This window comes from Astyanax mexicanus, chromosome 10 (assembly GCF_023375975.1).
Source record: "Astyanax mexicanus isolate ESR-SI-001 chromosome 10, AstMex3_surface, whole genome shotgun sequence".
Lineage (NCBI taxonomy): Eukaryota > Metazoa > Chordata > Actinopteri > Characiformes > Acestrorhamphidae > Astyanax > Astyanax mexicanus.
The window spans coordinates 157,381-213,693 of NC_064417.1; the positions used below are offsets into that span (position 1 = coordinate 157,381).

A 56,313-nucleotide genomic window follows, 5' to 3' on the forward strand; every position below is an offset into this window, starting at 1 on the left:
CTGATACAGTATTTGATATACTGGTGTAATTAGTGTAATTGGTGTAATTGGTGTAATTGGTGATGTACTGCAGTGTCGTGGGGGTGAAGTGTTTCTGATTCTAATTCCAGAGAAATGACGGCTTGTTAACAGGACTGATCTGAGCTGGAGGTCTCAGTTGTCGTTAGATGTTTGTTTTGAGTTCCACAGCTGAATAACCTTTGACCTCATCAGATCCTCCAGCCCACGAGTTTCCAAAATATCTGTTTAATGATCAGCTGAAGAAACTCCATTAAAGAATCGTAAACAGAGCAGAGCATCGAGACTGGAGGCTTTAAATTCTTGTAATAAATGCAAATTCTATTTAGCATAACAGTTTCAGACTTTCAGGAGAAACAAAAAATCTGTAATCTTTTATCTATTTTGCAAACTGTTATAACTGTCACATAGAATCTGATTTTGTATAAAATAATACTAATGTAACAAAATAAATATGTAACTTAATGTAACAAAAATCTACCATAATACTAAAGTGTAAAATATTCAGTTAATGCAAATAAAATTCAAACATAAACAATTACACTTTAGTTCTTCTTAAGTTCTGAATCAGGTGAGGAACAGCTGAAGATACATTTAAAAAAAGTTCCTAAATGTTCCTGAAACTCACAGGAAAAAGTAAAACAGATTTAAATACAGGATATAACTAGTATTACAATATACACTCTCCTATTGTTTCAGAAATTATAATAATATTATCAGGTACAGAACAATATGATATAACTCACCTGTCGGGATTCTTACAGAGTGTTTATATGGAGCTGAATATATATATGAATATATAACAGTTACATAAAAACAGAGGTTTGTATCCAGGTCTCCTGAGCTCATATCTGTTGTTCTGACTGACAGTAGTTTAGATGTTCTGAGACTCAGAGTTTTATATAATCAGGTCATTTTAGCTGGAGGAAGGTCTGAGAGAAAGTCGAGGCTCTGGATGATCAGCGTTACGCCGCTGAGTTTCGGAGATGGACAGTAAGAATAGCAGCAGCTATCTGTTTTTTCCGGTGACCCCGTGGCCTTTGACCCCGTGACCCCGGAGCTTCATAAAGAAGGTTAAGTGTTGAGTGTCGAGGTTCCGGTTATGCTGCGGTTGTTTATCTGCTGCAGAACACGGAACACGTGACCCACAGAACCTCACGCAGCAGCGTTTCAACTGCGTCTCTGCTGCCTTTAAAGAGCTTAACCTCACATATCAGAGCAATGAGGAGTCTGTTCAGATACACCCGATACTCAATGACTCAATCAATCAATCGATCAATCAATCAATCAATCAATCAATCAATCATAGTGAAGTAAAAAACATTTTGCATAACAATTTGCATAATTACAATATAAACATTTGCAAAAACCTTGGATGTAAAGTTATTGAACGGTTGGTGGGTTGGCATATTATGGTTCATAATAAGTATGAATATTAACTTTTATTGAGTAGCCGACCTCCATACTCCCCCATCTGATGCTCCCAACTGAATATAAATACTGAAAATATCTTTAAAATATTCCACCGAATGAATTGTATAATATTGTGACAGTGTTTATAATAAACTATCTGTGCACTTTTAAAGCTCTAAGTGTGGAGCTACTTTATGTGTGTTAATTGTAAACCTGTTGGGAGCATGGGCTAAAAGTGCTGTATTTGGGAAAACTGGGGAGAACAGAGGTGCGCTATTCTACACCAGATTTCTCCTTTAATGAAGGATTGATTAGATATAATGGATATTGGATGGAACATATTGGTAAATACTGGCTTTCATTAAACTCCTGAAGAAATGTATATGTTTTTCATTTCATTATTTTTACATAAACATGATGAACTCTCTCTCACTATGTGTATACAGTATTTATACATCTATAACTGAAGCTCTGTGGTGCTGATTGGTGCCCATGCAGTGCAGCAAAGTTGTGAAAGGTCAAAGCACCCTTCTGTAGCAGGTCTTGGCATTGTGAGAGCTGTTTAAAAAGTGCTGTTATTATTGTGTATAATTCAGCTAAATTACTCCAGTGGTTTAGAGAACAACGCATTGATTGAGAAAATGACCCAATTACACAGAACTATGTAGAGGAAAGGGAGAATAGTAGCTCAGGATGGTTAACCACCAAAAACCACCAAAAACCCAGAGAACTCCAGCAGACCTGCTCTGACCCTCTGGCACAACACGGTTTAGTATTTTGACTCCGTAGCCGAATTTCCCGGGAGCTGATTGGAGGTCAGGTTTTAAGAGTGGAGCAGTGATGCCGGGTTAGAACGGGTCTAAAATGCTTCCTGGATTGTGCTGTAAAGTTTTAATGATGTGGCTAAAATAAGCCTTTTCATTAAAACACAGATTCCTGATATTTACAGCTGAACCGCCGGCTGCAGCGCTGTACTTTACATTAATTAGGGTTTAATGGTGGAATATCTGCACATCTTTTCGAGCACCTTGGCTGGAGGTTCAAAGCTCTCGGCTTTCTGAGTCACTCAGGGACACGCTGGACCTGAATTTAGTGAAAAGCAGCTTTAGTTTAAACGTACAGACTCAAATACGTGTGTGTTACAGATCACACACTCCATCACTCCAGTGCATCTATTAGAGAGAGAGTCTCGACTATTAAAGTGTATTAAATCAGTATTAAAACAAGATTAAAACACTACAGATATATCCCAATGGAAGTGTGTCATCAGTGAAGAGTTCTGATTGGTCTTGGTGAAGACAGCAGTTTGTTTCACGAGTCACATGTCCAGAATACCTGTCAGAATGTGTCGTATTGTGAGTTACAATATCACACAACAGCAGATCACCAATACTCACCATTAGATTCAATTTAACAGCCCAACACAGGGAAGCACTGGGAGCATTATAAGCTTAAAAAAACTGGATAAATATTCTACTTGTGTATCTGTACATGTATGTGACTTTTCAGGAAAGTCTTTCTGTTAAATTTTGGAGCATTGCTGTGAGGATTTGATTGCGTTCAGCAATAAGAGCATTATTGAGGCCAAGATGTTGCCTGATCCTGAACCCTAGTCCCGGACTGCAGAGTATATATGAGTATATGAACTCTTACTACCCAGATAATTATATTTACATGAAAATTTTATCAGACCTAAATATACATATACAGTATATACAGTACAAGAGTCATTAAAATAAATTGGGTTAATTGTGTCCTGTTTCGTGTCCTGCTCAATACGTGTTACCTTTCACACATCGGAGGAGCGAGTTTGTTGTTTTTAAATGCTAAATGCATTTCCTTCAGTGTAGGTAGCTGTACTTCCGCTAGTCCTGCCAGAGAATATGAGCACAATAGCACAGCTGGGGGAAATGAGGCCAGTGGTTCACATCTGTTAAAGACACAAACCACTATTCTGAGCCCTGCTGGCAAGAGTTCGCCATCTAACCAACCAGAGATCCGTCTCCTTATTCTTTACTTTATATATCAGCATTTATATCAGACTTCCAGCATCAGGATTTCTCAATCGCGATATTGTTTAAAGCCAGTTTTTACCTTCCATTTTCACATGTTGATACAGATCTGCAAACCATATGGATCATGGGGTGTAAACAGTGTTTGTATATATTTTGCAGTATGATGGGTTTTTTATGGATGGGTAGATGGCGCTCTCTGATATTATGTTGCTATCTGGTGTAGGCGTACATTAGCTGTATTTTCTGAACAGGTTGCCAATCGAGTGATGATTCATTGACATCTATTATCACAGTACATTTCCCAGGATAACGATGATATCATGATATTGTGATTCTGCGATGCTCGATATATCAGGATAATTCCCTGCAATATTTCACAGCATCTATGTTACTAAAGAGGATAAAATACTCCTAAATACTCAAATACAAGTAATTTGGGATTTATTGGTGTCAGTTTCACAGAAATGAACAGTGGGTGGATAATTGGGAAAGCCAAATTGAGGTGATGGGAATGTAATGAAATGAGAGGAAATAATAGAGTATAATTGTGTTTTATTTTATATCTTGATGGGAAAACAGGATCACAGGTATTATAGTTTGGGAGCTTCTTCTCCTGCAGGTGATCTCAGATCAGGTTCGCTGATGGAAAGCGTTTGTTTGTGATGCTAAAACTCTGAAATCTGATTTATCTCTCAGTCCCGCACATCATTTAAAAACTGACAGCGTTTCTTTCTGAAAGAAAATCTGTGTCCAGAGAATCCTGACTGAGCTATCTGCTAAATCAGAACAATATGCTGGAACGCTGCAGTAATCCTGTTTCAGAGAGAATCGAATCTGTCGTTGGATTTAGGACAGACGCCGCTCCACACCGGTTGAGTAGTTTCACCTTCTTTACAGAGTGAATCGCTTAATCTAACAGAAGAATGACAAACGGTCGTCTGCTGCTCGATCAGTTAACAGGTCATACAGAATTGTTTACGGAGTTGTCGATCACGGAATAGGAATGAAGTCATATTGCCTGGATTTCTTTTTCTAATTAGATTTAGAGAATAAATTCTACTTGAGCTTTTTGCACATGTGTTTAATGAAAGCGCGGGGTCGTCTCAGAGGCTGCTTATGACTCACTTTGTCATTAGATCTGTGAGTTGGGGTTTGGACAAAAGCTCCCTGCTGCTCAGACAACCGCATGCAATCCTCCCAAACGGCCATCTGCTTAGCATTTCTGCAGCGCCTTGGAAACCGAACGGGAATTAGAAGACTGCAAATCTAACACTGAGCGCTGGCCGGCGCTTCCTCTCCGATTGTATTTTGAAGGTTTTTGACCGCTGTCCGTCAAAAACATCCCTGAATCTGTCCTTCACCTAGTTTATCCTGCAGCAGCTCTGAGCTGTTTCATGCTTTCTGTGACACTGAGTCACGTTCTCGTCCTCTTCTGGCCCGGCGCTCATCGTGACCGTGCCCAGAGCGTCTGACCCATCAGAGAGATCAGAGTGATGCATATGATTTGTGAAGTGTGACCAGAGAGAGCAGCGCTGATGATCAAGCTCGTATCCTACATTTCTCCTTGTTCTGTGAGGCTGAATTATGGTGTTTTGTGGTTATATAGTTCTGAGTACCATATGTTCACCTTCCTCTGTTTATCTTTCAGTATTGAATAGAATAGAATAATTATTTATTACTTTGCTACTTTAAGACTAAAACATAAAAGATTATATTAATGGCTGCCCTGTAGCCTCTTTAACTCATTTAAAAAAGGTGTGAAATGGTTCAGAGCACTAAAGCGCTGTAACTGTGTTCCAAGGATCACCTGTTGGAATCCTGGATTATGCAGCAGCCGGAGTCTGAGGGAGTGCAGTGCTCTCTCTGGGTGGGTAGATGTTTAGGGATGGTGCTAGTGGGGGAGATCATAGAAAGGTAAAATGGTGTTGGTTGGCTCAGGCGTCTGTAAGCTGATAGGCCTCTTTTTTAATAGCTTAATCTCTCTTAAATTATCAGGGACCAATGGCTTTGGAATTATAAAGCATTAAATTAAACATGCTGGGATTCAGCTCTGCAGAACTGATTAAACAGTGCTGATTTTTACTGTATGTTTAATTAGAGACTGTGGGTCTGTGATCAGAGTCTGAGCTCCCAACCCTCCCTTTCCTATCAGAATTCTCTGATAACGGCTCGGGTTATCAAACTCATTTTACCAGCCAGTATTTATGAGAGTAAACAGGATTGAATCTCAAAACAAAGAGCTGTTGTTCTCCTGATGTTTTGTTTACACCACAAGCCATACTGCAGTCACTGCCTCACGCTCACTTCCTGTGTAAATCCCTGCGGTGACAGCCGTCCTTTCTTTTCGAAGTATGACGAGGACGTCAAAGAATTTCAGCTTTGCTCTGGTCTGGCCTGACGTCTCCTGTTCGAGGCAGGAGGGCCACCGTTTCCTGCTGCGACTGCAGACCCAGAATTTTCTCAGTAAGCAAAATCTTTTAGACTTTATTCGCTCTGTTAAAAGACAGATTTTCGAGATTTGGACCTCCAGGTTCTTTAGTTGGATAAAGGGTGTTGTGCAAAAGTCATTCTTTTTCCTCTACTTTTACATAAAGACATAGAATTTAAGATATTTTTCTGTTGAAGGGTTGAATCAGATTACATTGTTTTACAGTGCAGGTCAGTGAAGGCATAACGAGAGCACGCTTTCACAAAGCAGTGCTAATGACATAAAGTCATAGGCCAGGGTTTAGAAATTAAACAATACTTTGCTCGTCTTCCAATTTCTTTTTTCCTGTTCTGGAGTATGGAACATGTTCAAAGCAGCTGGACTTTATTCCATGTGTGTAAAAATGAGAAAGGGCATTTCTCCTGTCACTGTTGAAGCGTGTTCACTGGGTGACACGCCGCGGTTAATCTGAGATCATAGCCTCGCTCTCTCTTGGCGGTTCAGTGGTGGACCGGACAGACGCTGGCACGCAGCCGGTAATCACGGACCCAGCCCGTGTGGATAGAGCTCCTCAGAGACGGTTTGAGTTCAGAAGACAGGAAACAGCTTGCAAGGATCCCAGCGGTCAGGGCCGTGGACGGATAAGAATGGGGGCTGGGGTGGAGAACAGGGGCGGCCGGGGCATTTCCTCATAAGGGTTTGTGCAATTCTCATAAAAGCCCCCCCCCCCTCTTCTCAGCAGCCGTTCTGGAGTGTTTAATACTAAAGTGGGAGCTTTTTAAAACTCAAGCGTGATGACTTGGCCTGTTTACTTTAGTCAGGGTTTCCTTTCCTTATCAGGGGATTTTTCTCTATTCACTAGATCTGATGATCACAATAAACTTCTTTTATCAATTTCAGTATGAAGTGTGAACGTGCTGATCTGTGACAAACAAGATTCTCCATGTTTCTCAAAATTACCACAAATCTGAAATCTTGAAGTGTCTGTGCCTGAACCTGTAAACACCAAGAAAAACCAGAGTTGAGTATCGAGAGTTTGGGGTAAAATCTCACGTCTCTGTAGGGAATCAGTCTAGGATGAGTCTTCGTGTTTATCAGATCTCTGCTCTCTGTTGAAACAGTCAGAGTTTAGTTCTCAGTCTCTGGGAAAAGAGTCTGAGGTGAGTCTTGATTCTCAGAGGTACGAGTTTGAGTTGAGTCTCAGTGATACGTCTGCGGCTCTGTGTCATTCTGTAGTTTAAACCCGAAGTCAGGAAGATGTGGGCTGGAACGTGGCGCTCATTGGACCAATCATATCTGCTGCTGTCCGCGTCACGTGATGTGCCGGTGTAGGGTACACGTGGGCTACATTTACGGTTCAACACAGAAGTATAAATTGGATTTAAGACTCTGTGGTATGAGTCTGAGTCTCTGCACTGAGAGTCCGAGTCGAGTCTGCAGTTTTTGTAGTGAAAGTCGAGCTCTAGTCTTGTGTCTCTACATTACAATCTGAGGGTTTGAGTCAAAATGAAGACCTTTCTCTCTGGGCTGTGAGTTCCAGTTGAGTTCCAGTTGAGTTCCAGTTGAGTTCCAGTTGAGTCTGCATCTGAATTAAATCTCTGGTCTTTGAGGTTGAAAGTCTGGAATCTTTGTCGGGTGAATCAGTCTCTCTAGGTGTGAATCAGTCTTTTGTGTGTAACTCAAAATAATAAATATTCACACAGCGTTTGTCGGACAAAAATGTTGGAATTCCCTTTAAGGAACTGTAAATGAAAGTGTTTCCACAGAGGATTAGACGCAGAGAGTGTTTTCAGCACCAAGAGTCAGTATCAGTCTTTCCTTTCTGCAGTAGAGCTGTTTACATTTCATACAAACACTGTGTAACTATACATTTTTTGTATAGATACAAGATGTGTATGTATAGTGTGTATAGTGTTTAGTGTGTGTGTGTATAGTGTGTGTATGTACAGTGTGTATAGTGTATATGTAGTATGTGTGTATAGTGTGTGTATGTAGAGTGTGTATGTATAGTTTATATGTAGTGTGTGTGTGTAGTGTGTATGTACAGTGTGTATGTATAGTGTATATGTAGTGTGTGTGTAGTGTGTATGTAGAGTGTGTATGTAGTGTGTGTGTGTAGTGTGTATGTACAGTGTGTATGTAGAGTGTGTATGTAGTGTGTGTGTGTAGTGTGTATGTACAGTGTGTATGTATAGTGTATATGTAGTGTGTGTGTGTAGTGTGTATGTACAGTGTGTATATACAGTGTATATGTAGTATGTGTAGTGTGTGTGTACAGTGTGTATGTACAGTGTATATGTAGTATGTGTAGTGTGTGTGTAGCTTTAAAGTTGAGCGGGGGAAGGAGGGATTTCTTTCTCTTTTTTGAGGGAGGGAGGGGGTGGCACTGTGCCAATAAGGGAGAGAGGCACGCACACACACACACACACTCACACTCACACGCGCGCGCGCCTGAGAGATAGGATGAGCGTGCTCGGTGCGATGGGGCGGCAGAAGCGCGCGCTCCTCGCCGCTGTCGGAACGTGGTTGTAGGTTCGGCGCGAGGAGCGAGACCCGCGCAGCCGCAGATGGAAGCTCGCGGAGGAGGAACCGCACCGACCCGCGCGCAGTGATGGGGAACACCGCACCCAAACCGCTCACAGGTAAGAGTCTCGCGCTGCGTGCGGGGGAGCGCGTGGGAGGTGTTTCAGGGGGCACGCGGTTTCTGTGTGTGCGGGGTTTCTGCGCGTGCGGGTTTCTGTGGGGTTTTGCGCGGCGCTGAGAGAAGGATAAGCGCGTGGGAGAGGGAGCTGGAGAACATCTGATCACCCAGTTTAACCAGAGCACGAGCTGCTTAGACGCTGGGATGCACGTGCACGCGGCTGGTGTTCAGTGAAGAACGCGGTGGCTGGATGGACGCACGAGGCTGACATTCGGGCTGCAACAATTAATCGAATAATCGACAGTACATTTAGGAAAATCGTGCATTCTTAATATTAAGCCAAAGTTTTATTTGAATTTGCTATGAATTTGTAACAGGTGACATTATTCACAGGTGTGCAGGTGTAAAATAGAAGCAGTGATAGAGGGGATAGCAGATATAGCGTATCAATATCAACTAATCGACTAATCAAAAAAAATAATCATCAGATTAATCGACAACCATAATACCTTCGGCCAGTTTTTTCTTTTAGACATAAGTCTTTTGTATTCCAAAAACAAATCCGATTTATGGCTACAATAACATGATCCACATGTATAGTGAGTTTAATTAGATGAGTGATCTTTAACCAGCGCGTTAACCTTGTTTAAAAAAAAAAGTTAAAAGTTACTCGGTGGTTGTAGCACTGGTTTGTATTTGCAGCGATCAAAGCAAAAACTACTGAGCTCCTGTATTATAATTTGATTGAAACATTTTGCTTCTGGTCCTTCAGACTGTGCTGTAAACTCTGGCTTTGCTTCTGAATTCTAACGCACAGACTCTGGTTGTGTTTTTTAGCTTTTTCTTCTCTTTAATGAAAATGAACAGAAAACAGACATCGTTTTCAGAAAATGTTTTTATTAATGTTTCACTAATTTTAAACTTCCTTCTTAAAACACTGTGAAACAACCAGTAAATGAAATACTCTACAGTTCTCTGTCTGCAGGCCAAGTGCATAAAATCACATACTTATAATTTTTTGTAGTTTTTCTACCCCTAATAGACATAAAACACATTATTCTTTCAGACCTTGTTATTGTCTATTGTGTTTTTGTGTGTTTGTTTACATACGAATAAATTACACCAATAGTTTTTAGCAGTGCATCAATAACCTCTATACACAGACAGATAGTATATACTATAATAGATGGGGGAAGAAAAAAGTTTATGTCTTCCAAACTATTATTAAATAAATGTATATTGTCCTTTAAAAAGGTCTACTCAGATTATTGTGCTATATTATGTCAGTGGCATTTTATGGTTTTATAATGACAATAATATTATTTTTTGCAGTTACTAAAAAATATTTATCAGGTCTAGTCGGATATACTCCTAAATACATTGATAAATCTTAACAACAACAGACTATGAGATTAATTCAGATTAATAATTGAGAATATTCATATAGATCATATGCAGCTCCCACCACTCGCCCGCACTGTTAGCATACCTTCCTTTTATCCATATATAGTTATAGGTGGTTGTATGTGTTATATATGCTGCTGTTAGCAGGAGGCTGATGAGGAACGCGGCTGTAGTGCAGCTTTGACTTCAGTCCAGATCAGATAAAACAGCTGGAAACCGTCAAACATCTAATAAACGTCAGACACACCGGTCTTCCAGGAACTCAGCTTTACATTCAGTCCAATTAATAGTAATTAATAGTATTTTTAACTGTAATGAAGCTGCTGAACTCGTTTTAAAGAGTGAAGCTACTGCAGTATTTGTAGATTTATAACAAAGTTTTATACACAGAAAATTATATCAGTAGTTTTTATAGAAATCTTATAACTGTTATTTTAGTCTATGTTTTAAGCTTTTGAAAGGTTCTGTGTGTTTTAATGATTTTATATATACAGGTATATTATTGGCTTTATTGTAGAATCTCTTTAAGGGGTGTTTATTATAGGGCTACTATAGCGATTATCTGAATCTACGCTGTTTTATTTATTACAACTCAAAGGGGTTTAAATTTAGTGCTGTGCATAACTTGGTTCATTGGAAAGTGATTTTTAGAGGATTTCTATCATAAATAAGAAACATTATTTAATCAGGTGAAGAACTGAATAAGCATCTTGATAGATCTGTGTTGTCATCGTGTTTTTGTATAGAGCTGTTATTTTTGTTAAAGAACTGCAGATATTTCTGATTATCACTGTAATTCTGTTTAATAATCACTTTTATAGAAGCAGAACTGAATCCTGTATAGAAAGTGATGGTGCAGAAACTCAGCCTGGTGTTTTGGTGGGACAGCTGGGTATTCCCTCTGGACTTTATTGATCTATTTATAAGATGGTCAGGTATTCACCGCTGACAGAGCTTAAATTACCTGCTGCTGTATTTACAGCCGCTATCGTCGCCCTGCTGAGAATGTTGTTTTCTTTAGTGATTCATCACAACGTTTATAGAACAGTGTTTCCATCATACGGCCTGTCGTACCTGAATGACATCATTAACAGTGTATTGTGTTCAGTGTGATGTTTAGATGATGACTCGCTACTGCTGTAAAGAACAGAGGAAATCTGGAGGATTCATCACTCAGTCTGTGCTGAGCTGTGATTTCAGGCATGTGGGGGGTTTAGGGGAATATATAAATATATATTACAAACACATAAACATAACAGTGAAAAGAGACAATAGAAATAGTAATTCATATTTAAATAATAATTAAACCAAAATTGTGGAATTTATTAACCATGTAGCTACGATGCCTTTAATGCTGGTATTTTATACCAATTCTATAATTATCAGTTGAGTGATGGTGTGTGTGAACGTGAGCAGCTGCTGTGGGGTTGATCAGTAGATCTGCATTAAGGTGAAATAAAGTGTTTTATTTGAAGGTTTGAGTTGCAGAGCAGCCGTGTGATAAACTCCGCTGGTGGATAATTGATGCTCAGTTATGAACAGAGTTGTGGGCTGTGGTTTATTAATCTGTGTGTGATGGAAATGATGGAGGTGTGGCTTCAGGTTTGTGGTAAATCAGGTGGCAGATGAACGGCACCAGGCTCGATCTTGTGTTTGGGCTCTCTGATGGTCTCAGATCTTGATGGAATTTCCTTGTCCAGCTGTTGCAGGTCGTCCTCTGGGTCTTTTGGTGACTCTTGGGTTGCCAGTGCATCGCTGTTTGTGGGATCTGTGTATTAGCCGTGTTTTTACAGGGACGAGTCTCTAACCTGCCGCCCGACCCCCCTCCTTTCTCACCCGGGTTTGAGACCGTTTTAATACAATTTCCAAAATTCTGCTTGATATTTGATATTCTATCATTATCACTATATGATTTGTTTAGATGCAGTATTGCTGTGTTACAGTGTAATGAGTACAGTATGAAATAACACATTAACCGGAATGTAGGGCTGTGTTTTGGCAGGTATGATATGATACGTGTTACAGGGTGATACAGGGGTTACAATTCAACATAAAGCAGTTTATTTCAATACTGTATCCAAGGTGAAATATTGTGATTGTTTAAATCAAACATTTAAAACAGGGTCATAATATGAAAAACACAATATTTATTAAATTCAATCCAAAAAAGTTATAATATGGCATCTAATGGGGTTAAACACCACAATAAATGAACCACTGTCTGACACCAATCTTTACATATAAACTAATACCAAAAAAACGATACGAAAATTGATACAGTATTGCAAAATTAAATATCGCAATGCTTTGATATATCAGTACACTCCTCACTGGACTGTATTTAGTGTGGAATGAACTTTAATAAGCGGATCCTGTGACGATGTTTCCACTGTTTCTGGGGGTGTTTGTGCTACAATGGCGCTCTGTCTCTAAAAATAAACAGGACTACATCATGTGTGAGTGTGTGTGTGTGTTAGTCTGGGGGGTGGAGCTCCTCCTCTCTCTGGGGTCTCGGTTCTCACGTTCTCCGGCTGGAAGCTCCAGGCCGGGTCTCTCTCTATCGCTGTAGTGAAGTTTCACTGTCGCACAAAAAAAAGCATAATAAACTGCAGCAGAATTTCAGCACTTATTTAAGGAAATCCTAAATAATTACATTCTTAATATGAACAGAGTCAGAGGGGTTTGAGAGGAACCAGACATCTATACTGTTTAATACTGAAACTTTCACTCGTATGAAATTATTATAAACATGTTGTTGAGTCAGAGTATTAGAGCAGTGTTAATATAAACTTTTACTATAAAACATTTTATATTGTCTGTGGTGGAGATCAGGATTCAAAACCCATAGAAACGTTAGAGAAACACAGTGTAGTAATATATACTATAGTAAATATACTATACACACAAATCAAGCTTAACATCACCACCCCTCCCTTTAAATTCCTCTTCAGTGATCAGGAGCCTACAGGACGCCACAGAGCAGCTGTTCTATTAGTGAGTGAGTGTTGCTCTGGTACAGGGAGTGGATCAGATACAGCAGTGATTAGCATGGTGGTGTGTGTGTGTGTGTGTGTGTATCATGGTGGTGATGTACAGGCAGGATTCTCCTGGATCTCCAGGCTAAAATGATCTTCACCAATCAGAGCAGGATCTGTCAGTCCCGCGGTCGGCTGAGTTTAATATAAAATATTAAAGCTGCCGTAATAAAACCGCCCTGCTGTTTTCTCACTGATCTGTTGAGCAACAAGACGTGTTTTCAGTTTTTAGTTTCTTCATTGTTGAACTTTCACAGAAACAAAATGGCTCAATTTTTTTCTTGAGATGTTTTTTCTTCTAAAAAACACAGAAGTCATGCCAACTGTGCCAACTGTGCCAACCAGGGCATTCTGTCCAAACTGTGCTGTAGACTGAAGTATCAGTGTTTAGAAATGGAGCAAAACATCAGTCTGTTCTTTATAAGTTATATTATAGTGATCATTTAATGTTTTCTTTGTGTTTCAGCTACAATCCGTTTAGCAGATTTAAAGGGGTTTAATCTCAGAAGCAGTTTATCTGCAGTATTCGTACAGAAGTGTGACAGGGTTGCGTGAGGCCTGTTGGTGCATGTTGTGGTGCGAGGTGCAGCATCGCCGATTTGCCGTCAGATCAGGCAGATCTATATTTGGAAGGCGAGTGAAAGTGTGCGGTTCACGGCTCTCAGACTGGTGGAAAAGCTCCCTAAATCACACAGCTTGTGAGGAGGAGACTGTGTTTTATGGCCTGCGCCTCGCCTGTGTTTATAAACGGACCTTCAGTCTTCAGCACAGTCAGGTTTATCTGAAGCTCACCGTGGAAAAACTCAGCGTAAAGCAGAGATCAGGACCTGCTTCCTTTTTTTATAGTTCTGTGGGTAGTGTGGGAAAATCTTGTGAAATTATCTTTGGTTAAATAAACTTAAAAAATACATAAAAAAGAGAACTGAAAGCAAAAAATCGCAGCTCTAATCATTTCAGTGAAACTACTGGTAGCTTGAACGGCTCATTTAATGCAGCTTTAAATGACTATTCATCAGTTTATCCTTCATTATGTAGCAACATAACTTATTATAGTTTATTGAATTATAGATTGCTGTATTATATGTAATGTTAGTGTAGAATCTACTAATCTCGCCTTCAGTACAGGCCACAAATATCAGCATGTGTTCAGAAATCCCAATGGAATTTTAGGCTAACAGTAAATAAGCGTTTTGTCCATCGTGCAGCTGCACTAACCCACAACACTAAACAATCCACAGTGATCACATGAGGCATCACACTTTTTAGTTTTACAAAAATCCCAGAAATCAGTAGCTGTTTCTCTGAGGATCTAAAAGCCCTGAGGTTCCTCACTTGTGCTGAATCATTTATTTGTGATTAGCATGTTAGCCTGTGTTTTTCCTTCACATAACAAACAAATACTCAAAGACGCATCACAGATCAGAATTTAACAGTTTAACAGGTGATGTTACTCAGTCATCACTCTGCTACAGTCCTGAACACGGCTGTTAACGGTTTCCTTCATTTACTAAAGCTGATATTCTTAAGTTTGGAGCATACGGAAGAATCATTTTGAACTGGGTGGGTGTGATGCGGTCTCCTTTCAGAGTGGATGAATCCGATTCCAGGTTATGTTCAGTCAGAGAGAGAGAGAGAGAGAGAGTTCAGTCAGAATCTTCACTCCTTCGTTTCTTTGGTTTTACTATGAGTGAATGAGCTACTGAGCTCTGAGTTTCCTCTTCTGAAGTCCCCATTGCTCCTACTAATGTGATTTTAGAAATATTACAGGTGGATTTTATCTGGATTTTTATATATATATGAAATTAAATTATCTAGTCTATCAATGTTCTGAGTCATTTTACAATTCTGATAAATAAATAAGGATTATTATGATTAAATTTATAATTATAAATACTGTGTTATAAGTGATTATGTGAAATGTGAGTGTGAAATGTGGGTCTATATAATAATTCCTGAGAGTTTAATGGGTTACATTTTATTTTCTGTAATGTTTATTTAATAATATCAGTATATTATAATATAGAGTTTAATCTCTGTCTCTGATTGGTCTGATTGTTGTGTTCAGCAGATTCGAGTCTGCAGCACCGCCCGGTGGCCGGTCGGCAGTACTACGCCCTGCAGCACGGCGCGGCAGCAGCGGAGCGGCGCACCTCCACCCAGCAGCCCTCGAACCCGGAGTCCCCGCGGTTCCACCCGCACGCCAAGGGCAAGAACATCCGCCTGGACGCTCAGCTGCGCCGCGCCGCCCGCAGGAACAGCTTCTGTAACGGGATCACCTTCAGCCAGCGGCCCGTCCGGCTGTACGAGAAGCTGCGGCTGCGGCTCTCCGGAGTTCACACCGGCTGGAGCGGAGCGCTGCGCTTCGGCTTCACCAGCCTGGACCCCGGAGATCTCACCTCCACCGACATCCCCAAATACGCCTGTCCCGACCTGGTGACCCGGCCGGGGTACTGGGCTAAAGCTCTGCCGGAGAGACTGGCGTCCCGGGACAACGTCCTGTCCTTCTGGGCCGACCGGCATGGCCGGGTCTTCTACTCCATCAACGAGGCCGAGCCCGTCCTCTTCCACTGCGGCCTCAGCGTGAGCGGCCCGCTCTGGGCCATCATCGACATCTACGGGATCACGCAGGAGGTCACGCTACTGGGTACGCAGGTCACACTCAAACCATAACGTCTCTTAAAGTCTCATATCAGAAAAAATAAAATAATTTACATTAAAACCAGACACACAGTTTATTATATACAGGGGACAGGTGTGTTACTGTCATTATAAACATCTTTTCAACCTCACTTTTTATCAGCCACTACATACAGGGGTCGAAGAATGAAACTGAAACACCTGTCATCATTTTAGTGTGGGATTTTAGGTTTCATGTCTAAATTGGAGCAGCCTGGTGATCAATCTTCATTAATTGCACATTGCACCAGTAAGAGCAGAGTGTGAAGGTTCAATTAGCAGGGTAAGAGCACAGTTCTGCTCTAAATATTACAATGCACACAACATTATGGGAGGCATACCAGAGTTCAAAAGAGGACAAATTGTTGGTGCACGTCTTGCTGGAGCATCTGTGACCAAGACAGCAAGTCTTTGTGATGCATCAAGAGCCACGGTATCCAGGGTAATGTCAGCAGCATACCACCAAGAAGCACCAACCACATCCAACAGGATTAACTGTGGACGCGGAGCCTCAGATATCAGTGAAGAGGCTCAGAGTGCCGGAGGAACAGTTACACACTGATCCCAGTTCAGCACTGAATCACACCAGACCAGCAGAACACAGAGGAACCAGATAGAAAGCAGTGACTCTCTCTGGAGCCCTGGCCTTATTTGGTAAGAGTGTCTCATACCCCAGAGAGAGAGAGAGAGACAGAGACAGAGAGAGAGACTGATATTCTGGGAGGCCGCAGATTTGTCGCTGGAGAGAAAGCAGATGCAGGCAGATGTTGAGTCTGGTCTGTCAGTCAGGGTGTGATTAGCTGATCCAGCTTCACTAAACACTTTTACTAAAATCAGCAGCTAAAAAACACCAATAAAATCATAGAACAATCAATAAAAAACAACTCAGTCTGTTATAGACCAGTATAAAACCCCTCAGCTAACAGTAGAGCTAAGCTATATAAAACAGAGGTCTAGATCAGGTTCCTGGAAGAATAAGGATCATTTGTGGTTCTTTATTCTGAACCCTGAAAGAAAGTGGAGAAAGGAGGTCATTAAAAAAATCCAGTAGCATTTTTCCTGATAGAAAAGGTGAAATCTGCAGGTGTTTTGCTGATGTTTGACACTATAAAGAAGTGAAGTTGTAGTTATTGGAGTGTTTCACTTGTGGAAGCTCGTGTTCTGTGTTTTTGGAGCAGAATAAATCTGATTTGATCACTCTTTTTTTCAGAGAGCTCGTTTGCGGAGAGCGTGGGCACCAGCTGTCTGAGTGCAGCTCGGCTCAGCGCCTACCTGCCCCAGAGCAACACCGACTCGGCAAACTACAGCAACAACCAGCTGGAGAGCAGCCAGGCCGCCGCCGCCAAGATGGCCACCCTTCAGCTCGCCGGATACAACCAGCTCAGCCCCTGCTGCTCCTCCTCCTCCTCCATCATATCTGCCTCCTCTTCTTCCTTCAGCGTCCAGAGAACCGGCCGCGTCCCGCTCCCGGCCCTCGACACTGACCTGCACTTTCACCCCGTCCGCGGGACTGATGTAGTCCTGTCCACCGACCGAGCTGCGGCCTGCGTCCACTTCCTGGACAGCAGCAGGACTCTGGTGTTTAGTGACCGGCCTTTGCGGGTCGGCGAGACGCTGTACCTGGAGGTGGGTCACCTGGGACTGCCGTATTTCGGAGCTCTTTTGTTCGGGATGACGTCCTGCGACCCGGGGACGCTTCACGCCGGGGAGCTGCCGGCCGACCCGGACGTCCTGCTGGACCGTAAGGAGTACTGGGTGGTGTACCGGGGCTTACCTGTTCCCGGGCCAGGCGATGTGCTCAGCTTCACCCTGCTGTCCAGCGGAGAGGTGCATCACGGGGTTAACGGGACGTCCCGCGGACGTTTGCTCTGCGTCGACTCCTCCCAGGTCCTGTGGGTCTTCTTCGCTCTGCACGGCGCCGTCAATCGACTCAGGATATTAGGCAAGTTTCCACTGAGTGTCCTGTTCATCAGACTGATCTCAACTGTCCTGCACATCAGATCCAGAACAGTCTGAGTCTGTTTCTCAGACAGGGATTAAGTCTAGTCTTGGGATACACAGCATTTTAAATGAGATTTTCCACTGAAAAGAAAATATAGTCAATAACGAAACTTAATCCTTGTCAGGAAACCGAAGTAATGGTTCTTAATAATGAGCTGATAAGCTGGATCTGGTGTTTTGGGGTTAGAACTGCACTAAACTTAACTCAAGACTTTAGTTCAGTTCTCAGATTTAGTTTCAGGCGTCTCTGCCGGCTCTCATTAACTTGTTTTTCTCACTGGTTTTATTTTTCTCTGAGTGGATCTGCTGGCGTGTCCTTCAGTCTTAGTCTGGGACGCCGCTCCGCTCTGAAGAATTCCTCTAAAATAGATCAGTAATCCTGCAGAGCCGAGGATGTGATGTACAGCCGAGAGATCAGGACTGATGTATTGTTCAGTCAGCAGATCATAAAGATCACAGACAGTTAAAGAACAGGACACACGTCCTGTAGGATTTTCCTCTGTTAGATTTCAGAAGCGGACGCTGTCGGCTCACGTTCGGCTCAGAGTCACGGTGACGCGTCTCGCTGCGTCCTGATCCACAGGCTGAGGACGTTCTCTGCAGGACCAGAACATTTCAGGAATACCTGCAGCAGGAGGAACATACCTCACTAAGACCTGCTTTTCCTGTGTATTAAACTGTAAATATATTTCTGTACGTCTGAAACGAGCTGAACTCCATCCTCTTTATGCTTCCAGGAACTCTTCAGGCCAGTCCATCCACCTCCCCCTCCATCTCCAGAGGAACCGCCTCCGACGACAGCGACTCTGACCTCGCCTTCAGCGTCAACAGATCCTCCTCCGCCTCAGAGTCGTCTCTGGGTGAGTCAGAGTCCACACAGCTCCACAGAACCAGCCAAAGTTTATAAACATCCTCTCATTTAATATTTTTATTTATTTTTTCCCTACACTGTAAATGAATAGTGAAGTGATCTATCAGATTATGAAGGAACACATAATGAATCATGTAGTAACTTAAAAACAGTGTTAAACAAACTAAAATACTCTGTGAAGTATTTAGATACTCTTATCTGGGGAGCTGTTTGTTAACTTGTGGTTTCTGAGGCTGGAAACTCTGAGTTTTATTCTGTACAACAGAGGAAACTTATTCACAATTGTTCACTAAACTAAACTGAGTATTATATATATATGAATATACAGCTGAACAAAATGAACATTTTCTGAATCAGTTTCTATAGTTATAGGTTTATGCATAGGCATAAAAATATTGTCAAATAATGCAAAGAAGTTCAGAAATCAATATTTGGTGGAATAACCCTGGTTTTTAATCACAGTTTTAATTTAATGCATCTTGGCATCTTGGTTCTCCTCCACCAGTCTTACACACTGCTTTTGGATAACTTTATGCTGCTTTACTCCTGGTGTAAAAATTCAAGCAGTTCAGTTTGGTGGTTTGATGGTTTGTGATCATCCATCTTCCTCTTGATTATATTCCAGAGGTTTTATATTTGGTAAAATCAAAGAAACTCATCATTTTAAGTGCTCTCTTATTTTTTTACAGAGCTGTGTATTTATACGGTTAATTCTCAGCACTGTAAGTTATTTGTTAGTAATTCTGTTGTGTGTTTTTCAGTTACGGCCCCCAGTTCTCCTCTCAGCCCCCCCCTCTCTCCGAGTCTGTCTCTGCCAGAGACGCAGCGGGGCTGTAAGGGCGGAGAGTGCACCGTGTGCTTCGATCAGGAAGTGGACACCGTCATCTACACCTGTGGACACCTGTGTCTCTGTAACGACTGCGGACTGAAGCTGAAGAGACAGATAAACGCCTGCTGTCCCATCTGCAGGAGACCCATCAAAGACGTCATCAAAACCTACAGACCATAACGCACACACACACACACTATACACACACACACACACACACACACACACACACTATACACACACACACACCATACACACACACACTATACACAATATACACACACATACTATACACACACACTCACTATACACACACACACACACCATACACACACACCTCTGCCCGTAATGAACTGAGCGCAGTACTGCCTGTGTCTCCCTCTGCTGGACTGAGCTGGTATTTCAGGACTGAGTTCTGTAGCTTTATCTCCTGTAGCTTTACCTTCACCCAAACCTCCTGCCTCTAATCTACTGCTGAGACCAAACACACACAAACACACACACACACACACACTAACACACACAAACACACACACACACACACTAACACACACTAACACACACACATAAACACAGAGGAGAGAAAACGTAAGATAACACTTTTAAATTTCATGGTTTTCTGCATACATTTTGTGATCTGATCTTCATCTAACTCAGGGGTACTGACAATGTATAATGTAACTACAATAATAATACAAAAACATTATATAATCTTGCAGATCTTTGGTGAAAAAACTCATTTAACACTCAGAGTGATAGTTGGAAAAAGTGAGTGAACCCTGGAATAAATCTCTCAGTGTTTTACCCCAATCAGAGTAATAACCTCACCCAGACTCAGAGTGAGATTCAGCTCACTCTTCCTGCAGAGCTGCTTTACCCCCGTCTTACTCCTCCCACACCTCAAGTGTACAATCCATAACATCTGAGAGCTGGGCTCTGATTGGCCACTTCAAAAGTCAGGTTTAGTTTTTCTTAAGCCAGTCTGTTGGGGATTCGCTCTGCTGTTTTGGGTCTTTGTCTAAAATTAAAACAATTCATTTTTATTGAGCGCCACTCCTTGTGATCCACAGTGTGAAATTCTCTACGTTTGTAGATCGTTTGCTTTACTGATGAAGCTCTAAAGTCTTTAAAATCACTTTATAACTTAAAGTAAATGAATCGTTTTTGATGGTTCTGATTGTAGATCTGAAAGCTCTTTTTGTGCAGCATGGTTTATGTAAACATATCCTTCTTATGTGGAGCAAAAATCAAAGTTTGTCAGATAAAGATCAGTCAGATTAGCTTTAGCCCACCAAACTAGCAAAACTCAGGTATTATATCAACACTTTAATTCTGATGAGCTTCTCTGAGGTCATTAACACAGGGGTTCACATACTTTTCTCACCAGAACTAAGAGGTTTTTATATTTGTTCTCAATGAAGACAAGAATGAACATAATTTTTTTTGTGTAATTATTTTATTTTTTATATTTCTCAATATTTAGATAAAAAATTTGATCTCATTTTATGGCAGATTTATGCAGAAAATCATGAATCTTAAAGAGTTTAAACTGTTTCTCTTCTTTGTATTTATATGTGTGGGGTTTCTCTGTTTGGTGCTCGGACAGTTTCAGTGCCTTTTTGCCTATAAAGCTCCTAAAAGCTGACAATCATATTTGATATGTTTTGTATAGGTTGGAATTGTGAATATGAATATTATTATGAATTAATTCAGGTTGATATTTTAAAGGTAAATGTGTGTGATTGTCTTTTGAAAGGATGATAAAAGAGTTTATGTGTATTTTGATTTTTTGCACTTAAATGGGAATAAAATTAATCTGCAGCCAATAGAAACACAACAGCGCCACCTACAGATTCATAAGAATAGAGTTTTGTAACAGTGATTTATTTTGTAGGCTGTGTGATCATAGACTGTATATAAAGATGGACGCCGTGTCACCGTCCATGAAGCCAAAATCTTCCGCCATTTTGGCGATTCAGAGACCCGATTCTGCGCAGTAGAGACCAGAGGAGGGAGAAAGGCTGTGGAGAGACCGCCTACTCATTTAAATAACCCCGCCCCTGAGGCTGCCTCGCGGTCACAGGCTGCAGAGCGGAGCTGACGGTCTGTTATTGGTCCCGCCCATAAGCAGCCCTTTTACCATAACCACACCTTTTTTGAATAGAGCTGAATAACGTTTTAAAAACCGAATTCTGTGGGGATATAAAAATTTAACAATATAAGCAGAGGTTACACTAGCTGCTGCATTTAAATAAATGAGGTAGAATTACAGTATATTAGAAAAAAACGTGATTGAAAGTTGTTCTGTTTTGCCATTGAAACCTATGGGGATGTGTAGGTGGGGTTACACAGCTTTCTGCAGCCGAACAGCAGGGGGCGCCCGACCTGTGGTGGCTTCACTTTTAAGAGACGATGCTCTGTCCAGCTATATACAGTCTATGTGTGTGATGGTGTAGAATTATAAAATGAGAAAGTAAAAGTAAATAAAGATTATTTTACTGCAGCTGAAGGAAAGATCAACATTACAGCAAAACACCGAACAGATTCAGTTTATAATATTCATCATGGAATAAAAATATATATATATTTTTTTTCAGAAAGAGTATGTGACATAAATGGCCCTGTTGTCAAAAACATATATTTGAAAAAAGATGAAAGTTTGTTTTCTATTAAAAAGAAAGTATAAAAGAGTAGCTGCTGTTTTTATTCCAGGTTTTCTAAAATAGTAAAGTCCTGAAAAAAGACCCTTTTTAAAAAATAAATGTTCATCATTTTTATAAAATAAGTTTGAAGTAGCATTTAAACATTGTTAAATTACATAAATATTAATTGCTGTTGCCCAAATCATTGTATCATTGTGTATTTTTTATTACTTTTTGACATAATTTGAATTTTTTATGATGAACCAAAAGAAAACACATTGCTATTTAAAGATACAGGGTTTTTGCATGATTAAATACAGTAAATTATTTGTAAAGAAAAAAATTAGAACTGCATGTTTCATTCTAGGGGATAGAGAGGATGGTTTATTGTTGTTGTTTATGTATATAAATACAGCTCTGGAAAAAAATATGAGACTACTTTAAAATAATCAGTTTCTCTGATTTTGCTATTTATAGGTTTATGTTTGAGTAAAATGAACATTGTTGTTTTATTCTATAAACTACAGACAACATTTCTCCCAAATTCCACATAAAAATATTCTCATTTAGAGCATTTATTTACAGAAAATTAGAAATTTATTGTATTTTATATTTGGTGGAATAATCCTGGTTTTTAATCACAGTTTTTTTTTCATGCATCTTGGCATCATGTTCTCCTCCACCAGTCTTACACACTGCTTTTGGATAACTTTATGCTGCTTTACTCCTGGTGCAAAAATTCAAGCAGTTCAGTTTGGTGGTTTGATGGTTTGTGATCATCCATCTTCCTCTTGATTATATTCCAGAGGTTTTTAATTTGGTAAAATCAAAGAAAATCATCATTTTAAAATATGTTATTTTTTTCAGAGCTGAATAAATGAATAAGAGTCAGGTTTGAGCTCTAATGTTTTAAGTGTAAAACTGAAAGTTGTTGAGTTTAATGTTGTTCAGGAGTTTTGTTAAAGTAAAGATTTAGTTACTCTGAGCTTTAAGAGCGTTCGGGTCTCAGAGCCGATACTGAATCTGTATCTCAGCAGCTCTCGGGTCTGGGTGGGTGATTTAGAAGAAAAGCTGTTATTGTGTGGAGAGAGAGAGAGAGAGAGAGAGAGAGAGAGAGAGAGAAAGAGAGAGAAAGAGAGAGAGAGAGAGACAGAGAGAGAGAGAGAGAGAAAGAGAGACAGAGAGAGAGAGAGAGAGAGAAAGAGAGACAGAGAGAGAGAGAAAGAGAGACAGAGAGAGAGAGAAAGAGAGAGTGATGAGGCCCTGCTGATCACTAACACACACCTGTAGTGAGCTCAGTCAGGTGAAGCTTGTGTAAGCGTGTGACTCAGACTCTCTGAGACTGTGGTTAAACTGGGAGTGGAGCTGAGAACCGGACTGGTGTTCCAGTGCAGAACCCGGGCAGGTGAGGGAGGGTGCGGCGGGGAGGAGAGGGAGGTGGAGGTGTGATGGTGTTAGTCACAGGGGTGGAGGTGCAGGCTGGGAAATATGGAGGTGGAGATCAGAGTTCAGGGTGTGGAGAAAATTTTATCCTAACTGAAATAAAAAAGTAGAACTAGAACAGAACTAAACGCTGCTACTTATAAAAAATACTCCAGAGAGAAAAGTTGAACAAAAAAAGTATTAAAGTTATTAAATTGTATGTTCATTAACCGATTTACTCAAAAACTTCAAAACAAAATTCACAACAGAAGTGCACAGAGGAATCTTAAAACTTCCTTTAATTAACAAAAAATATTAACAATAATTATAAGTTGGAATAAAAGAGAACAGATAAAATTAAAAGTTAAGAGATAAAAATAAAGATTTCCATATTAAAACTCTGTTTTCTGACACACTGAGAGGATGGACGGTAAAAGTGTCTCTCTGGTTTTTGGGGGACGGATAACTGTGTCTCTCAGCACGTCCCCGAGCGAAATATACTGACGCTGGACCTTTTCTCCCTGAAGAGACAAAAAGAGAAAAGATGAGTTTTAACATCTTTACAGATATCAGTTCACATCAGCTTTTATTTTAAATATAAAATATATGAATAAATTGAGTTGAAAAAAACATCATTATTTTACTAACCATATAAAAAATATAAAAAGAAAATTCCACAGATTTTATTATAAATTTAGCAATCTGATCCAAAAGCCCAGATACACTGTATAACAACACTGCTGTAATAAAATCTCTGCTGCCGTGTCTGTTTTCTGAATGCTAAAGCTGAATGATTGGTTGAATAATGGCTGATTATTCTGAAAATAAATGTTAAAATATTCAGCTTCAATAATAATAATAATAATAATAATAATAATAATAATAATAATAATAATAATAATAATAATAATAATAATGCATTTCATCTTAAAGTTTCTTCATTTTAGGCAAAGCTTAAGCTTTTCACCCTGCTGTGGTAAAACACTACAGTAAATTAAATAATCTAAATATGTGTTTGAAACAGAAGATCACTAAAATTTTCTGCACTGTTGTGCAGCTTCACCATAAAACAGGGTGAACTTATAAATGTGTAAATGAAATTAAAAGGTTATTAATGTAGGTAGATATGATTTATGTGTAGTCTGAGCTCTTATAAAAACATGATAAATAGTTAAAATAAAGAAAATACTTTTAGTTTAAGGGAGTTTGAAGGTTTTAAGGGCTAAAAGGCACAGTGTTTATATAATTACCAGATATAAACATCTAAATCATGCAGTAAATAAAATAAATAAATAAATAAATAAATGAATAAAGTCCTACATGTTCTCCAGGCAGAGCATGCACTCATTAGAGTAGGTTTTGCCGTCAGATCCGCACACAGGGATGAACTCTCGGGTGCAGATGGGGAGAAGATAAATCTCACAGTTAGGCTGAAAAAAAATAAATAAATAAAAATAAAAACAAATAAAATAAATAAAACACTGAACTGATCCTAAATCAGAAGATTAAATAGAGAAAAAAAAAAAAACAAAACACCGACCTCTCCAGCCTTTACACTCACACGCACTGAAGCTGCTCCGCTCAGAGCTATGGAGAAACACAAACACAGCATTCAGCACAGCAGCATTCGGCACAGCAGCATTCAGCACAGCAGCATTCAGCACAGCAGCATTCAGCACAGCAGCATTCGGCACAGCAGCATTCGGCACAGCAGCATTCGGCACAGCAGCATTCAGCACAGCAGCATTCAGCACAGCAGCATTCGGCACAGCAGCATTCAGCACTCAGAGGGTTAGATTAGATAAATAACCAGCTATGGAGATACAGGTTCTGTACACCAAACAGTTGCTTCACCAGCCTGAGGTGACTGAACTAAACACCTAAACACACAGTATCCAGGTGAACAACACTGAGAGATGGACTTTGAGACCATGGGGGTGGGGATTGGGGGGTATTGAGACAAAAAACAGCTTAAATTAAAAAAACAAGATTAAAAATGTAAAACAAGTTAAACAAAAGCACAACCTCTACAATAAGTAAGTGTTAAATCTTTCTGAGGGAGTTTTCTGTTTTCTGAATGCTAAAGCTGAATGATTGGTTGAATAGTGATTATTCTGAAAATAAAATGTTAAAATATTCATCTTAAAAAAAATAAAAATAAAATAATAATAATAATAATAATAATATTTATTAAAAAAAATTATATGAGTTATTAATGGGTATATTCGATAGTGAGGTCAGATTGAGACTGGATCACATTCTCAGAACAGACAGAACCGCTCTGGAGCTGATTTGGTTCGGTTGTTTTGGGTCGAACCTGAGTGAGATTACTGATTTCACACCTGCTGAATCAGAGTCTGATTAAACCGGATTAAATAGTGCTGGAATGAAAAAGCCCTAAAAACACAGAACTGCTATTAAATCACTGCAGAACTCACCAACCAGGCAGAGCAGGAGACCGAGCCTCAGCAGCATCATAACCCTGAACACGAGCCGCAGCCTGAACACTGAACACCGAGGTTAGATTCAGATCCGGATCCTCCAGCAGCAGCAGCACCTCTCCCACAGTCCGGACTGGAGCTCGAGATAAAGGTGGAGAACAGGTGGAGAACAGGAACAGAGCTTTAGGGCGGAGTGCTGATCAACCAATCAGATTTATCTGGTGTTTTTGAGCTAGTTAGAATGTAAGAATATTAGAATAATTTAGATTATAACCAGGTTTACTAATTAAAGATATCAATAAATACAGTAAAAAGACAATTTACAGATTCTGAAGATTACATTACATTACATATAATTGATATAAATCAATACTCACCAGCTTAAAATCTGACATATGTATTTAAATCTGCATTTAATGTATTTTAATAAAACAGACATGATGTTTATTTTTTTATGATAAAAAAATAAATAAATAAAATTCTAAAACAATTTAAAACATCCAGATCCATAAATTCTAATCTACTTGATCCAAAACTCGGAAATATGAGTTTAAGCCTATAGTGAAACATCTTGTAGCGAAATTAGAATTTATAGATCTGAAGAAAATCTGAAGTAATTTAAAAATATATTTTTAACAGTAAACTTTACCACCTAACAAACTTCAAAACAAATTGCAGATTTAAAACCGTATGCCAGTTTTTAAACGCCATACACAGGTACATGTTTAACCAGGTAGCTAGTAGTTAACTTAACTAATGTAGGGTAGTTAGCTAGGGTTAATAATTCAAGGGTATTCTGAATAAAAACGGGAATGTTTTGCTGCCTAGATAATAAATTAAGCTGATTTACTGAACTGCAACATTAAATATAGTAGGCTAAAACACAGCTCAACATACATAATAAGCTAGTTAACTAACTAATAATTTTACGGATTCAGGTTAATTTTAAATTCGTTGGTTTTTAAACTGGACTTTTATTTTGAAAAGCGCCACATTCACGGAACTCACGAATGTGTAGGTTTCTGACTTCACGCTTTATGATAGTAGATATTCAGCTAATGTAAACAGAGCTAAGCTAGCTGTTAGCCTGGTGTTCCGTTTTCCCACGGAAATATGAGTTTATTTGTCTTTATTTAGATATTATATTATATTATAATTCTGTTTCGTGGTCACTGGCTGTAGGTAAGTATATGTTGTGGGTATATATATATATAACGTTATATATAGTTGGTATTTTGGTGTTTTTTGTGGAGAAAAGTGTGATATTCTGTCTCTGTTTCTTATAAATGTATTTTTTGTTTAGGACACAGCTCGATTTATATAAACCAGACTGTAACTGTTTATTAAAACACTGATTTACACATTTAGTTGTGAAAGAGAGTAAATAAGGAGAGCGGCTGGGGGTTAACATTAGCTTACTGCTATTGTTAAACTGTGTCCCTGTGTTCCCCTGTGTTCCCCTGTGTTTCTCTGGGTTTATTATGGGAATATTGTAGCAGAGTATTGGAGAAACCGACACTGCGATATTTATTTTTTTCTGAGAAATATTGTTTTCACGGCTTTCTAAACCACTGTTCTCTTTCACTGCTAGTTAATGCCCCCAAACGCAGTTTTAAATAGATGCACAGATATACAGAATTTAATTGTATTTAACTAATTTAGATACCTGGTATATTTTATATGCACATCTACAGATATCAATACCAGGAATATATTAATAAACAGAAGATGTAGAAACTGATACTTGGAGTAACGCTGCAGAGGCATTTTTAACATGTGAGTTCAGACTCTCATGTTAAATAAAAAACACACAGATTTTTTTTTTTATATATTTCTGCACAATTCAACTCTTGAGATGTGAATAAAAGCATTTAGAGAATTATTTAGCATTTAGAGAATTATTTAAGTATGTAGTATAAATTCCATATAAGGTAAGAAACAGTGCCTGAGAGAGTTATATTGCTGAACTGATATCTGTATTTTGTTGTACTGTTCACAGCTGATGTGGGTTCTGATCTCAGTACATCAGGATGGACCAAGAAAAGCGTGATAAGCTCTCAGAGCTTGTGGAGGAGCTGACCACCTCCGGAGAACCACAGCTTAATGAAGCCAAAATGAAGGAAGTGAAAAAGATTTGCAAGTAAGAGAGATATTATTGCTTTATTAAATGATTTTGGGCTTTGTGTTTACCCTGTTATACCCTGCTATACCCTGTTATACCCTGTTATACCCTGTCATACCCTGTCATAACATGTCATACCCTGTTATAACCTTTTAAAGTCTCCAGACTCTCACACAAACCTTTCTTTATCCTTTATTCCACACTGCAGGCTCTCCAATGACTACATCGATCATTTCTATCACCTGATAATGACCCAGTTAAACCAGGATCACGCTGAGATTCGTCTCTCTGCGTTTCAAATGGCCTCGGAGCTTTTCAGCCGCTCTCATCACTTCAGAGTTCTGCTGGTCTCAAACCTGCAGGAGTTCCTGGAGCTGACGGTGGAGACGGACGTGGATCAGCCGCTGCCTCCTCCTAAAGAAGTGGCCAAGAAGCTGAAGGTTCAGGCCATGCAGACGGTGCAGACGTGGCAGGCCACTTACGGAGACGCCTACAAAAAACTGGCTTTAGGATATCACTTCCTCAAACAGGTTAAAAAGGTCTGAACACATTTATAAATATAAATCAGTGTCTGAAGGGGACTGTGGGTATTTTTCTGTTTCAGTTGTATATGGATCCTGAACCTGATTAAATCTGTTTTTTTTTATTTTTTATTACACAGTAGTAGTATTTAATTATTTAATATATTGGACATTTCTTGTAATTTGCCCTGTCACGCTAATTACATCATTAACTTATTGTACAATATATGAACATATTATCCTTTTCTAAGGGATATAGTCCATTAATGTGAATGAGTCAGTGTGCTGACTTGTTTAAACAAAATCGTTTTTATTTATTTAAAAATAATTATATTCCAGTTCCAGTGTCTGAAGGTTTGATTGCATTCTGGTTTTATATGCTATTCTGTTATCATTTTATCAGTGGCATGGATTTTGTTTTTGCTGTTAGTTTCAGGATCGTTTATTGTTCAAGCTAAAACTATTATTATGAATAAGACATTATAGATTCTTTTTTATTCCCTGTGTTTTTGTTTTCAGGTAGATTTTCAGGATGTTGAAGCCAGAACTCTGGCGGAGAGGAAGCGGCAGGAGGAGAAGCAGCAGAGACTCGAGAGAATTTATAAAGAGAAGCTTGAAAAAGCCAAGCAGGAAATGGAGGGTAGGATTTAGTGCTGAACAATATATAATTTTAGTATCGATAACGCAATAATCACATCGCTTAATGTACAATATCAGAATATATTTTCAGAACTGTTCTGCTTACTCAGATATTTGCCTTTTACAGAGAGAACAGTGGATTATAAATCTGTGATTTCTGTTATAAAAGTCTGTATTTAGTTTCTGGTTGAATTGCTTTAATTGTCAGAAATGACAGGAGAGATGGAGGAGTCTCTGACGGAGATGAATAACTGTCTGGTGCTGCTGATGCCCGACAGCTTCAGTCTGTTCAGCTCTGATCCGGCCGGGAGCTCCGGCGAGACGCAGCGAGACGCTGAACAGCCGTGCTGCAGTAAAGAGCTGAGCTCAGAGACCGAGAGACCGACCGCAGACGAGGCTAAGAGTGAGGAAGAGGAGGAGAGCGATGAAGAGGCTGATCTGGAGGAGCCTGGAGACGAGGACATGTTTATCCGCAGCACGGGACTCATGTCCCACAGATACCAGCTGGACCTGGACGTGTCCATGGGTGGGTCTGACTTTTGATCTCTGATCTCCAGACAGTGTTAAAAGTCCTGCAGCTGATCATAATTTCTGTTATTATTCACCCTATAAATCAGCCAACCACATGGGGTACCACAGCAACCTCATCACATCCACCTGAGACACCATGTCAGCCATGTGAAATAGCATAGCATCTACCTAGCAACCGCTACAAAGTGCCATAACAACTGTTTGAAATACTTTAAATACTGTAGCATCCACCTAGCAAGCAGCACCATAGCAACCACCTGGGATACCATATAAACCTGCCTTGCAGGAAGTTGGAACTATTTAAACTGCACACCAATTCTGTCTTTTTGTGTTTTTATATTTTTTCTTTTGCTAAATTGGTTTTCTTTAATTAATTTTACAGTTTCAGTCTGGAGTTTAAATCCTTCAAACCAGTCGTATATAAATAAATATGAATAGCATTTTTATTTTTTAATAATTTCTCAGCAGTTAGATATATTTCACTGGGAGAATTACAGTGTGAACAGTGATCTGATCTCTAATCTCTGATTGTCTGTAGATTTAAAGGAGACGGAGGAGAATGAAGCGGTCGTGAACAACGTCAGAGATCTGCACCGACTCATCAGCAGCCGACACCTTCCTATGGTCCAGTCCTGGATTCAGGTACGTTATAGATCCAGATCCACCGCCACCACTCACAATCAGATAACAACCAGAACCAGACACCCTGAAGCAACATTTGCAAAAAAATCGTAATCATTTAAACTTTTTATGTTCAAATGAGAAACATTTAGAGATGCAGAGGAGTTCTTGAGTGTGAAATAATATTATATGATATGTATGAATAAATTATTTTAGCTTTCTCTAGATCCTGTTTTTTGTTTTGTATTGTTCTTCCCTCTTAATCATTGCATTTAGTTTTTTATCATCACAGGTGTATAAATCAACCCTTTAGCCCTGCAGTTAGACACATATTAATATAAAAGTGGTTTGTTTTAAAGTAGTGATCAACCGATATTGTTTATTATTTAGAGGCCGATATTTAGAGAGCAGTGATGGCAGATGGCCGCTATATAAAGCAGATATTAAGGGTTTTTGTTACAACTGATCCCCCTTTATTATTATTATTAGGAGTAGTAGTAGTACACATCTTTTATCACTTTTATTATCAGTATTGAATATTTATGAGACATCTTTACATTTGGAAAGTGTGCAGAGTAAGAAAAGAAGATGCAACTGAATCTCTCCTACAGTTTATTTAAAACGAACACAGAATATGGAAAAGTAATGACACAAAAAATACAACAATATATACACTCGCTGCCACAGAGCTGAGCACGAAACAAATCAGCTGGTAAAATTCATCAAGTGAACATAAACGTTTTTAATGAACAGAAAAGACAAATACGTTTTAATCACAGTTGATGGTAAGATCATTGTCAGCTGAAATGTTCTGATTTTAATGAGTATAATCAGTGTCGTCATCCAGGTACATCCTAGTATGATTATTTTAGAGTGATCTGTGTTCAGAGAGGCTCGTTATCCAGTTTAATTCTGTCTGTAACGGATCTGCAGGTTTTTACGAAGGTTGGTGTGGAGGAGCAGCTGATCAGACGAGCCACGGAAATCAAGAAATCTCTGGATAAAGTTCTGAGAAAACATGATGAGCTTCATATAGACTACAAAACCAGACAGAGGAGAGTGGTGAGTCTCCTTCAGTCTCTTTCTTTCTGTCAGACTGTGTGGAAATTTAGCGTTCTCTATAGGATTCCTTTCCTTTTATTTTATGTTTCTGTTCTGTCTGTAAAACAGAGGTGAGTGATCAGGTTCTCCAGGGGAGGGCGCCATTTCTCCACGTTTAAAACAGCGCTGTGTGAAAGTTCAGTTTAAAGAACTGTCCCGTTTTTGATTTGCTGTGTAAAAAAACACATTTATTTATACAGAAATCCCACTTTAACTGTTTCCTCATTTCTGAGTTAATTTTCTGCAGTAATTTTAAACTGATGATGTGAATTTGAGCTGAATCTGTGCAGAGGTGAGGAGCTGCAGGGAGGAGGGCTGTGAGGATGGTGGTGAATTCAGTGTATCAGAGATTAGAGTGTTAATGGAGATCAGCGCAGCGCGGGGAGGAATGGGACACATCATTATGACACATGATCTCCTCTTTTAACTGGGCGAAAAGAGCGAGTCTGGGAGAGGATCGGGGGAGAGTGACAGTGACAAAGCGCTTTACTGCTCCCTATAAAGGTTTATCACTGTCAGCGGCCATTTCCAATGCAAAACGCCCGAGCTGTGTGATAAAGCAACAACTTAAAGCCCTTTATCATAATTAGTTTTTCCTTTTTACCCTTAAAAGCATTCCATTACTTTATTCGCTTTATCACAGCTCTGACACGGGGGAATTGCTTTTTTCCTTTTTTTTACTGAACAAAATGCTGATAGGGGAAAAGGTAATAATTATAAAAATATAACATCATTTATGGAAAATAACATTTTAAATATTAAGATTCGTATGACTATGAAAGTTTTCTCTATATTTAATATATGCATTAAATAAATGGAAAATACAAACAATAAATGTATAAATCAGAATTACTCCCTGATTATCCAGATGAATTCATGTATAAGAAATATATATTCCTCATATATATATATATATATATATATATAAAGCTCTGGTCTGAGCCTTTCTCTGCGAGCCCATCAGATAAGCGTATCCGCTGACGTTTGGATCAGGTGTAATGTGCCGCTGTGTTGTGATGGCGCAGCCTCCGTTTAATTATTGGTCATGGGGGTTTTGTGTTAAGCACCCTGAATTTGTAGAGCAGACACCTTTTCCACTTCCCAAAAGAGGAGCACATTTAGCATGCGGCCGCGGGGAATACTGCATTGTTTACAGCGATAAGGCATCTTATCAGGACGGGAGGAAGAGCAATAATTGATGTGTCTCACTGTGTTTTTTTCCCCCGTTGGCAAACTGAAGATAAAGCGTGTCTATCTCCTCTTTCTCTCCTCACTCCGACCCATCAGAGATGCTTTACTGTGTTTTTGTAATTCTGTAATGCCTTATTAAGCTGGATGTAAAAGCAAAGGCTGTAAAACAAAGGTAATGCGTTCGGATCCGAGCTGACCGAGTCTATAAAACATGGTGTGTGTAGAGCCTGCAGTCTCTGAGCTGTTAATCAGGACTTAAGCTGCACTTCAGTATATACTAACATGTAGAATTAGACTTACTTGGTTTAATCTTATTTATATAATTATATTGAAAAATTTTGGTGAAATATTGGTGAAAATTTGGTGCAATTTGACTTGATTTAATAATAAAGTGATTTATTGTCTGTAATATCTGGGTTATTGTGTTCAGATTATAGAGGAGCAGATAGAGGATTAGCATCATCAAAATAATAAAATGTTTGAAGTTCGATTGTAGGGATGCACCAAATATTCTGCAACTGAAATTATGAAGTTACAAAACAGGAGAAAATGTGTTTGGTTATAAAAACTCTAAAATAGGTTAATGCTTAATTATTCCTTAAAGTCACAATGTAATTATATGAATATGGTCGAAGCACTAATTCACTAATATAATAATTCTATTATAGATTTGCCAAGAAGCTCTGTGTTCCTGTTACAGGGCAGTTAATTAAGGGTTAAACTTTAGACGCCTGAAAATAAATGAAATCTGTAATTTGGAGGTTACGGCTGTTTTGGTGTTAAATAAAAATTAAATTAAGTTAAACTCTAAAGACTCCACCTCTAAACCTCAATTCTAGAATTTAATTCTCCTGATTGAAAACTTGTTTATTTCTGATATAATGTGGGAAACGGTAATTTCTTTTATAACCCAAAACAGCAGCAACAGCACTAAACATTACGTTATCTTGTGCTCACAACATGTATAATACACTAAATCTGAACTCATAAGCAGTGCTATTGGGGATTAATGTATAGTTTCATTGTTATTCAGTATTAAAGTTAAAAATGAGGCCTTTTCACGTTTACTGATCAGATTTGAGCATAAGTGACCCGAGTTTAACCCCGGGGGGAAACTGGAGGAGCTCTGGGGGCTTTAAGGTCTCATTTACCCCAATCCCCCCGACAACGGCGTCTCTGAGAGGGCCTATTACACCCTGGTAAATTAAGAGACCTCCATCCATCATCTGCTGTTTATCTGCATCACACACACACATTACCCACCGCCGTCACAGCACCTCACTATTACCTGTGATCACTATTCACACTCACCTCCAACAGATAATAATACTGCTTTAAATTACATTTAACCTTTAAAACCTACGGCTCTGCATTTACCCACTCCTGTTCCTGCTCTTATTAACTCAGAACTGATGTTTTAAATGAGAATTAGTATAAAAATACTGAATAATAAACTGAGTCTTTTATTATTCCTCATTTTTATGCATATTCCCTTTACATATAAACATATATGAGGATTAATAGCAGTATTAATCTTAGGGTTCAGGGGATTAAACAAAACACAAATGTGTTTAAATTTATTTATTTAAAAAAAAAATTAATTTGTCCTAAAATATTTCCCAAATGTCTTTAGTCTTTAGTTTTTAGTTTCTTGTATTTCACAGTTTCCAAATTTGATATTGGTTTACTGATTTAATTGCAGACTGAATTTACCAAAACCTTCTGTCAAATCTTGGATTCATTATTTAATTTCATACATTTTACCTCACTGATTATGTGGTAATGATTTAGTAAAGACATTTTAGTGTAATACCTGTTCATTTTTTTATATATACAAACATATTGTACCAGTCAAAGGTAAGACTTACAGAATTATTCTGTAAATTAAAAGTCTTAAACCAGAATCTGTTTTATTCTCTTTTAGATTGTTGTAAATTAGTGTCAGATGTGTGTTTGAGTTCAGATCTGCAGACTCTTGGTATTTTAATCTCAGTATCTTCATGAGGGAGAATCACCTGGAATATTTTTCTCAGCATCTTGAAGGAAGGAGTTTCTGGAGGTGCTGAACAATAGCTGCTGCTTTTCCTTCCTTTAATATTAACTTATAATGTAGAAAATAAATTAAATAAAGAAAAATATAATGATAAGGCCAAACTTTTCACCAGTAATGTGTGTATACTATAAAGTTATAGTCTTAAACTGCTGCAGTGATGCAGAATTCTGCTTTAAACTGAGAGACCAGATCTACAGAGAAACAACCTGAAATTACCCCCAGATACACAAACTTCACCAACTTCACCTCTCTCTCTCTCTCTCTCTCTCTCTTTATCCCCCCATCTCCCTGTGTTTCTCTTTACCAAATTAAAAACCTCTGGAATATAATCAGGAGGAAGATGGATGATCACAAACCATCAAACCACCAAACTGAACTGCTTGAATTTTTGCACCAGGAGTAAAGCAGCATAAAGTTATCCAAAAGCAGTGTGTAAGACTGGTGGAGGAGAATGTGCCTTCTCTGTATCCCTCCCTGTCCATGTCTCTCTCTCTCTCTCTCTCTCAGTGCTCTGTGAGTGCAGGTAGCTGAGTTATTGGTTTGCAGTAATAATTTGCGAGAGCAGTAAGGGGGCGGATTAGCATATAAATAGCAGATGCACGGAGCAGCATCACAGCTGAGTACATTTAATTTTTAGTTTATAAGATTGAATGGTTTTTTAAACGCAGAGCCATCAAACTTGGCCAAAGACAAATGAAGTTGAGGGTGGGTTTGTCCGAGTCTGAGGATCATTTTTTAAAAGGATAACAGACTAAAAGCAGTGCGGCCGGCGGACTCTCCCCCCGAGCGCCGAGTAATAGAGAATATTTACAGAGTTAATTACACCATACGAGAGAGAGAGAGAGAGAGAGAGAGAGAGAGAGAGAGAGCACTGCTGAACTGTGTTTTTCTTTCTTCTTCATAAGTGGAGGAAATTTAACCGGAACTTCATTATCTGCCCCTTTTCTCCCAGCCGAGGAGACTGAGGTCGACACGACCACCCTGCAATACAGTTCACTATTACTCTGTTTAATATTCACCTCTATTCTAATATACTCACCGCTCTATTTAATATTCACCTCTATTCTAATATACTCACCGCTCTATTTAATATTCACCTCTATTCTAATATACTCACCGCTCTATTTAATATTCACCTCTATTCTAATATACTCACCGCTCTATTTAATATTCACCTCTATTCATATATACTCACCGCTCTATTTAATATTCACCTTTATTCTAATGTACTCACCGCTCTATTTAATATTCACCTCTATTCTAATATACTCACCGCTCTATTTAATATTCACCTCTATTCATATATACTCACCGCTCTATTTAATATTCACCTCTATTCATATATACTCACCGCTCTATTTAATATTCACCTTTATTCTAATATACTCACCGCTCTATTTAATATTCACAGTGGCACCTACCTCCAAATAATAATAAAAAAAACAGAAGCGCTGTTCTGAGCTTTTAAAGAATTTGTTCGACGTTTTTATGTGCACGGGACGTCCTCTAAGAAGTGAATAATGAACATTAAGAGGTTAGCTGAATAAATAATTTAAGTTAAATTAAAAGTTAATCACTTAGTGTTAATCAGAGTCTCTAAGAACAGATACTGATGTAAAAGTAAAGTACAGTTTAAAAGTGCAGTAAATGACAGTATAATGGGTTAAATAGTGTAAAAAGCACATTGTGGAATAAATATGTTAAATATTTTATATGTCTGTATATGAAGTATGTTAAACTCTTTAACTCTGGTAAAATTTTGCACACTTTAAAGAGCCTGAAAAACTTTCTGAGAAGAAGCTGGAGATCAGGGGGGGGATTTACAAGAGGAATGAAAAGAAGAGTAGTTTATTCCACAGAAGTTATCGAGGCGGGAGAGTAAATGGTGTGTTTTAAATGCAAAGGAGACACTAAAAGGTGAGCTCCATACGTTAGCCGGGCCTGTGTCAGCGAAACGCCTCCGTATACAGACCGATTCTCCTCCCCGCGCTTCTCCTGCACAAGACTTACAGCTCTGCCATCACCAGCTGCCAGCGCAGATTTTATCACAGCAGAATTAAAGTGAATTAAAAATAAAATAATGCCGGCCGGTTGGAGAATTCCAGTGCTGGTGGTGATCTTTTCCCGCTGCTTTTTAATCCATCAAGCTGGAAATAACTGCACTGGATTAAAGAAACAACACTTATAAACTAAACAACTCCCCTCCGCCCGCGGCCGAGTGAGGAAGTGTGGGGGTGTTAGGAGTGATGTTTTAAGTAGGACTTTTAATTTTAAGAGTGAGTTCAGTGGGAGGAAGGGGTTTGGGTGGCTGCTGGTTTTACAGAGAGACTCAAACACCCATTCAAATACTTTTATATCAGATAATAATAAAACTTTGGGAAAGAAATAAAGAGCTAAAGATAAAGATAAAGTGCTTTTAGAGATGCTGCTGTTGGTTTAATAAAGAACTGTTTTGTAAAAGAGTGAGGAACTTTTGGAGGCTCTTCATTTTAAAACTGTGGAGGAACTTCTTAAAGTGCTTTAAGAAACCTAAGATATGAACGTCGCCTCGCTTTGCCAAACATTCACACAAAGCAATCCAGACTGTTCTCATACAGAGTTCCCCAATGGTGGAACAAACTACCTTCCACTACCAGATCAGGAGAATCTCTCACTATCTTTAATAAACTCCTGAAGACAGAGCTCTTCAAAGAGCACTTACTCTCCTAACACCTCTAACAAACTACCTTCTACTACCAGATCAGGAGAATCTCTCACTATCTTTAATAAACTCCTGAAGACAGAGCTCTTCAAAGAGCACTTACTCTCCTAACACCTCTAACTAACTACCTTCTACTACCAGATCAGGAGAATCTCTCACTATCTTTAATAAACTCCTGAAGACAGAGCTCTTCAAAGAGCACTTACTCTCCTAACACCTCTAACAAACTACCTTCCACTACCAGATCAGGAGAATCTCTCACTATCTTTAATAAACTCCTGAAGACAGAGCTCTTCAAAGAGCACTTACTCTCCTAACACCTCTAACTAACTAAATAATTCTAACCTCATCTCCTTCTTCCTCTTCTCTACTCCTCTATCCCATTATTTCCCTCTGACCTCCTTAAGGCCCTGTCTATAGATGCTTTATTTTAACTTCTATTATTTTTGTACTTAACCTCTTCTATTATTTGCACTTCAATATTGTAAGTCGCTTTGGACAAAAGCGTCTGCCAAATGTAATGTAATGTAATAATGTAATGTAATGTAGTTAAGAATATAAAGCTTGTCTCTGGGGCTGTACCTTATATTGAGGTACAGTAGAGCAGCTTTCAGTCAAAGTCTTTATTTGTACCCATGTACAAACATAAAAACATATAAACATTATCGTCAGCTGAATATGTGTCAAAAACTTGATGCTCCAAAATTTTTTGGTTTTCAAATGAAAAAGGTATAAGTAAATATATATTGTTTATTTTTATAGTGATACAGAATTGTAATAATGTACCTTTTGTCTGGTTAAATCATATCAATCTGTACTTCCTGCTGTTAGTAAAACACATCTGACCCTGTATAGACCAATATTATAGCTTTTAATGGAACAATTAGGAAAAGTGTTTCACTGACTACAAGAAAGTACTGATATCTAACTCTGTTTTTTAGTGTTTATACAGCAAAAAGACCCTGAACCTGCAGAAACGCTCCTCCTCTCTCTGCGGTTTCTGTGTTTAATGTTTAATATCAGAGCTGCAGTTCGAAGCAGAGCCGCTTCTTTAGCTAAAGCTCCTGTTTTTCCTGCAGTAAAAGCTCAGCTATCAGCTCTCCTCACTCAGCGGCTCTCAGCCCGAGCGCGTAATGGAGACCTCATCCAAAGACAGTTTATACCTTAATCTGCGAGTGTCAACACGGCCCGCCTGCGGTAATGAAAAAGAAAATAAAAAAAGAAAGCGGAGGAATAAAAAGGAATGGGCAGAGCGAGCTCTGATCACCCTTTAGTGGCTGATATAGAGGTAATCACGGAGGCAATTAAGCAGAATAAATGGAAAAGGAGCAAAGCGGCGCTGGGGTAAAGCGCAGCTCACGCCGTGCCCTCGAGGAGAGGAAGGGCACACACATTATGTATACCGTTTTATGAAAACGACCCCCATATTTAAAAACTGGCATTCTGTTATGCATTGTAGCGCAGGGAACGGTTAAGCACCTTTTCAGTAAATTAAAAGGCATAAATTCTGTTTAGCGCTGATGGGACGCCTCCCCGAGCCGCGCGGGGTTCCTCGTGCTGAGGGGGGGGGGGGAGCGGTGGACCAGGGGATGGGATAGGGAGTGGGATGGTGGGGAGTTGGGGGGGTATATAAGGTATATAAGAGAGCCTTGGGTTGCTTTTCACCTTTCATAAATTCCAGCTCGGGGATTTTCTATACCTTTAAAAAAAGGGAAGAGGAATAATAATCTGCGGCTGCGGCTCATTGTTATTCTGTATAGATTGATGGTGGTCATTTACCCGCCCGGCGGAGTTAAGTGCTCCTGTCAGTCCTGAAGAGCGTAATTGGGAGGTTCCACAGGTCAGAGCCGCTGACAGTTTTCTCTTTTGATTAGTGTTGGAGTGATAACTAAACTTACAGCCGGTGATGGATGAGCTCACGTGAGACTCACGTGAGACTCACTGCTGAAACTCAGGAGGAAGAGGAGCACCATCCACCTCCAACCACCAGCCAGACTCCACCTGTACCTGGATTAACATTAAATACATGTTTACTACGTGTTAATTACATTTTTACTAATTACATTAAAGGTCCCAAATTCAGTGTTGCAACTGAATTGTGACTAATAAATCTAATAACCCAAACATAAGAAATTCACACAGAACCATAAAGCTCCAGCAGCTCCTCTCGTCCTGAAGAGCTCAGAGTCTCACTCTCTGGATCTGCTGTAGATGTTCTCTTTATCGGGACTCTAGTTCTGGGTTGATCTTCTTAAAGTGATTGAATGAGACTAAACCCAGAGACTCAGAGACTCAGAGTGAGAAACCCTCGTATCAGCCGCTGAGCTCTCTATTCTCTCAGCGCTGTTATCAGGTACACCTCCACCTGGCTAGCTGAGGCTGAGATAACCCAATATTACCTTCATATCTGTCTATCTCTCTCTGTTCTGTTCTGCTCCTGCGGCTCTGTTCAGCGTGAGAGTGGATAAACCAGAGTGTGGATCACTGATCTGCTCTCTGAGCTTCAGTCTGATGGTTTGGATGAAGATCTCTGAGCTGTTTGTTCTCTCTGTAATCAGACTGATGGGAAAATTGGCCGGATGTTAATGAGCTGTGTTTTACTCTGCTGAGGTTAGACGCTGTGATGGTCAGGTGGACGACCACTGCAGGAAAGATTGGACGTGGTCAACTGGAAATTCTATTACGATTCTGAATGAAAATGTAAAGCGGTGCGACGTTACTGTTCAGAGCGCGGGAAATCTCCACAATATACTCAGAGTTTTAATCAGCGTAGAAACGTTTTAACAAACACTAAGATTTTTATTCATGAGTTTCACACTGTTTACAAAGAAGTGTTTATAGAAAATGGGTGGGGCGTGATTTAAATTGTAATTTTATGTTTGTGTTTTGTAACGAAGGTGATATTCTGCAATTGTTTACATAAAATTAAAAACACAAATGTATAAAATCTGACTAAAATAAAAAAAGTTTCACAGTGCAGTTAGCAGCACGCCTAACCTGCAACAGCAGTGATAGAGAGGGTGTTCTTTCTTTTGCGTATTTTAAGTCAGTAAAGCATTAACAAAATGAATTTAAAGCTGATATGTTTTTGGTAAAAATGCTGCATAATGTTGCTTTTAACAATGTATTGGAGAACAAACTAAAATATAAAAAGAAAATAAATTATAAAATAAATAGAACTGCCCTAATTGTATTACAGATTTAAAGTTAAGTGAAACTGAAGTTGATATCCATGTTTTTATGGAAGTTTTATTACTGTAATTCGTTTATAACTGAGTGAATCAACAGTTATTAGACTGTTGTTTTCCAGCTTGTTTATGTATCATAAGGAAAATTACAGAAAATGTAATATATGTAATTATTACATTCTGTAAATTCAGTCTCTCTGTTTTCTTACTAGTTAAAGGCTGGAGAGGAAGATGAGGATGATGAAGATGATGATTTTGAGGAGGTGCCGGAGAAGGAGGGGTATGAGCCTCATATTCCTGATCACCTGCGCTCAGAGTACGGTGAGTTTATTCAGGTGCAGAAATCACACTCATTAAACACCAGTCAGATCACCACTGCTCCCAGAATCCCAGTAATCTCTCCCAGCAGCTCTCCGCTCCACCAGACCTCCCAGTCCAGCTGCAGTTCAGAGTTTAAAGCCTCTGAATCTCTTTCTGAAGTGTCACGTTTGTTTACAGAGCTGGACGTTCGACACAAGAGCATTTATTATTTATTATTTATCAGTAGAATTCTGGGTATTAAAGCTCCGTATTAGAACGATCTTTAAACGAAGAAGAATAAAGTGACTTTTAGAGTTTTATTAAAGGTTAAAAGTTAAATCACTGGGTGTGAAAGTGATGAAGTGTGTGAGAGTTGCATGTTTAGGCAAGGCTATATAAATAAAGTTTATATCGTCGCTGTTCAAAAAAATAAAAATAAAAAGAAAGCAATTTTAGACAAAATTAGCCAATTTATTAATGAATCACATAAATATAACAACATTAATATTAATATTAATATTAATATTAAACACAAACATTAATATTAAAATACTGTGTTTTAACGGCACAGTCTGTTATGTTCTTTATTAATTAGGACGTCCTAACTCTTTAAGAGCACTTTTAGATTTCTCCACTGGGAATAAAATAAAATAAATAATTCCCCATTGTTTTTTTTTTAAAGAGTAATGAATCTGTTCAAGCTGCTCTAAATCATTTAAATCCATTAAATCCTGCAGCCGCTGAGCGCATCCAATAAAAATCTGTTTTGACAGCTGACTGTTTGTACATGCAAACGACTCCATCAGTGGAAGGACATCCGTATCGACAAGGAGCCGCACACAGAACCACAGGGGTCACGCAGCAGGTCAACCTCACGCTAAACACTCAAAAATATATTTAACACAACATATTTTACTGTATGGAAACATATATTTAAGTATATTTAGAGTATTTGTGTTCCTTAAATAATTACATTTGAATCTAGTGACTAAATTGCTGAGTTTAAGCAGCATTATGTAATACTTGTTTATTTGATTTCCTGCTCCTGAGCTCCCCCTACAGTCAGGGAGTGTGATGCACACTTTCAGCCACGGTTAATGCACACACATTTCTGGACAAGCTAAGAGATACAGAGTCATCACTGTGAGAGTGGAAGAAGCAGTGAGGGTTCTGTACTGAGAGTACAGTAACATATATAATACTGGATTTTACAGGAATATGACAGCATTACACATCACATCGTAAAGTTATGTAGTGCAGTTAGCAACACGCTAAACACGAGGCAGCAGTGAGAGAGACGCTGTTCTCTTTATTACAGGTCTGTTAAATATCATTCTACAGTGTTGCTTTAATAATATAATGGACAATAGAGGCATTAAAAGACTATCTGTATAATTGTATAATTGCTAATGACGACTTAAAACTGGATTTATAATTGAGTTCTGCTAGTTGTCAATATGTTTTCATAGCCCTGCATCTGATTAGCGCTGTATAGCTCTCTCTCACACACACACACACTCAGACCCTGAGATAATTCTATTATTTGCTATATAATCTTCGCTCTGTCTGCGGCGGTATTAACTAAAGACTCATTAGGCTGTAATTTCGTGCAGCCGAGCTGCTTTGATTAGTAAAGTATGTAATGATCAGAGCACCGTCGTGCCAAATTAACAATGCAGTGGTGTTAATGAGCTCCCATTAGCCCTGCGCTGTAATTTACAACATCCACCTGCCCCTTACTGCAGCGGGGGGGCGGGGCTAAACCTGCAGGAGCATCCGTCCTCCTCCTCACAGCCCAACACGTCCACGCTCACGCTCAGTCCACGCTCAGCTCACGCTCAGCTCAGCTCACACTCAGCTCAGCTCACGCTCACGCTCACTCTCACGCTCAGCCCATGCTCACGCTCAGCTCACGCTCAGCCCATGCTCACGCTCACGCTCAGCTCAGCTCACGCTCACGCTCAGCCCATGCTCACGCTCAGCTCACGCTCAGCCCATGCTCACGCTCACGCTCACGCTCAGCTCACGCTCAGCCCATGCTCACGCTCAGCTCACGCTCAGCTCACGCTCAGCCCATGCTCACGCTCAGCCCATGCTCACGCTCACGCTCAGCTCAGCTCACACTCAGCTCAGCTCACGCTCACGCTCACTCTCACGCTCAGCCCATGCTCACGCTCAGCTCACGCTCAGCCCATGCTCACGCTCACGCTCAGCTCACGCTCAGCCCATGCTCACGCTCACGCTCAGCTCAGCTCACACTCAGCTCAGCTCACGCTCACGCTCACTCTCACGCTCAGCCCATGCTCACGCTCAGCTCACGCTCAGCCCATGCTCACGCTCACGCTCAGCTCACGCTCAGCTCACGCTCAGCCCATGCTCACGCTCACGCTCAGCTCAGCTCACACTCAGCTCAGCTCACGCTCACGCTCACTCTCACGCTCAGCCCATGCTCACGCTCAGCTCACGCTCAGCCCATGCTCACGCTCACGCTCACGCTCAGCTCACGCTCAGCCCACGCTCACGCTCACGCTCAGCTCAGCTCACACTCAGCTCAGCTCACGCTCACGCTCAGCTCACGCTCAGCCCATGCTCACGCTCACGCTCAGCTCAGCTCACGCTCAGCCCATGCTCACGCTCACGCTCACTCTCACGCTCAGCCCATGCTCACGCTCACGCTCAGCTCAGCTCACACTCAGCTCAGCTCACGCTCACGCTCACTCTCACGCTCAGCCCATGCTCACGCTCAGCTCAGCTCACGCTCACGCTCAGCCCATGCTCACGCTCACGCTCAGCCCATGCTCACGCTCACGCTCAGCTCAGCTCACACTCAGCTCAGCTCACGCTCACGCTCAGCTCACGCTCAGCCCATGCTCACGCTCACGCTCAGCTCAGCTCACGCTCAGCCCATGCTCACGCTCACGCTCACTCTCACGCTCAGCCCATGCTCACGCTCACGCTCAGCTCAGCTCACGCTCAGCCCATGCTCACGCTCACGCTCACTCTCACGCTCAGCCCATGCTCACGCTCACGCTCAGCTCAGCTCACACTCAGCTCAGCTCACGCTCACGCTCAGCTCACGCTCAGCCCATGCTCACGCTCACGCTCAGCTCAGCTCACGCTCAGCCCATGCTCACGCTCACGCTCACTCTCACGCTCAGCCCATGCTCACGCTCACGCTCAGCTCAGCTCACACTCAGCTCAGCTCACGCTCACGCTCACGCTCACGCTCAGCTCAGCTCACGCTCAGCTCAGCTCACGCTCACGCTCACGCTCAGCCCATGCTCACGCTCAGCTCACGCTCACGCTCAGCTCACGCTCATGCTCATCTGGGTGGAGTTTTCAGTTTCTCCCTGTGTCTGTGTGGGTTTCCTCCCACAGTCCAAAAACATGGATATCAGGTAGATTGGATAACCTAAAATTGGCCAGAAAATTTTTATATTGTAAATTGATCTGGTGTGTAAATATGTGTAAAGAGTGTGGTATGTATTTGTGTGTGGATAAAAGTGTGTCCAGCTATTAATTATCACTCTGTTCTGGGTAAAAATTGTAGTGCTGGATGCAGTCCTCCTCCAGGTGGAGGGGGTTGTTTCTGGTTGAGAGTACGCTGTGCGCTATTGGCTGCTGCTTCTCACCAGTGTTTGGATGAGTGCTGAGTGTGAATGGTTGTGTGTAAAACGTGTAAATTGTAAAGCATCCTTAGGTTTCTAGAAAAACTTTATTAATTTTACATAATTTGTAAAGTAAAGAACAGTTGCGGAATATACTTCTCACTCTCTGAAAATCTGTCACACAAAATATCTTTAAGATTTTCCACCAACTTAACTTCCCTCCAGATCTATCAGTCAGTGTGAGTTAGTATCAGCGCTTTCATTCAGCTTTACATTAAGCCGTCAAACCGTTTCACCTCCTTTCCCCTAATCTTTTCCTCCAACTCCTTTCAAAAGCCGTCTGCAGCTCATCCGGAGAAAAATACTTTCATTTGGAAACATTTCTCTCCTATTCCTCTCCTCCATTTTCTCTCTCTCTCTCTCTCTCTCTCTCTCTCTCTCTCTCTCTCTCTCTCCCTCTCCTTTTCTCTTTCTCTCTCTCTCTCTGCTCCTTTCACTACTGATCTTTTATCTATCCCTTTATCCCGCCATTCCTGTCAGGACGTTATCTCTTTCTCAAATTTACATTTTAATTACAAGACCTGCTGAACTCAGGAAAATCAATACGGCCACCATTGGCAGCTCCAGTGTGTGTGGACTGCTGGGCCTCTCTATTTCCTCTTATTGATTTATCTCTTTAACACCTGCAACTTTATTGCTTCAGACAAATAGCTACCATTTTGGTCAATTTGAACAGAAAAAGAAAGGATTTGGTGGTATTTCATGATTGCGGGGTCCGGCTATGATGCAATAAGTCGTGGGGAACGAGGCGGCCGGGATTAACTGTAGACCTCGGGGATCAGGATCAGGACACTGAAAACCTTTTCCAAATGTTTAACTTCCTACATCAGATCCTCACTGAGGGACACGGGGGGGGGGGGGTTTCACCCACAGGTTTCAGGAATGCAGTTTATTAGAGTCATATCCGTGTGATAATGCTGAAATAATGCACTAAAATTAATACTGAAATGTCTTTGATTTAGTTGCACTGAGAAAATACACAATACAAAATACACTATTAGGGTATATGCAGTATTTTCACAAGTGTGTGCCCCCCAAAGAAATCTTAGATTGTAAGATGTTAAATTTGCATGGCATTGTGGGAAGTGTAAAGGTTTAGGAATATTAATATTGTTGCAACACCAACACCCTGCTCTTCTTTCTCTCTCTTATATCAGCCTCTCGCTCTCGCTGCTGTGTGTGGAGAGAGTGAACTATTCATTCATTTAGATCTGTCTTTATTCTTTATCTCTCACTGTTTTCAGCTAAACAAAGATTTTTCTAATATTTTGACTTTAATATCTTTAAAAAATAATAAAAATTAATTTAATTAATGAAGATTAATAAAAAAATAAACTTTATGCTACTACTACTGTACTGTACTGAACTATATATTGTGAAATGTGGTGTGCACTGAACTGTGAATTTTTAAGTAGTGTTACACCCCTGGTGTAAAATCAGTTCATATTGAGGAGCTTTTAATTGTTTTGTTGTGTTGTTTTGTATGGAAGGGTAAAAATAATTTCTGAAGAGTAAAAAGAGTATTTTTATATGTTGTTAGTGAAGTGTTTTTATGTTCCTCCTTTTGTTCTTGCATTAAGAAACAAAGCCTGACCAACACACCATTTATATCTGTACACATAATATACATGTAATCTAATTATTTAAATAGTTCATGAAGTTATTGAGTAGTTATATATTAAAATCACAGTGAGAATAAGATGTGTGGGTTGAAAGCTCCTCTGATCTACAGCTGCAGATTTTTAACCCCTTTGCTTTGAGTCCTCTGGGTTAATGACCCACATCCAGAGTGGTCCGGTGTTCCCTAATCAGACCCTTAAGAGGTTTAATCTGCTCCTTTAAACTTTTCATTTGGCCACACTCCTGGGATTTGGGGCGGGTCCAGGTTGAGGAGGGCTCTTGGATCTCAGTGTCTCTCTAAAGCTCAGCTTTAATCTCCTGCATGATCTGATCAGACCCTCGGCCCACCCAGGAGACCCTCAGCGGAGTAACGTCCGCTCAGGAGACGCCTCTCTACTCAAACTACAGCTTTATTACAGTTTAAATGATGTTTGATGTAGTTTATAAATATTCACCTCTGTCTGTTTAGCTGCACGAGGTAATTTAACTAAAAAAAGATAAATTTTAAATTAATAATAGTTCTGATGATGTGTCCATTAACACAGAGGTTCTCAAACTGGTGGAAAGCAAAGTAATCCAGATTGGATCACCAGAAGACCTTAAAAATATTTTTACTTTTAATTAAGTTAAATTTAATTAACCATTCACACATAATTCACTGTAGTTTCTGTATTAGTAATAATAGTAAAATAATTACTGTATGGTTTAACGAGTGTCATGTAGACTCACTACATTCTCCCTATTCTTCCACAATCCTAACACTTTTATTTTTCATTGTCCTCGCTCTCAAGCTTTCCCACATGTCTCAGTAGTCTTGCTGCATTTACAATAATCAGTAATAATAATAATAATAATAATAATAATAATAATAATAATAATAATAATAATTTGCAGATTGGTGTGTACAGCCTAACAGTAGCTTCAGTATGTGATATTTAAACGTTTTAGTTTGTTAATGGGTAAAAAATTGTTTTAAATGTTTAAAAACCCCTGAGTTAAAACATTTTTAATAAATCTGACCGAATTTTAATTCTTGGTTTGATGAAGTTTTCTGATGTTTATTCTTCAGGTCTTGATCCATTACCTTCCACATCCTCTTCTGTGGCCAAACCAGAAACTTTAAAACCAGCGGTGAAAGCGGGAGCTCCGCCCCGGAGTCTGGCCCGGCTGCAGCGGAAACTCCGTGATGAGGAGATGGACCCGACGTGTGCCGCCGCCACGGTCCGAGTCCTGAAGAACAGACTGCCCTCCGTCCCGACTACAAGGTACCCAACCACACAACCAAACACAGACCTGATCTAAATCAGATTTTATCATTTTATTCACTATCACTAGTGATGCTCCTTTAACACCAGTAGAGTGTAGACTAGCACACGCCTCCTCCGATACATGTGAAGTCAGACTCCGCCTCTTTTTGAACTGCTGCTGATGCAGCATTAGCAAGTAGCATCACAGCGCTAACGCTCGGAGGAAAGCGCAGCGACTCGGTTCTGATACATCAGCTCACAGATGCAGCCTTGTGCTGATCCACATCACCCTGTTGAGTGATGAGGGGAAAGAGAGACCGCCATCTACTGTACTGTACCCACCCAGAGAGAACAAGACCAACAGTGCTCTCTCAGAGATGACCGGGATTCAACCAGCAATCTCCTGATCATCTGTATCAGCTTTTAATAGTTCAAAAGATTTCTCTAGAAAAACAACCACTACAATTAAATTTTGTTTAGGAAAAATATTCAATGCCATACATTGTAATCATTACAAGCTTTAATATTATAATTTACATTTGTTTCACCTTAACAACTATTTTCCCTCAGTTTTATCTAATACAGTACCAGTTAAAAGTTTGGAGTCACTTTCTCATTCAAAGTTTACTTCTTAATTTGATATATCTTCTACACTGTAGATTAATATTCAAGAGATGAAAATGATTAAGGGACACATATAGACTTCTTTAGTAAATAGTATAAAAGTCCTCCACATTAATCCCCTGATATGAAGCTGATGAACTGAGATGGTGATTTGGGATGAGCTGGAGCTTATAAATCTGATTTAGAGAAAGTGCTCAGCCCAGACTTAATCATGTTTTTGTCATTTTAAAGTGTGTGAGTGATGAAGTTCATGTTTACACTTTTAAAATCAGTGTAAATCAGTGTGTGTGTGTGTGTGTGTGTGTGTGTGTGTGTGTGTGTGTGTGTGTCAGTGTATCCGGAGGCGGTGGTGAGGAGTCTGCAGGCGGTGGGGAGGAGGTTCAGGTTCAGGAGAAACAGGAAGCTCCTGTCGTTCCGTTCGGTCTGGATCTTTATTACTGGGGAGAGGAGCAGCCGACCGCCGGCAAAATCATCAAGTACAACTTTCACAAACACAGCAGCAGCAGCACAGCTCAGTTTACTGATATAATTCCTCAATTATTCCTTAATAGTGTATAATATTCTCTATGTGAGCTTCTGTTTGTGTAGAAATCATTTACCTCCATCTGAAATACAAAATAAAATCATATTTTTCACTTCAGTTCAGGATTGTCATGTTTTATTGGCCACTAGAGAGCACTATTGCCTGTTCAGTCCTCAGAGGAAATCCCAATCAGTGCAAATTAGTAAATAAATTCCTGCTCTGAGGATCAGCAGTGATTATTCTTCAGTTTTTTTGTCAAAATAGCTTCCATGATTTTTTATAAATCTTTCACATTTATAGACAAAACATCATTAAGAGAAGCTCCGGCTCAGTGTTTTTGGGTTTTTGCTCTTTTAGATGAAGGACAGAAAATTGATAATTGCTCTGCAGAAGAACTCATTATGTTTATATAAAGGTAGAATAAACTGATACTCAGGTTTTGCCTAAATAAAATTGTAATGTAATTGTTATGTTGTTTTTGTATTGTTTTAAATGTTTTTAAAAGCAAATATATAAGTATATTCCACATGTTATATACCACAACAGTAGTGTATTACTGTGGAAAAATAAAAAAGCATTTTTATTTATTAAAATTAGATCTACATACTTCTGTCTGGCAGGAAATATAAAAGATAGTAGAAACAGAGCCGGAGATAAACGAGGTTCAGAGAGAGGTTTGGAGAACTTTGGTGAACTCGGTGAACTCTGCGAGTGTGAAAGACTCTTGTCTTCTCTGATTCTCAGGAACACTTCTCAGCACCAGTTCTGGGTGCCGCACGAGGTGGAGGAGGAGGTGGAGAACACGGAGCTGTCTGCACAGATGAAGTCCAGGTACATCACCTTCGCCGGACGCTTCCAGCCCGTGGAGCACAAGTGCAGAACCCCCCTGCCCAACGGCTCGCTGTGTGAACGCCAGGACCGGGTCAAGGTGAGGAGCTGAGCACCAGTTCGTGAACCTTAAAAAATAGAATTCAGCACCAGAAAAGGTTATTTGGCTGCATCATATTTGGGAAAAAATGACGTTGCAATATTTGGTAATAATACAGTATTTTCACCAGATCAAATCAGTGATCAAACATGATGTTGGGCAAATATGCATCCCGTCTATCTACAAATGAAGAACTATGAACAGCCTGTGTGCAATATTTATTCCTTTATTTAATTTTACTTTAGTTCTTTATCTTTTTTTATTCTTTCTCCTCCCTTTTTCTTTTCTTCTCCACAATAAGAGGAATAAGAACATCATGATGAGTTTGAATCACAGCTCTGTAAAACCAATCCTGAAACAAAGCATCTGCAGCTCTGTTTCTGTAAAGAGTGCTTTTAGTGAATAAGACGTGTAAAAGTGAAAGTACAGATTATTGTCATCTGTAGGAAAAGTTGTTCGATGGTTTATTTAGTTGCTGATTTTTATTTATTATTTTTTTAAGTGTCCGTTCCACGGGATTATAATCCCTCGAGATGAGATCGGGAGGCCGATTAATCCGGAAGACGCCGCTCGTCTGGAGAGAGAGGAGAGGAAACGCAGAGAAGAGCAGCCAGGTAACATTAATATTTAATATTTCAGTTCAGTAAAACATTAATATTCAGATTAATACAAATCACTGTGTTCATTAAAACACGCCTGATTTATTGTAGTAAATCACTGGGAATCACCTGGATAAATCTGGAAGAGAAATCTTTAAACTCAGAGATATCTCAACAATTTTCTTTCAGGAAGAACTAATTCAGTCTGCTTTTCTAGTTTTCACCATAAATCTGCTGTTAGTCTGAATTTACCACAGTTAGTTCCGTCTCTGCAATGTGATTGGCTGAGAGGTGTTCTATGAGTGCCGTTAGCAGCCGGTAATGCACTGTAGCCGAAGCTCTCCATGTATTACTCCGCCCACATACAGGTAACCTAGCAACAATGCAGTGCTTACAAGCCAAACACCACAGCTACAAACAGAGCAGCAATGGAACTATTTTAGTCGGTGGCTCTGAGCTGTCTGTGGTGGCTCTGAGCTGTCTGTGGTGGCTCTGAGCTGTCTGTGGCTCTGAGCTGTCTGTGGTGGCTCTGAGCTGTCTGTGGTGGCTCTGAGCTGTCTGTGGTGGCTCTGAGCTGTCTGTGGCTCTGGGCTGTCTGTGGCTCTGGTCTATCTGTGGCTCTGAGCTGTCTGTGGCTCTGAGCTGTCTGTGGCTCTGAGCTGTCTGTGGCTCTGGGCTGTCTGTGGCTCTGGTCTATCTGTGGCTCTGAGCTGTCTGTGGCTCTGAGCTGTCTGTGGCTCTGAGCTGTCTGTGGCTCTGAGCTGTCTGTGGCTCTGGGCTGTCTGTGGCTCTGGTCTATCTGTGGCTCTGAGCTGTCTGTGGCTCTGAGCTGTCTGTGGCTCTGAGCTGTCTGTGGTGGCTCTGAGCTGTCTGTGGTGGCTCTGAGCTGTCTGTGGCTCTGAGCTGTCTGTGGTGGCTCTGAGCTGTCTGTGGTGGCTCTGAGCTGTCTGTGGTGGCTCTGAGCTGTCTGTGGCTCTGGGCTGTCTGTGGCTCTGGTCTATCTGTGGCTCTGAGCTGTCTGTGGCTCTGAGCTGTCTGTGGCTCTGGGCTGTCTGTGGCTCTGGGCTGTCTGTGGCTCTGAGCTGTCTGTGGCTCTGAGCTGTCTGTGGTGGCTCTGAGCTGTCTGTGGCTCTGAGCTGTCTGTGGTGACTCTGAGCTGTCTGTGGTGGCTCTGAGCTGTCTGTGGCTCTGGTCTATCTGTGGCTCTGGTCTGTCTGTGGCTCTGGTCTGTCTGTGGCTCTGGTCTGTCTGTGGCTCTGGGCTGTCTGTGGCTCTGGGCTGTCTGTGGCTCTGGGCTGTCTGTGGCTCTGGGCTGTCTGTGGCTCTGGGCTGTCTGTGGCTCTGAGCTGTCTGTGGCTCTGGGCTGTCTGTGGCTCTGGTCTATCTGTGGCTCTGAGCTGTCTGTGGCTCTGAGCTGTCTGTGGCTCTGAGCTGTCGCCGGATGTGCTGCAGGGTCTTGTTAACAGGCAGGTGTTTGGGGCAGGTGGCAGCAGGACGCTGGTGATCACTGGGTTGTGAAATAGCATCTTTTGTAAGTAAGTGCGTATCGATCCCCCCGACTCCATCATGCCCTCTGCCCGTCTACACGCCGGTCGTCACGGTAACCGGCGGGCACCCCGCCCGCGCTCTCGTGCTGCCGGCGGCACCGGCGGAGGTCCATCAGCTCCCTGACTGACCCGTCTCTCCCCCGCTGGGTCATTGATTTCTGCTCTAAACACAGCGCCTCTCCTCCTCCTGTCTCTCCTCCTCCTGTCTCTCCTCCTCCCGTCTCTCCTCCTCCCGTCTCTCCTCCTCCCGTCTCTCCTCCTCCTGTCTCTCCTCCTCCTGTCTCTCCTACTCCCGTCTCTCCTCCTCCCGTCTCTCCTCCTCCCGTCTCTCCTCCTCCTGTCTCTCCTCCCGTCTCTCCTCCTGTCTCTCCTCCTCCTGTCTCTCCTCCCGTCTCTCCTCCTGTCTCTCTCTTCCTGTCTCTCCTCCCGTCTCTCCTCCCGTCTCTCTCTTCCTGTCTCTCCTCCCGTCTCTCCTCCCGTCTCTCCTCCCGTCTCTCTCTTCCTGTCTCTCCTCCCGTCTCTCCTCCCGTCTCTCCTCCCGTCTCTCTTAAACAGTAATTTAGGAGAATTCAGACCCGCATTTAACCAGATCCACCACAGCAAAACCTAAAAAACACACAACTTATAAATTAAACTCTGTTCACTAACCTGACAGTTAATAAAGTAAAATAAAGCTGTTAATGGTCTAACTTTATTTATTTATTAACACAATAAAATCAGGAAGAGGTTTATTGATGTTGGAGCATCACTGCCGGAGGAATCTGATCTTTCATCAGTAAATTTACCCTAAAAAAGAGGAAATCCTGAGAAAAGTGTAGCTGATGGTTTGAGTCCAACAAACAGAAAAAAAACAAGAAAATCACGACTTTATTATTTATGATTTTGTAGTAAAATATTACACTAATCTTCATGTTTCTGTCTGAGACTGTAGTCGATTTACTGCTTAACATTCACAAAAGTATCTGCAGTAACGTTACTGTTATAATAGACATTTATTTCTGTTGGTAAAGAGAGAATAACATTATTTATATGTTTTATATTAATGTGATTAAATACCTTAGAAAACATCAAAGCCAATATTTTTTCAGTTAAATCAGTTCAGAAAGCTGTGTCTGAATGCTCTCACTAGCACAGCAGCTGCATCGTGTGTGTGTGTATAGTTAGTGTGTGTGTGTGTGTAGTTAGTGTGTGTGTGTGTGTGTATAGTTAGTGTGTGTGTGTGTATAGTGTGTGTGTATAGTGTGTGTGTGTGTGTATAGTGTGTGTTTGTGTGTGTGTGTTTGTGTATAGTTAGTGTGTGTGTGTGTATAGTGTGTGTGTGTGTATAGTGTGTGTGTGTGTGTGTAGTTAGTGTGTGTGTGTAGTTAGTGTGTGTGTGTGTGTGTATAGTGTGTGTGTGTAGTTAGTGTGTGTGTGTGTGTGTGTATAGTGTGTGTGTATAGTGTGTGTGTATAGTTAGTGTGTGTGTGTGTGTGTGTATAGTGTGTGTGTGTAGTTAGTGTGTGTGTGTGTGTGTGTATAGTGTGTGTGTATAGTTAGTGTGTGTGTGTGTGTGTGTATAGTGTGTGTGTATAGTTAGTGTGTGTGTGTGTGTGTGTATAGTGTGTGTGTGTAGTTAGTGTGTGTGTGTGTGTGTGTATAGTGTGTGTGTATAGTTAGTGTGTGTGTGTGTGTGTGTGTATAGTGTGTGTGTATAGTTAGTGTGTGTGTGTGTGTGTGTGTGTGTATAGTGTGTGTGTAGTTAGTGTGTGTGTGTGTGTGTGTGTGTGTATATAGTGTGTGTGTGTGTGTAGTTAGTGTGTGTGTGTAGTTAGTGTGTGTGTGTATAGTGTGTGTGTGTGTATAGTGTGTGTGTATAGTTAGTGTGTGTGTGTGTGTGTGTATAGTGTGTGTGTATAGTTAGTGTGTGTGTGTGTGTGTGTGTGTAGACGATCTGGGTGTTGATGGAGGAGAGACTCCGGCTGCTCAGATTAAACTTAATCAGCCTCCTCTCCTCTCATCTTCATAAAACCCACAGATAACCCCCTAAATACCACCTGTAACACCCCCATAACCCCCATAACCCCCCTATACCCTCCTACAGCCCCCCGCTGTCTCTCAGGCTGTATTAGCTGTATCTGAGGGAGGGTCTCTGTTTAGTTAAAATGAAAAAAAAAATCTGATCTAAACAAATACAATAATTAATAATAATTCACAGTGTGTTTAATTATAGAGAAATCGTTGATTACTGAATTTGCTTCTAGAAGCTTCTGAAAATCTCTCCTGAACTTTGCTTAATTCAGAATATTTTTATGGTAATTAGTATTTAACCCCAGTGAATGAGTTTACATAAACTTTATATGTAATAAAATTTCTTAGTTTATTTACAGCGGTTTATTCTGTGTGATTGTTATTAATAATAATAGTAAGCTGTTTAATATCAGAACTTGGGAGGTTTGTATAAATGTTTTTATCTTTATATTGATATTTTTTTTCAGTCTGTGCTTCAGTGAAAACAGACCCTGCTGCAGGAAATCAGTGAGCAGCGTTTATTACAGAACTCCAGAGAGACGAAAATAATCTAATAATCTTCTACAATCTGCTATCTGATTTGTGTTTATATTATGGATTAATTTGTTAAAAATGTGATTTGGGTGAAAATCTGATTATTGATGTAAAAATCTCTGCGTTTTCCTGTGTTTGTGTATCGGGTTAATCAGATTATTTTATTCTGCAGTAACTGGATTATGACGTTAATGTAAACACATGAGCTTTAACTCTAAGTGTGTGTGTGTGTGTGTGTGTGTGTCTCAGATTGGCGGGATCCAGAGCTGATGCGGGAGATTGAAGCAGCTACAGGTGAAGACCTGGGATCCTCCAGGACGTACGGAAAAGGAAAAAAGGGAGGAAAAGGAAAAGGAAAGAGGAAGAAGCACCCGAATCTCACAGACTTAAAGCAAACTGCCAACACTTCCCGCTCACGACTGGAGAAGAAGGTCTTTAATAAGTACGTATCCCTGAGATAATAAAATATTCACTGAGAATAATATTAAATAATAAATCACTGAATATGATCAGCAGGTTTAACTTAAAAATCCACATAAACCCTGATCCCTAATCCTGAACAGATAAATCTGTTTATTTATTATTATATATATTATTTATGTATTTATTTATTTGCAGGAGCTCCATGAGACGAGTAGCAGAGGTTATGAACAAAATCGACAAGAGGAAACACGAGAAATTCGCAAACCAGTTTAACTACGTATTTAAATGAGTGCACCTCATCTGTTTAAACTCAGAAATAGAAGTTTTATTTTTATATTTCCACCTATTTCTGAACCTGATTTTATACGTATTAATGTATGTTGATATATGTGGTTTATTCTAATTTATTTATGATTTTATAAACTAGTTTTATTGTCTGGTTTGTAATTTCATGTTTTGTGTTTGACTGCAGTTTAATTATAATTTCATCATCATGTTTTGATACTCAAATACTGTTAATCTAAATTATGATTTTAAAATGAAGATCTTGGCGTATAAAACATGTATAAAACACTTTGTTTTGCAGGATCACTTTTTAAAGAATGTAAGTGAATCTTTGTTTTTCTATGTTGTTTTATAAAAAATGGATAAATTCTGGTGCTAATTTGGGGTGATTTTGTTTGTTTTACATGTTTTGTGTGTTTATCTCTCTGTAATCTGAACTGAGAGGTGGAAGAAAATAAATTCACATTTCATTTTTTATTTACAGCGAATTATTCTGTGTGATTGTTTATTGTTCGACTGTAGTTTAGTGTATTAAAGAGATGATAAGCTGTTTATTTAGGGTTTAATTCCAGAGCTGGAGAGGTTTTAATAAAATTTTCATATTAAAGAAAAAAAACAGATTTAATATTTTATGTCTGAATTTTAATTGAAATATTTTTAATCCATCGGTTTTTGGTCCGTCAGAGAATCACTGCAGGAAGATTTTAAAGCTTTTTTTCTTCCTCAGTTTATGGAAACTGAACTGAAGGAAGATCTCAGTCTTAATGTTCCTCCATCAGTCCGGAGAAAAATCTTTAGATCTGATCGAACAAAGTGAGACGAATAATCGAGAAAAGGAAAAGTAAAAACTGCCAGATAATCTCTGATAACAGAAGGTCTTATTAATGTAGATAATTTATAGATTATTCATGAAGATAAGCGACAGTAAATAACTTTAAACTTTATCTCTATAACATGTAAAACGAATTTTAAATCGCGTGCACACGCAATCATAATATTCTTATTCCAGCTCAGCTCGATCTGAAATACAAAAAAACTTGTTAATAAAAAAACGGACTGTGTGAAAAGCCTGTGTGTGTACAAAATATATAATAGTTGAATATTCTAAATATAAATATATATAGTCAAATATTAACTAATGGGGACTGTCGGTTAAAGGACTAAAATCAATTAAACGAACGATTAAATAATTTAAAACGGATCAAATAAGTCGATTAGTCAATTTAGTTTCTCAGGATTAGCAAAACATAAATTAAACCACAAATTTTCGCTACAGATTAAATTATATATAAAATAATAAGAATTAATGAAAAACGAATTTATGAGATTCGGATTATTTGCTCTCTTTAACAGATTAAAGCGGATCGTTTAGACTCGCTGCGCAAAATAAACCAGAACACGGAAAATAATTAAATTCGTAAAAAACGAATAATTCAAATCGATAATAAAAATAGTGATAACATGTAAAAATTATAAAATGTATAATGAAATTAATATATAA

At 39.9% G+C, this 56,313-nt stretch overlaps 3 protein-coding genes across 4 annotated transcripts; 2 read left to right on the forward strand and 1 right to left on the reverse strand.

Moving 5' to 3' along the window:
- The first annotated feature begins 8,306 nt into the window (after window positions 1–8,306).
- On the forward strand, window positions 8,307–22,021 carry neurl1b (neuralized E3 ubiquitin protein ligase 1B). Of its 2 annotated transcripts, none has more exons than XM_022683689.2 (5): window positions 8,307–8,516; window positions 15,020–15,598; window positions 16,841–17,572; window positions 18,369–18,491; window positions 19,264–22,021. In XM_022683689.2, exons 1-5 carry the CDS (start codon window positions 8,486–8,488, stop codon window positions 19,509–19,511), a joined length of 1,713 nt encoding a protein of 570 aa, XP_022539410.2. In that variant the 5' UTR covers window positions 8,307–8,485; the 3' UTR covers window positions 19,512–22,021. The 2 variants fall into 2 exon arrangements, with proteins under 2 accessions (XP_022539410.2, XP_022539411.2); XM_022683690.2 differs by having other exon boundaries at window positions 15,023–15,598.
- A 1,655-nt stretch (window positions 22,022–23,676) lies between these two features.
- LOC111195732 (trypsin inhibitor ClTI-1) lies at window positions 23,677–25,980 on the reverse strand. The gene is made up of 4 exons (XM_022683691.2): window positions 25,834–25,980; window positions 24,936–24,982; window positions 24,716–24,825; window positions 23,677–23,916 (listed from the first exon to the last, which is right to left on the reverse strand). The coding sequence occupies exons 1-4, from the start codon at window positions 25,871–25,873 to the stop codon at window positions 23,871–23,873; spliced, it is 243 nt and encodes an 80-aa protein (XP_022539412.1). The 5' UTR covers window positions 25,874–25,980; the 3' UTR covers window positions 23,677–23,870.
- Window positions 25,981–26,879: 899 nt separating this feature from the next.
- Window positions 26,880–55,300, forward strand: uvssa (UV-stimulated scaffold protein A). Its single transcript, XM_049484220.1, has 14 exons — window positions 26,880–27,018; window positions 27,836–27,976; window positions 28,167–28,497; window positions 28,999–29,119; window positions 29,327–29,644; window positions 30,188–30,291; window positions 31,204–31,332; window positions 40,717–40,825; window positions 47,162–47,357; window positions 48,296–48,439; window positions 49,231–49,414; window positions 49,917–50,028; window positions 54,354–54,546; window positions 54,723–55,300. Exons 2-14 carry the CDS (start codon window positions 27,867–27,869, stop codon window positions 54,814–54,816), a joined length of 2,145 nt encoding a protein of 714 aa, XP_049340177.1. The 5' UTR covers window positions 26,880–27,018; window positions 27,836–27,866; the 3' UTR covers window positions 54,817–55,300.
- The last annotated feature ends 1,013 nt before the right edge of the window (window positions 55,301–56,313 follow it).

What these genes read in the sequence shown, in the direction of transcription:
- neurl1b (XM_022683689.2), top strand. Translation starts at nt 8,486, where the DNA reads ATGGGGAACACCGCACCCAAACCGCTCACAG. An exon ending in CGCACCCAAACCGCTCACAG is followed by an intron (nt 8,517 to 15,019) that starts GTAAGAGTCTCG and finishes TGTTGTGTTCAG; the next exon opens with CAGATTCGAGTCTGCAGCAC. An exon ending in CGCCTCAGAGTCGTCTCTGG is followed by an intron (nt 18,492 to 19,263) that starts GTGAGTCAGAGT and finishes TGTGTTTTTCAG; the next exon opens with TTACGGCCCCCAGTTCTCCT.
- LOC111195732 (XM_022683691.2), bottom strand. Translation starts at nt 25,873, where the DNA reads ATGATGCTGCTGAGGCTCGGTCTCCTGCTCTGCCTGGTTG. An exon ending in TGAGTGTAAAGGCTGGAGAG is followed by an intron (nt 24,826 to 24,935) that starts GTCGGTGTTTTG and finishes ATTTTTTTTCAG; the next exon opens with CCTAACTGTGAGATTTATCT. An exon ending in ATGCTCTGCCTGGAGAACAT is followed by an intron (nt 23,917 to 24,715) that starts GTAGGACTTTAT and finishes TTGTCTCTTCAG; the next exon opens with GGAGAAAAGGTCCAGCGTCA.
- uvssa (XM_049484220.1), top strand. Translation starts at nt 27,867, where the DNA reads ATGGACCAAGAAAAGCGTGATAAGCTCTCAGAGCTTGTGGAGGAGCTG. An exon ending in AGCCAAGCAGGAAATGGAGG is followed by an intron (nt 29,120 to 29,326) that starts GTAGGATTTAGT and finishes TTTAATTGTCAG; the next exon opens with AAATGACAGGAGAGATGGAG. An exon ending in AACGCCAGGACCGGGTCAAG is followed by an intron (nt 49,415 to 49,916) that starts GTGAGGAGCTGA and finishes TATTTTTTTAAG; the next exon opens with TGTCCGTTCCACGGGATTAT.